The sequence below is a fragment of the Mangifera indica genome, chromosome 3, assembly GCF_011075055.1.
Source record: "Mangifera indica cultivar Alphonso chromosome 3, CATAS_Mindica_2.1, whole genome shotgun sequence".
NCBI classification, from domain to species: Eukaryota; Viridiplantae; Streptophyta; class Magnoliopsida; order Sapindales; family Anacardiaceae; genus Mangifera; species Mangifera indica.
The window spans coordinates 17,205,187-17,277,275 of NC_058139.1; the positions used below are offsets into that span (position 1 = coordinate 17,205,187).

The window sequence follows — 72,089 nt, forward strand, 5'->3', positions numbered from 1 at the left end:
AGTGCTAGAGATTACTTTTTCTTTCAAAGGCTCCATATAGAATTATACCTTTAGAGTTGAATAAATTAAAGATTCAATTATTGGATTTATTGGATATGAGTTTTGTTTACCCTAGTGTACCACTTTGAAGTGAGGTCTACATTTATCATAAACGCTTAAGGTTCTTGTTCACCCAAAAAGAGTAATTTGAGATGTAGGAGTTGGTTAGAATTTTTGAAAAATTATTGTCATATTTAATTATCATATGGGGAAGGTGATTATGGTATCAAATGTTTTTAGTAGAAAGTCATAAAGAGGTATAATGCAATCGATTTTTTACTTAAAAGCATATTTGGGATTATTTGAGGAAGTGTAGTATTAAGGTAGTATTGTTTAGGCACAATGGAATATTAGTGAATATGAAGGTATAATCAACGATGCTTTAGATGATTAAAGTGGCTCAAAAGGAAAATTTGTTATTATTAGAGATGTTTAAAGAAGTAAAGAAAGGTAATAAACCGAAATTCATTTTTATTGATAATGATATTTTGAGGTTTGGAAAATAGATATGTGTACCTAATATAATAATTTGAGAAGAGGAATATTAATTGAAGCTGATAAGTCTACTTATAACATTCATCTAGGGAGTACTAAAATGTATTATGATTTAAAAAATAATTTTTGGTAGAAAAACATAAAGAATAATATCGTTGGGTGAGTTTCGAAAGAGCACTTACTATTGCTAAAGATTGCTTACAATAAATGTTTTAACTCTAGTGTTGTCTGTTGGACTTGAATTTTAGTGCCAAGGTTTGTTCAAATTTTTTATTGATAAAATCAAGTTGATTATACAAAGACAAATGATTTATGTTGACTATCATAGGTGAGAATTAAAACTTCAAATTGTAGATTTTGTTTTTCTAAGGATATCGCCTTAGAAAGGAGTTTTTTGATTTACCTAAATAAGCAAGTTAAAACTTTAGTTTATAGGGTCATTTAAAATTTTGAAAGGATTAATGCAGTTATATATCATGTAGCCTTGCCACTAAGTCTCTCAAGGTTTCACAATGTGTTTCATATTTTGGTGTTGAGTAAATATTTACATGATCTTCCCCATGTGTTAGTTTACCAAACAAATCTCAAAAGATGTGGTGAATAAAAGACAAACATTGAAAATTATTGATTAAAATGAACAATTTTTGAGGACTAGAATTATCACATTGGTAATGGTGTATTGAGATAATTATTCAATAGAAAGAGATCACGTGGAATAAGAAACTAAAATAAAGATGTACCTTTAAGTCTTTGAAGCTCGATATATTTGATAATTTTGAGGACAATTTTTTTTTTCAGGAGAAGTACTATAATACCCAATATTTATGGTTATTATTATTTTTTATTTTTAATATGATAAATTTTGCTTGGGATAGATTGTGATATAATTTGAATATTAAAAATATGGGATAAGTTTGAATTTTAAAATGGATGAAATCAAATTTAAATATTACTTATAAGAGATAATTATTTTATCTTCTATTTTAAGGAAATAGATATTTTTTAATATTAATATTTGAGAAAAGGATTTTAAATAAGGATTTCAAATATTTTTTAATATTAAAGAATTGAAGTATTAAGGACTTATATTTGGAAGAAAATTTTGAATATTAAGGAGAATAGGGTGAAATTGAATTTTGTGAAAAATTTTAATTAATTAGAGATAAGGATAAGAGTTAATTTGTCCATATTTCTCATTAATTGGAGACTAAGAGTAATTCTTTGAAAACTTACAGAGAAAAAAAATTTCAACCAACACAAGCATCCTTGAAGAGCAAAGAGAGACTGAGAGTGTTAACTTTAGAAAAAAAAAAATGGGTGAAAGAGGACTTAGAATAGTGAAGCGGGGCTATTAGAATAGTTTCTCACACTAAGGTAAGTCTTAATATTTTCATTATTCGTGTTTCTATATAATATATGATTCGAGGATTAAAGTTTTTAGAATTGCAAATCAATTTTACTATTGTAGAGTAGAATATGTTTTAATTTATATTGTACATTATTTGTTACATGATATTAGTACATTAGTTTTCAAAATTAAAAAAATATATATTTTTTTGGATTTTTATTTATAATATTGATATTCCTCTTAAATTTATCCATTTGCTAATAAAAATATTTCATATATATTTTACTTTATCTATTAATTTAATTTTATAAAAATCTGCTATTTTTAGTAGGTTATTTATATATCAATTTTGTGAATTTAAATTGCTAGTTTATAATATTTTAGAATTTTTGAAAATTTTATTTTAGATATTACAGAGTACTATTAACCCTTTTATAAATTTTTTGTAATTTTATAAATTATAAAAATTTCATAAAATTAGCTAAAATCTTAAGATGTTAAATCTAAAAATTTTGGTAGAATTTGTGACCCCTAAAAGAATTTAGATTTTTATAGCTCTCTTAATCATTTTCAATTTGAATATTTTTAAATATATAAATTAATATGTCTATTTCTATTCTGGAAATTTTCTTAATTTTACAAATTAAAGTTGATTTATTAAAATTGTTATAACAATGAGTATTAAATCTAAAATTTATTTAACATAGTTTATGATCTGTGATAACAATTTAGCTTTTAGAGCTTTTAAATTATTTTTAACTTGAATATTTTTTATAAATAAATTACGATGTCTAGTTGAATTTTGGAAATTTTCACAATTTTACAAACTATATGTCATTTATTAAAATTGTTACAAAATTATGTGTCAAGCCAAGAAAATTTTTGATAGTGTTAGTGATCTATGAAAGAAATTTGTTTTACGTGACTTTTTAAATTATTTTTAGGTAGATATTTTTTTATCTAAACCATCAATATGTTTTGTTTAATTTTGCAAAATGTCATAATTTTACGAGTTATATAGGATTTTATAAAATTACTAGAAATTTAGGCTATCAAACCTAAAAACTGTTGATAATGTTCATGAGCCGTAGAAGAAATTAATTTTTAAGAAGTTTTTAATATCTCTTTCAAGTTGAATATTTTTGTGGTGAATTATTTATATGTCTTTTTTGTCTCTGTCAAGTTTTCTAATATTTCAATTTGTATAGAATTTTATAAAATTAATGAAATAAAAGTTATACAATATAAACATGTGTTATCTAGGTTTAGGATTATTCATTTGAGTATTTTTAGAATTTGTAAAATTAGTTTTTAATTAAAATTTTTTCAATGGAATTTAAGAATATTTCTAAGAGTTATTGATATAAATTGATTTCATTGATTATGGTTAGAACTGAGTAGATTGTACGAGGTAGTTTGAAACGTATGAAAGATTGTATGAATCTTTGCTCTTAATCGAGAAAAATAGAAACTATTCGTTTTATATGTACATAAATATTTTATTTTTGACTCTATATGTTTAGAAATGATAATTAAATATAAAAAAAATTTAGTTTTCGTAAATTATAAAATACTTTTATAAACATTTTTTTCAACTTAAACATTTGTACAAATATTTTTATAATTTATATAAATATTTTATTTTATTTTATATATAAATATTTTTAAGAGGTACATAAATAATTCATTTGGTTTATATTAGATCTTCCGATAACGAAGCTGATGAAGTCGATGAAGCAAACATGGCGGGATCTTAAGTCACCGTTAGGGAATAGCGGTGACGAAGCTGATGAAACAGAGGCTCATGACAAGGATGGCGGTCGGCGAGATCTTGAGTCCCGGTGCATCATCGATGTGGAAATGGAGCATATAAGAGCTCGCTTCAGCGCCTCCTACCGAGCTAGATCCGCCTCTGGAAGAACTGATGATGTGACGCCGACGCATCCCGGCGGTGGCAGCGGCCGAGTAGTGTATGGCCATGACGCTTGGGCGAGAGACAGAGGAGGAGGTGGTTGTCTGTGTCTGATAAGAGGCTTGAGCCATGAATTTGAATGATTGCAATGGATAGAGATGAAATTGAAGCGAAGGGTGTCTGTCTCCCTCTCTTATAAATCAGATAAGGAAGATGAAGGATGTATAATTATTTATCGATTTACAGAGAAGAATTAACACCTGATGGGTAGGATTTTAGGTTTTAAAACTTGGTGGTTGTAAATTTGGGAAAACAACAAACTATGGATGGGAACAAGTCTTTTGGCCAAAAAAATAAACGGTCAGCAAAGTATTGTTCCAAATACAAAGGCTGACCAGGAAAAGAAAAATGGAAAAGGGAATGATGTTTCTGCTTCCCAGACCGAGTGTTGAAACTATGAAGTCTGATGCTGGAAAAATCAGTGGTGGGAAAATTTGTATGGCATTACTAGCTGTCAGTACAAAAACTTCGACTATCTTCCTGTATTATTTATGACTGAAGTAGATATAATTTCTGCCCTTACATCTTTTTTAATCATATTTGATTAAAGTTTATTAGAATGTTATGTGAATTTGCAGTCCGCTGGTAAGTTCAAAAACATGATGAGTCAGAAAATGGATATAGGGATGCATCTATAGACAAAGGGAAGAAACCTGCTAGTGGAATGTTTCCAATCGTAATGTTTTGTAATATTTTTCTTGGTTATACTTTTGGTACTACAACACCACTTATATATATTTTTCTCATACACAATGGTTAAAAACCTCATACAGGGGACCCATATGAGTAATTCTAATAGCAACTAGTTGTATAAAATATTCAATGTTTTCATTGTCTTACCGTTGTTAGTGGATCTTTATCATCGTTTCTTAAAACCTTGCAGGTTCTGAAGATGCTCCAATGTTGCAAATGTGAAAAGAATATCCACATGATGCCTCAAATGGTGGAGCGAATAGTGGAATTGAACATAATTCCCATATAGGTATGGATGATATCGCTGAGATGGACAGAGCGGGCATGGAGGATGATGATATTCACGAGATAGGTGAAGGAAGATTAAATGACGCAGTTTGTCTGACTGGGAATCCTCTAATCTTTTATGCTGTATCTGTTTGTGGCCCTTACAGCGTAGTGCAGTTTTAGAAATATTGTGTGAAGATGTTATTCCTATCTTTACATAGCTTTTGGTTCGTTAATGCTTCGTTTGATGCTTTTCTGTATTGCCAAGACAATTTTAATGCTTTGATAATTTGTCCTGCCCAGAAAATGATAAGATATATTCAGAGCATTTTCTTTAGTCTCTTGTTTTCTCAGCATTTTTATAGCGGCAAAGACTGCCATGAAACCGTTTAACCGCATGCAAGAAGCAACACAGAGAAAGAAGGAAATGATGAAAGCATGTACAGATCCTGAATTGGTTGCTGTAATTATTGGAAATGTGAAGGTCACTCACTGCTGCAGTCCCTAATTGAAGCAAAAGCAGAAAAGGGGTAAGACAGCAGCAACGAGAAAAGCTACAAAACAACCTTTATTGAGGATATTTAATTCTTCAGAAGAGAATGAATACCAAGTTTAGGCCCTATTTTGTAAGAAATATACAAAGGGCATGCCTTCAAATAACATGAGCACCAGCTTATGATAATTACAGTGTAGGCTAATCAAGGAATATACTGCCATGCAATTTACTGTTGTAATAGGATAAGTCTCGTAAGATTTTACAAAACTTTCATTGTTCAACAGACTTTAATTAGACATTGGATAATGACTTAAGATGAAACTTCCTTTAGTTAAATATTTCGCTCACCAGAGTTTCTGCAACTAGGATTACAGAGGGGGCAATCTCTGTATAAATTTTCAATCTTCAGCCAATAGAACATCACCCAAATCTAAGCCCTCAGCTGGCAAATCCGATGAAAGTGGACCCAAAATTCCATCAGAGCTGAGAGTTAAGCCACTCTGCAAAAGCAAAATTATGGTAAGAGCACACAATCTGGTTGATCATGAAATGGATGATTGAGTTCTTTATGCATGGCATCATTAACTACACTCATTAATAGGAAAACCAATTATCCCTTGTTGAGTTTTTATTTTTTAAGTGTCCTTGAAATGATAATAACCCTTTTCTTAAACATCAATAGCTGGAGGAATAATAACAGTGGCAGAAGCCAATACCTCGGGCTGGAATCTAAGCATATCTGCACGAGCCATGGCTTCTGCTTGAGCAATTCTCTGCCTGAATGTCTGTGCCATCTCCTCAGCCTGTTAACACAGCATAGATAGGATTGTTTCAATGGTTCTACTCAACTCAGTTTCCAAAAGTACCTATAATTTCAGTTATCAAGATGATCAAGATTCATTTATCAAAAATCACCTTCTCAAAAACAAGTTTTGGATTGCGAATCATGTCTCCTGGAGTAGGCTCCAACTTCTTTGTAGAAAGACTTACTCGACCCCTCTCACGGTCATGGCTTAATATCATGACCTATAATTTAAAGCTTAACTTAGTAATCTTTAGATCCAATAGTTGGCACAAATTCAGATCAAGAACTAAAACACAAAGCATATGTATACCTTCAGAGTATCACCAGGTTGAAGAACAGTGGCAATATCTGAGACACGATCATGACTTATCTGACTGACATGGAGAAGGCCATTAATACCACCAATGTCAATGAATGCACCATATGGTTTCAGACTCTGTACAGTTCCAATGACCACTGATCCAATTCCAAGCTGTGCCTGGCTGTCAGCCATGGCCTTGCGGTTACTGAGGACAAGCCTAGACTGTTCCTCATCAACCTCTACAAACTTTAGAGGAAGATCCTTACCCAGAAGCTCCTCTGCAGTTGATTTCTAATAAATTTGGAAGCAATCGTAATTTTGGGATTATCAATATTACATAACAGAGTGTAATTTATATAAATACAGATGTTGATACTGAGAAAACAGATTCTTAGAGTAAAGTACAAGGGGCTCTTACCCTAAATAACAAAAGAACAATCTTAACTTCTACAACCATACGAGATCAAATGACATATGAAACAACAGCTGACACATTAGTCATATTTATATCATACAAAGGTTTTTGATGTCTAAATAGAGAAAAAGTTTGCAATTTCCAGTGAAAATCCAAGTTCTGGAACTGATAGCCACCTCAGAGGACACTTATGAACAATTAGAAGTTCTAAATCCAAGTAAATGTATAACCTTCTGAAAGCTAAGTTTTCATTTGAGAAAATAACAGATGGAAAATTCATTTAAGATACGGGAGCCTTCTAGATAAGCAAACTGAGTGGCATAACTAACCGATGATATCTGTGAGAAAGGGACAAATCCACGTAGGCCCTCCACCTCAGCAACCACTCCACCTTTATTTGCATTAACAACCTACATGTTTATTCCAACTGAAAAATGTCAGAATTATCCAAAAGCATGCAGCATATAATAATTACAAAGCTTCAAAGAAAGCTAAAGAATCCATAATTGGGTTTATAAAACTAATAACAAGGGCTTTCATAAATCATTTGCTATAGTCCAGGAAGATAATATAATTTTCAGATAAAAGAATATCAAATGAAATTCCCCGGGTACCTATGCTTCCACTAAGTCCTACAGACTACTGAACTTGACCATGATTTTTAATATACCACACAAGGGAAAAGGAAAACGAAATAGATGTAACATTGTTTGTGCAAATACCTACCTTACCCTTCACAACAACATCCTCAGCTTGAAGTTGCCTGCATCTTTCCCAGGAAAGCTCATACTGAATTGACCGTAAGCTCAAGATCAAGCTATCATCAGCTTCATTTTCACCAATTATCACAAACTCATCTTTCAAACCTGGAACAATACCTGCTTCTTCCACATTTTTCATTCTGTAAATGCATGCCTCTTGAACAGGCAAATATGCTGAAGACTTTGCAGTGATGTCAACTAATGCCCCATTTTTTTCTGTACAGAAAACTGTTCCTTTTACCTGAAAGAAGAATTCAGCCAAAGATATAATACTCTCATTGATCTAAGTAGACTTGCACTTTAACAAACACAGTAGGAAGATAGAATAACAGTTTAATCTCCCCTGCAATAACTTGCCAACAGAATGACAGTTGACAGAAACAAGAAATTTACTCTTTTTCTCCAGAAACTTCTTTCTCAACATCAAAAGGAAAAACATATGTCAACAGTTAAGCTCAAAATGACAAAACAGTACAGATTAATATATTAAAAGAATGTAACAGGAACACATTTTTTTAATCCTTCTTTAGTGTGAGATCAAGTTCAGATGAGCTTCAAAGAATAAACTGCACAGGTAATGCACTTTAAGTTTCTGAATTCATGTCTGATGAAAAAAGGTCACCTTTGTAAATACCATTATATATTATCGTGAAAGCTTGTTTGCCTTAAAAGTTTAGTTTGAGAAACTAAAGCATCTCAATAATCCAGCAGAAATGAACAAAAGGTACACTAACCCAGTGGAAAAGGTAAAAGGTTAAATATGTCCACCACCTAAGTGAATGTTGAGAACTATGAATGTAATAATCAAATTAAGCATGCTTAGTAAACAATTTGAGTAACACTGCAATAAATTATATTTCACAAGAAAAGTCATCAGGAATTCCCATAAAACCCCTCCTTGGAACTGATAACCATTCTCAAACCAGCCTTTCTACCAATCTTCTAATTCCTTAAAAAAATAATAATAATAAAAATTGAAGGTGAAAGCAACATGAAATGTCACAAACACGATTTATATAATAACTTCCCGTTCAAGTTTATACCTACAAACAAACTCACCCTTCTGAACTGCTTTCTATACTCACTTTTAAGAAGATAAATAAATTTGTATCAAATATACTTGAAGTACAAATTAGAAACAATCCTCACTCAACTTTGAACCAACAACTAACCCACACTAGCCTCGTAATTCCATTCCAAAATAACCAAAATATATAAAACAAAACAAATTATAACCCTAAAAAAATCATTGCAAGAAAGAAAACATGTCCAATTTATCAAAAACATAAAAACAAGAAATTTGAATTACAAATTCAGAGCAATCCTCATCCACTTTTAACTCAATATCTAATATCAAATAATGCACATCATAATTCCAAATTCAAATTCATACCCATTAACAAACTCACACTCCTAACCCACAATTTGCTCGTAATTCCATCAGGAGAAAAAAAAACCCTCAAAATCAAAACTTAAACACAAAAATACATTGAAACTAAAGAAAAGATTAAATTTTTTCACAAACCTTTGCACCCAATTCAGAGTTGAAATCGTACTTCTCAAGAGCAGAATGAAATTCTTCAAGAGTAAAGGAGACACCTTCCATGGGGGCAGTACGACAACGTTCATAAGCTTCTTCAAAAAGGCGCTTGAGCTCCAGTCTATCTTTAGTCTGTGCATTTGAAATTGCCACAGCTGAGACAGTGACTCTACTTTTAGAAGTGAGCTTCTGGTAGTTTAGTGATGATGGTTTTCTTCTAGAGAGATGCGTGGCGGAGAGTAGTGGGCATCTGAGGCCTGCGAATTGTTGAGCCAAAGACGCCATTTTTGGAGGTTATCTCAAGATGATAATCTGAGTCTTGGGCTTTGCCTTTGAGTTTGTGGGTTAGATAAGGGTAAAGTTAAGAGACAGCCAGGTGAGCTAAGAAGCTGTCTTTAAAGTTGGGTACGTTTCGTTCACCCCCAAATGAAAGATACTAAAAGTCCCGCGAGTTTGAGAAACTAACAAGAAGATCCAACGCTATCGACCGCACACGCCAAAGCAAAAGTTAAAAAAGGTCAAAAAGAAAACAATTACTTATGATTGTTCTCTCAAGAGTTCTATTTTTTTTTTTAATTTTTGGGGGTAAGCACAAGAGTTTTTATTTAATTTTTGTGTTGTGAATCGTAGGAGCCAAAGTTTTAATTTAATTTTTGTGTTCTCTCAAGAGTTAAAGAAACGAAAATCTAGCCTAAGAGTTGATCCACTGCATGCTACTTCTTCTCTAACCAGTTGTGTCGCCATTATCACCTTTAACTTTGTTACTTGCAAAATGCAAAGAAAGGGAGTGAGTGAAAAACTCTCATTAAGTAGGAATGATTTATCTTACAATCTCTCAATCAAATTTATTTCCTTGCCTTTACTAACTCAAATTTCTCTAATATAATCTAAGCTTGTCTGATCTCAACCAAATTAAAGGGAATCGATGTATCTATTCTAGTGACTGATATTTAAGGCTTTTTAGTCTTAGTTGTCCTATCTTTTTGTAAATCGACAAACTTGCAGTATCGACTGATCAATTTATAGACCCCTACTATCAAACTCTCTATGTCTTGATAAATTCTAGCCAATCACATTTAACATTTGTAATTGTAATTTTATGTTAATTATTAATAAAATGATTTATTATTATTCAATTCATATGTATATAAATTATATGATCGCATGAATAATATACCCTTAGAATGGTATAACTGTAACGAGAGAATCAGCTGACTGATCGTAGAAACATTATACACATATTAAAGAGTCATTCTAGAAACATCTGTAATCTCGATATTACTATAAACAAAGGCACTAGTAATAATAGTAAGATTATTGTAGTGTTAAGCGACTCCACCAAAAGATGACAATTGTTTTCACATGTCGAAGCTATTTGTAAATAATTCGGTGCAACACATAGGTATATATTGTAAACATGTTCATCGAACTGATCCGACCAAAAGATATTATGTGATTTAATAATTGAATAAATTTAGTTTGATGAATATTGTCTATTGAATGAATTTGCATTATTTGTTTGTATATGGCTAATTGTTTAGATGTGCATGATTTAATGTTTAACCAAAATTAAGGTGACTAGAGACTTACATGTATTGGACTGTATGTTTAGTGATCAAGGAATTATAGTCTGAACTATGTAGAAACCCTAAGATGCGATTTCTAGATCATGACACATGGCCATGTGTGGCCTTATACACGCTTGTGTATCTCTTCAGAAAAATAAAGATCTTTAAAATTTCCACACTCTTATTCTGAGGGGAGACATGTACGGTTGTGTGGTATAAGACACACACTCATGTATGGTTTTCCAAAAGTGGATGACATGCATCAGAAGACACATGACCTTGTTCGTGTGGTTTGTCGTACATGAGAGTGTGGCCAAAGTAGCTTCTCATGTGCACCTACTTTATACACGATCATTTGATGAATGCCATAAGAGCGTGTATATCTGCTAGGAAGCACAAAGAACTGGGAAGATAAGTACATGACTATGTACCCTTAAGAAGAATTAAAAAGATAACTTTACCCCTGAGGCTATAAACATAAAATGGAAGAACCAAGAAGGAAGAAAAAAGAAACACAATAGCATAAATAAGTCAAGAAAGCATAAAATAAATGTTTGACACAGTGGATGATGACACAAACTTAGACTGAGTTGAATTCAGATCAAAACTCAGAAAACTTAAGGATAGTGGTACACATTTAGATAATCATTAACAATGTGCATAAGCGATAATAATCATATAAGCATTAAGGTCGGATACCCATAAGATGCATCATGCACTCAACATTAAGGCATATAGCCACACAGTTCAACTCAAGTGTGCATGATAAGGGTATGGCTTCTAGTTATTTCTCATGTGATCAACGGAATGCACCACATATGTACCCAAGGTAAGGGTCATCCTTGGATGGTTAGACAAAAGTTCCAATCAACTTATGTGGTAAAGGAATAAGTTGCTACCATATAATTTCCTATGTAATCGGGGTGTTTTAGTTAGCTAACCTAATAGGTCGTATGGCATGTGTGCAAGGCATGACAATTAATGACACACAAGGTGTCTTGAGCTTTCATTAGGGCATTAGATATGTCAATTCCAGCTTGGGTCTCAACAACTTTTATATGTGGCCTACATGAGGGCACCAAGTAACAGTTGTGACCACTTTCAACTTTACAAATAAGATACCAAATCCAACATATATATATATATATATATATATATATATATATATATATATATATATATATATATATATATATATATATATATATATATATATATATATATATTAGGTGTCGAAAGTTCACCACTTATTAAATGGTTTACTTATGCATTCCCTTTTGCATGTTTTGTAGGTAAAGGTAAGTAGCGAGGCAGGCGTGGGATCCATTGGTTTGGAGAACAGCTGTATAAGGGCGAGGGCATAACAATCATTCACGATTTCTATCATTTTAAAGTATTTTAGATACTTAGTTTCAGTTATCATTGTTAATCTTACACATAGAATATTTTTATTAATTTCAAACAATATATTTTAAAAATCAATTAGTGAATATTTCAGTGCTTATTTCATCACCTTTTTGCACGTTTTGTGAATGATCATGCATTAATTACAAGTCTTAAATTAAATGCTCTAGTCGTACATGTCTCATCGAGTCGTATTCCCTTCGAGGGTATATATCCGAAGAAAGGTGTTATTGTTATAGTACATAGATCCTGGGTACGTAGTAATACCCTATGTGCCTAAGTGTTAAGTCATAAAATGACATGTGATACATTTTAGGTGGAAGTGAGAATGAGTCAGAGTTAGTTAAGACTCAAGATGCATATATGCTAGACATCATAAGATTACAAGGGGGCATCGTGAGTGTGTATTCATTACACCACCCTTGTAGGGAATATTTGTAGTAAAACATCAAACCCACGGTAAAGAACTTGCTTGCAGTTGAGCCCAATTAAGATATAGTTTTGGTATAGTGGGATAGAAAAATAACTCACATGGCCAAAGTGTCAAATCCCGGTATTCGATCTAGATCGATCGGCTAAGTATACAGTTACAATTATAACTTTCAGATTTAGATATTTTCATCAAGTTTAGTATGGTCACGCCAAATAGGAATCTAGGGGAGTGGTTCCTTAGTGACCAGGCAGGACATAGTTCAATCTGATAATTATGATATACAACCTAGACAATCCCTAGAGTACAGTATAAGTATAAAGACAATATATAGGACCTGTCACATCTATAAGGGAGTTCGATGCCGACTCCAAATGGCAGAGATAGTAAGGGTTGAAACTAAGGGCATTTTATAGATTTTAGTAAAAGTTAATAGTAAAGTTTCTTACTTACTTAGTGTTCTTATCACTCATTTCCCTACTCACATGTGTGCAAGTACAAGTGGTTATGATGGCTGCATGATGAGAGACGGTCCGTGAGTGTAGAGCAATGAGGGCATTTCCATCTTTTTCAGCTTTTATTTTATTCAGACTGTGTTAATGTATCAGACTATAGATGTTATGATTTTTAGCTTACATTTCATGATTTGTCCTCTTTTGAAAGCTTTTGGTTTAATTTGACAAGGGTATTTCAATAATTTTACAAGTTTTAATAAATGAGGTTTTATTAAGCTATTTAATGAATTTATTACTGGTTTTAAATTAAATACATGTTCAAAATAGACAAATTAGTAACATTTTCCTCTAGAGGGTAGTACTTATGAAAAGGTGTTACACACTGCCTCCTGAAGGTAAGATAACTTTATTTTCTAGTCACATAAAGAATAAAGGAGTTGTCTAATGCATGTGTAATTTTATAAACACCCTATGTGTGTCAATGCATGTTCATGAAATATAAGTGCAAAACGGGTATCATGGCTTGGGTTTTTAGGATTGTATGATTTTTAAAGTTTTAATTATCCTGCTCTACCAGTTATTGACACCCTGAAAACTTAGCAATTGTGTTGTTATATGATTACTGAGTTTTGGTTTTCTAGGTTTTGCTTGTTTTTGCTAAATTGTAGATTTATTCAATTTGGTTGATTGTCATTGATTTCATGCAGTTGCACAAAATTGATTTCAAATTGTGTTGTTGCATGATTCGAGGGTTGTTGTTGGTACGAGTATGGTTTACATGTCATATTATCTCTCTCCAATATTGTGGCATACCGAAATTTAAGGATTTTCTAGTGAACTACCTCACGATAACTCAATAGAAAACAAGTTTGGAACACCTAGCATATGACTATGCATGGGCAACATCCAACGTGGATGTTTACTAAATTAGCAACATCTTTTCTAGCACACTAAAAATTTCATTGAAGAGTCGGTTAGATGCTCCCCATGTGCAAACTGTGCTTTATGGAAATTTAATGAAGTGTGGGTGGCACCAAGCTATGCACGCTTATAGAATTTTGGTGAATTTTAGAAGCATGACAAGCACGGTTGGCACACCTACTTGCTTGCCCAGATGAGGCAGAAAAAAATTACAATTTAGTCCTATTTTGATGAACTAAGAATGAATTACAATTTTTGTTAACCTTGGGGTTGAATACAATTATGCAAAATTCAGAGACCAAAAATAATTTGACATTTGGTAAATAACAATTAAAAATTTTAATTTTTCATTTAGATTATATATGTATGGATGTATGTATACATGGCATTTAGTACACAACCAATGGACCTATGTATTTAATGTATTTATTTTTCTAGGTTATAATTATATTAAATAGGGTTTGCACGCTTTGTGTTCCCTTTCTTTTTTTAAATTAGGTTTAATTTTTTATTTCATAGAAAATTGTAACTAGAGATCAAAGCCTTGTAATTATCAAAGAGTGAAGAAGAAGGACAAGTACAAAATCATAAAGATAAAAACTGACTTAGGTTGATCAGTTAAACCTTTCCTTGCTTGAGGGGTTTGACATTAGTTATAGTTGTGTATTAGCATATTTGATTTATGTTGTAGAATATATGTATAGATTATATTTTTACAAATATCATCTAACATGTAGATTAAAAGCTGATGAGATTATTTAATTAAAACCTTCAAATTGAATATTAAATCTAAGATTAAATTAGTGTATTCCAATATGATAACCTCGTTCCCTAAAGTGAAGAGTATATTTCTACCATTTAGGAAATTACAAGTTGATCATATTGGGTTCGACTTAACTAACGTACTTTACTTGTTCACCAAAGCGAAGGTAAAATATATTAGAGACATAAGTAGGGAATACATTTGTTAATGTAAAGATATATGTAATATCCATCCTACTTATACTAAAAATCACATTTGATGTCACATGATTTGTTAGGGTAACACCTAGCTTGAATGGGTTTTTAGTGATTAATTTGAAATTTACCTATTCGACTAATTCGAACTTCTTCGCCAAAGCAAAAGAGAAAAATTAATGCAATAAGATCTCGACCCACTAGGAAGTTTATCGAAACTTTTTGATAACAATAGTGAGGGCTATTGGTTTGAGGAAAATAGTGGGAACATTCATCGAAATCTGTATGAAGGCTATAGTGGATCATTAAAGGATTCTTAACTATAAAGCACAAGCATTGATATCTCAGTTAGTGCCTTATGATGGATGACAACAACCAATTAAATCTATGGCCATAATGGGATTAAGTTTATGCTTTATCTGATATTTCTCTAGTCATTAATATAAGACAATTTTTGTAACTCAAGGATCTCTTAGGGAGACACTTCATGTGTATAGGTATAGGTGATCATGATGGTTGCGAGACGAGTGGCAACCTACATGGATAGAGTATTAAGGGCAACAAAGTCTTTTCAGCTTTTATTTAATTCAGATTTTCATTGATGTTTTAGACTGCATATATTATGTCCTCGTATTGATGATTTTTTTTACTAGTTAAGAAGATTGGTTATGTTCTCCAAGATTGATTTGAGGTTAGGCTACCATCAGGTAAATGTGGTTAAGCAAGATATCCCCAAAACAACTTTTTGAACAAAGTATGGCCATTTTGAGTTTATAGTGATGTTGTTTGGACTAACCAATGCCCCTACAATGTTCATGGATTTGATGAATAAAGAATTCCATGACTGCTCTTCATCAAAGACATGTTGATGTATTATAGAAGTCATAAGGAGCATAAACAACATTTGAGACTTATTTTCTAGAGGTTCAAAGAAAAGCAATTGTATGTAAAGTTCTCTAAGTATGAGTTTTGGTTGGATAGAGTGACTTTCTTAAGGCATATGGTATTGACGAAAGGTATATTAGAAAACTTGAGTAAGATTGAGATAATTCTAGATTGGCAAAGGTCAAAAACAGTTATAGAGGTCTGTAGTTTTTGGGTTTAATAGGGTATTACTGGAGGTTTGTTGAGAGGTTCGCCAAGTTAACAAAACATCTAACAACTCTCACTAAAAAGGAAACTCAATTTTAGTAGTCAGGTTCTTGTGATGAGAGTTTCCAAAAGTTAAAAAGGAGATTAACTTCTGCTCCACGTTGGCCTTATATGATTTGTCTACTGATGCATCTCACAATGCATTGGGAGCAGTTGTGATGCAACGATCATAACGGCTTAGTTTTAGCATATGCCTTAAGATAGTTGAAAGATTTTAAGACTAGATACCCTACTTATGACTTGGAGTTAACACTTATAGTGTTTGTCCATAAGATTTTGAGGCATTATTTATTTCGGTTAAGATGTAATATCTACACCAATCACAAGATCCTCAAATACTTCTTCACTTATAAAGAGTTTAACATGAGATAGATGAGATGGTTTGAACTAGCGAAGGATTGTAAATGTGATATCAAGTATCATCCAGACAAGCCAATATAGTTGTAGATGCTTTCAAAAGAAATGTGTTCTTGTTGTGGTTGATGGTTCAGAGGGAAATTCAGTCAAATTTGGACTGACAATAAATTGAGTTAGCAATTAGAGCCCTAGCTAGATTAGAGATCAAATCTACATTACTGAAGGAAATCAAGTCAATTCAGTTTCAAGATGATTAGTTTAAATAGAGGATTCAATATGGTCTCGAGTCTGATTTTTAAGAGATAGATGATGTCTTTAAGTTCAAAGACAGAGTGTATATTCCTCTAATCAACAGGTTAAGGCAAAAAAATTCTTTCAGAGGCTCACAATTCTGTTTACATAGTCTATTTGTATCAAGATTTGAGGAGGAGTTTCCAGTGGTTTGATATGATGAAAGACGTGGGTAAGTACATGGCTAAGTGTTTCACTTGCTAGCAGGTTAAGGTCAAACACCAACGACCATTAGGATTGTTTTAACCTTTGAGTCTGCTTGAGTTAAAATATGAGCATATTTTTATAGACTTTATTATGAGACCCTTGAGAGTTTAGAATTGAGTTAATGTGTTTTGGGTGATAGTTGACAAATTGACCAAGATAATGTATTTGCTACCTACTAGGGATACCACCTTGACATATCAACTAGGGAAATTATATGTATGAGAGATCTTCAAACTACATGGTATGCCTAAGACGATAATATCGAATACAGACACAAGATTTACATCAATCTTATGAAGGAGTTTACATAGATCATTAAGCACTAATATAGCATTCAATACAACTTACCACCCGCTGATAGATGGTTAAATGGAGAAGACTAACTAGATGTTAGAGGACATATTGAGAACTTGTTGTTCGGATCACAGGGCAAGTTGAGTTGAGATGTTACTCCTAATAGAGTTTGCTTATAATAACAGTTATTAGATGACAATTTAGATGACACCCTATAAGGCACTCTATGGTAGGAGGTGTCATTCTCCTTTACATTGGGATAAATTGGGTTAAAAAATGCCTTAGTCTAGTCCCTTAGACTAGAGCTAACCCAAAAGATGAGAGATGATGTTTAGTTGATCAAACAAAGAATGAAACAGACCTAGGATCGACAAAAAAACTATATTGATTAGAGACGTCAAGATTTGGAGTTTAGTGTGGGTGATAGAGTTTTCATCAAGGTAGCCCCATTTAAGCATATAATGAGGTTCGAGAGAAAAAGTAAGTTAGCTCCCAGGTATGTGGCCCATGTAAAATAGTAAAGAAGGTCAATAAAGTGGCTTATAGGTTAGTGTTACTGATAAGCATGGATCGTATTCTAGATGTGTTCCATGTTTCATTGTTGCACAAATATATTGGTGATCCTTCTCATGTGTTAATGACTGAGGAGATTCAGTTATCAAAAGATTTGAGTTATAATGAGAGACCAGTTCTTATCTTAGAAAAGAGAGTCAAATAGCTGAGAAACTAATAGATTTCCTTGGTTAACATTCTTTTGAAGGAATCATAAGATTGAGCAGGTTACCTAGAAGATAGAGCAAAGTATGAAAGATAAGCATCTTAAGTTGTTTCCAACAAATTATGAGGTTAGAATTCCATTAAGAGGGCCTACAGGTACGTTTCAAGCGTAAGATAGTCTTTTTGCATGAATTAGCATGATTTTGAAAGTTAAATATAGGTTCTAGGTGAAATACGATTATGTACAGTGAGGCTATACTTATGTATTGTGCCATGTTAGCTGGATAAAATGAATCTACATGAAATTCAAATTTAAGTGACACACGTCCATGTGTATTTAACGCATTTTCAGTTTATATATGGCACGTCATTGCATTTTTGGGATTACAATTTCATAATCCATAAACACATGAACCTTAAAGGAGAGAGAAAGAGACTTAAGTTTAACTATCCAAAAATCATGCAGTAATTATGATGGTTTGGTTCTAACCATATGGTAGAAGATAAACTAGTGAGAAGAGGTTGGTTTATGTGAACGATTATTACGTCAACTTCTAAGAGGTAAGTAGGACATGCTTTTATGTTTATGATTCATATTGAAACCATGGGATATTGTATGTTATCAAATGGAAGCACTATATTACGTTTGGATTGTTGATATTGATAATAGATGTGATTGGACATGATTTCTATTAAGATTTTATGATAAATGAATATGTTTACTATAAGATGTCATGCCATGTTGTTATGATTAGTTTTATTTAGCCTGTATGTAACTTTAGATGAGTATAAATATGTGTTTGGGTGATGAAAGCATGATGATGAATGAGGGCATTGATAATGTTGATCTTATGCCATTGTTTTTATGTTAATATGTGTACTTGAGTTATAGAAAAGTTGAGTGATATATTGTTGATCTATTAGGCATAGAATTGGGTATATGATGTGCTAACATTGCTAGTAGAAAGAGGTGTTTGCAAGGATCAAATTAGGGTTTGAAACTGAGCATTTTCTGCATTATGGACTCGACACATGGACATGTGGTATGGGGCACATGCTCGTGTATGTGAAACCCATAATTTGGTTAACATTTTTTGATGCTCCATTGATCATTGGATGTCATTAACCGATTAGCAGTAAACTACGACACATAAATTTCCCTTATTAGCTCATGCATAATTGTGTGTGGGATAAAATGATCAAAATACTCTGAGGAGTAGTGCAGTTGGGAAGAGAATAGGAAAGGCAAGTAGAATAAATATCTAAAGGGGCACACGTTTGTGTTAGTCCAAATACACACCTCATGTATCGATGAATAAAAATATACAAGGAAAAGTCGTGAGGAAGTGGTCGTGTGTGAGTAAATTAAAGAAACACATCCCCGTGTGTCTAAAGGTACACGTCCATGTATCTAAGGCATGAGAAAGAAAAGAATAAGGAAACTAGGCTAAAGAGTTAAGAGTCATCTTGAGCAACAATATAGAGACCTTGGGTACATAGCAATACCCTACATACCTAAGAGTTAAGCTATAAAATGGTATAAGATAAAATTATTAGGTGGAAGCGAGCATGAGCCAGAGTTAGATATGTTAAGGTAGGTGCCCTAAAGCCATCGAATTTGGCATTTGTGGATGTAATTTTATATTAATAATTAATAAATGATTTATTGTTATTCAATTCATATGTTGTCTGGTTTTATGATCGTGTGAATAACATACCCTTAAAATGGTAAAACTGCAACAAAGGGATCAGATAACTGATCATGGGAATCTTATGTACACTTTAATAGTCATTCTAGAGACATCTATAATCCCAACATTACAATGAATGAGGGCACATGCAATGATTATGAGATTATCACAGTGTTAAGTGACCTCACCAAAAGTGGCAACAGTTCTCATATATCAAAGCTGTTATAAATAGTTTGGTACCATTGTGGACGTGTTCATTAGACTAATCAACCAGAGGATATCCATATAGATGGTTGCTCCAGTATCTATGGAATAAATCCTTTGAATATCATAAGTGCATGTGATTTTTTCACTTGAAGTTGCAAAACCGTCTAATGTAAGGATCGGTATTGTTTAACGCTATCTAATGTGTCGTTGTAATTGGGGTAACTATAAAAGTAGTAAGGGGGCGTTTGATTTTGGTAATATTTTATTATCAAAATAAAAAGATTACTTTGAAGATAAATTACTTAAAAAATTACTGAGTATAAATAATTACTATGTTTGATAAAATTTGGTAAGTATAAATAATTATTGTGTTTGGTTAAAGGTAATAAAAGATTACTAATAAATTATTTTACTTAAATAACCTTGAATATAATTATTTTTAAATATTTTTTTATATTATTTATCATATTAATTAAAAATAAATTTATTTTTGTCTCAAAAAATTAATAAAGATTACCTTGTTAACCCTTAAATACCAAAGGTGAAGGTGATAATCAGATTACCACTTATATTACCTGTCATGTTAGCATTGGTAATAGAAGATTACTATAATATTTTATTATTGACAAACCAAACAAGGGAATAAAAAATAGATTACCAAGGTAATCTTAAAAAACTGGAACCAAACGAACCTAATTGGCTATATTGTAAGATACATAGAGGCGATGGTTGACTGATAAAGGATTCGTCACTCCTAAGCACAAAAAAAGATATTTTATATAGGAATATTAAATGACATCCATTACTGCTTGAATTTGTGACCATAAAAGGATGAGGTTGTAGCTTAATTCATGTTAGTCATTAATGTATATAAATTTATATCAAGGAACTACTGAGATAGACACATTTCTATGTCTCAGTCTCTAAAGATATTGGTTGACAAAAAAGATTGAATTGCATGTAACTGTGATGTTGTAAAGCTTAAGAGATATCTACTAACATTCTATTGTCTAGTACCCATGATACTTTGCTGGAATCTAATCTTGCTCTGTGTTTGAATTCAACCCAAATTCAAATATTATTGATTTAATAGAAAACTTATAGGTCACACACATATGAGGGTTGATTCAAACCCAAAAGCGAGGATTATTTGGCGATAATCCTAGTGTTTAGGGAAAGACAAAATCTGGTTGACCACGTTTTGACTAGATTAAGCTTGGTATGCATAATGTTGGGTGGCACTATGCGATATAATTAAAGCATGGCACAGTTGAATAAAACCTTGACTAGTTGTGCAATACTCAAAATCACACAAGGTGACACACTTTTGGTGCCACATGTGCATGGCTTGAAAACTTGCCAAGCAACATACTTGTATGCCACCTGGGCAAGTTATGAAACATGTCTGTTGTACATGTTTACATGTCAGTCATGCATGTATGTTAAGGATGTCGAGTTTGGATGAAATCCTTACTGCAGTTAGATACCTACAAATCTTTAAAACATGTGTCAAAATTAAAATGTAATAAGAACAACATATACAAAAGAGAAACCCTAGCCATAGGTTTCTGTTTTCTCTCTTTATCCTCGTGAACACACTGAATCAAGACAAAAAGCTATAACAGTCTTCTCCTTGGATTATCTCTTACGTGTTTATGTTCTATGTGGATACCAAGAGACTACCTCTCGAGGGTTGGATAACATTCAATCTCAAGCCATGTGAAATTTTGGAAGAGTCATTAGCACGGGTGTAAATTATTCTGCATGATTCATAAATATATGTTCTAAAATGAGTATCCTAGTTAAGGTCTTTGGGAGTCTATGTGTTCAAATTTTTTAATTATGTTGCATTGCCTATTATTGACCCCTTGAAAACCTAACAAGATAAAACTCAAGATACATATATGTTAGACATTATATAATCATTACAAGGGGTTGCTGCCAGTACATAGTCACTACATTATCTGTAATAAGATATTAGACCTACAATATGGTATATGCTTGCAGTAGAGCCCAACTAAGATATAGTGGTGTAGTGAAACAGAAAGATAGCTCACATGACCAAAGTATCAAATCTTTATATTTGATCCAAACTGATTAGCTAAGTATACAACTTCAGTTATAATTTACAGATTCAAATGCTTCTATGGAGTTTAGTATGGTTATATAGTTGATCTAAGAGTTATGATACAGCATAGGCAGTCCCTAGAGTACAAAGACAGTACATAGGACTCGTCATTATCCATAAAGGAGTTTAATGTTGATTCTGGATAACAGAGTTAACATGGGTCGAGTTTAAGGGCATTTCAGTAAAGGTTATCAATTTAGTCTCCTACTTACTGAGTGTTTCATCACTCATTTCCTTACTTTATGTGTACAGGTATAGGTGATCGTAATGACTATAGGACAAAGGGTGACTGAGAGCATAGAGAATTTAGGACAACATAATATGTTTAGCTTTTGTTTAATTCAGATTTTCATTGATGTTTTAAACTACATACACTATATCTTTGTATTTATGTTTTCATGTTTAGACACCTTTTGATGCTTCTAATTATTTTTTAGATAAGGGTATTTTAGTAATTTTGTCAATTTTAATAAATGAGATTTTATTCAGTTATTTAATGAATTTATTATTTGTTTTAACTTAAATGCATGCTCAAAAAAGGCAATTCAGTGATGCTTTCCTCTGGAGGGCAATACTTCTGAAGAGGGGTGTTACACCTGCACTTGGTTCTTGGAGCGACTTCACAATTTGTCTTATTAATATAAGTAAAAGGAACCATCTTTACATATGTATATTTTGTAAGCACTTATGAGTGCTAATAACATGTTTATGAACTAATGATCTTACAAGGTCGATCCAAAAAGGGTTTTTGTAGTATGTTTGTTTATTAATTAAAAATTTTAATCAATATTCCACCGACCGAAGGCCGCAAATTCCTTACACATTCCTACCAAATTACGGAGCTAATTAATTATGATATCTTGGTTGCATGGGAAAATTTGATCATAGTCTCTCCTTAACCAAATACCATAACTATATGACTTATAATTGAATTACCATTCTAAGATAACCCCTACCACAGGCGCTTATGTGATACATCTTGCTAACTAGGTGAGAAATCTATCTGATACCACTATCCTTTACCATGCACACCTGAACTAAAAGTAATTGGCTAATACGCCATCACACTGAATGCATGATACATCTTATAGGTATCTATCCTCTTATAATCCTATTGTTTTCACATGTAATAACACTTTTGCACACTACTGATGACTATCTAGATGTACACCACTTTCCTTAAATTTCTCTATTTTTATCATGAATTTGACTCGATCGGGGTTTATGTCATCTTTCACATAATCGAACACTTAAACTATAACTAGCTATCTTATTTCCCCCTTACTCCTCTTACCTTTCTATACTCTTCCCTCTTTGCACATATCTTAATAGTAAAATAGCCTTTTGGTACAATATAAACTGGTGTCATTAGCCTTACTCCTCTTACCTTTCACATAACCCATGCACAAACATCATTTTCTTTAGGGATGCACTTTTCTAGTTATTGACTAACGATCAACCTTGTATTAACTAATGTCGTTAAGTACTACCATTCACAATCGTCTCTTCCTCTTAGCATAAACCTCCCTTTGGAAAAACCATGCAAAGGCATATGTCCTATAACACATGATTGTGTATGACCTATTTTCAGGATGAGCATGCTTGACACAAGGATTTCCTTCTACTAACGAGGATTAACATGCATCCATGAATACCAAAACGGTCATGTATTGTAATTTATGATTTTATGTCCTATAAGTTCTGCATTTTCTAGCCAAAAATCCAATAACCTAAACAAACACAACCATTCAAAACACATCTTTAACAATTCCTAAATATAATTTCAAAAACTAGAATACATCAATTAGACATATCCTTCCAGATCATGAAATCATCACTCAATAATCATAAGCCATATCACACATGCACACTCACATAAATAACTAGGAAATCATACACTAATACAGTCTATTTATCCTCACATTATCACGATAATTCAATACCATAAATATGTTATCATAAATAAATCATTAATGTACATAACATCACAACATCATTATCCATTATTCAACTAATTAAAAGAAAGAGAGGCCAACTACTTACTTGGCTTCTGATGACAAAGCAAACTTTGTGTGGCAATAAAGTTCTTTTGATCCAATCTCCTTTTTAAGCTCTCTAACGACTTTCTAATCTCCCTCTGTTCTTTCTGTTTTGCCACTAAACTATGGATGCATAAATAATATAACCAAATTAGGCCTTATGCCTATTTTATTTTTGCCAAATAGTTACAATGCATGATCGTATATCTCTCATACACAGACAACCCTTTCGTTATCCTATTAATGGCATTTTCCCAAAATCATTATGAAACTAGTCCTTATCCAATTTTAAATTTGATAAACACACACGGGCATGTATTCTTGCATAAACGAGCATTTATCTTTCCATAATTAATCATTTTAATGCACACAACGTGAAATGGATTATTTACTCTTTTAAGGTATAAACGAGCATTACCCCTATGATGCATAATCATCCCTATTCAAAAATCAATATTACTTAATTTCAAAGCATATCAACACAAAGGGAAAGATTAAAATGTCTTTGAGTTTACTTGTGGGTGTTAAAGTGAGTCTTCATGGGAATGATCATACGTGAAAATTTAGAAGAGGTATGCTTATGCATTGAGATGATATACGTTTGTACCTTTATTAAATTGGACGATGTATGGTTCGGATTGGGAGTGATCATATATTTAAGAAACCATTATGTATGCTTGTGTGTGGCTAAGTATACGCTCGTATATAGAAGAAAAAGTACAATCATGAATTGGTTATGCATAGGTCATGCATGAAATATAATTTTTGATGATTTTGAATGAGATATAAGCTTGTTGAAGTGTTGAAAGATATCTAAGGGATAGATACCCGAGGGAACGATTAGATATGATCAAGAGAAACATAGGTAAAAACAAAATAAACTAGATAAAAGTTTGAAAAAGTTTGAGAGTTTGGACATCGATAAGGATTGAACATTCTGATGAGATAAAAGAGTACTCATGACCTAGGAACCCCATAGAAAAGGTAAAGTTCATTAATTGGTGTCTTTAGATAGAGAGATACTTACTAAAGTTGTGTGTTTATCGATTGGCTAAGACTTACTAGGACATAGAGAGTCAGACGATTAGGTTCCACAAATTGAATAACTAGAACTACGAGTATGTCTATTGGCAATGAGATTAGATAACTAATATTAGAGAGAGAACCTAGAATCGGTTTCCTTAGATTTGATTGAGATTCGACAACTGAAGATTGAGATAGAGATAACCTAGGTTAGTAAAGGAAATAAGATAAATTTTGGTTAAGAAATCGTAAGATAGATCATTCTTGCTTATTTAGTAATTTTTTAACCCTTCCTTTACATTTTACAAGTGATAAAACTAAAGGTGACAATAGCAAAGTGATGGATTAGTGATAGAGTGTTGTGCAAGCAATAGACTCATAGACAGTGACAAATAGCCTCTATGATATATATGATAGATTGAGACTTGATTTCAATTAGTACCTATTATTCTTATAAGTTATGAGATTAATGATCAGAGATTTTATTATGTTGGGATATTGATGAGACTTTACTTTATTATTACCAGTAATAAAGTTTAATGTTATCCAAATTTTTATAAATTGGTGCATGTTTTGATTATAGAGTATTCAGTTTTAAATTGAGATTATCACACATATATATTAGATTTAGTAACATTTTACCTCAAAGGCTAAGATTTTTGGGATAGAGGGTTACAATTAGGGTTGGATTCAAGCCAAGCCGAGCTCTCGTTTTGGGCTAGTCGAGCCTCAAGCTTGGCTCAGGCTCATCAAGCTTGATCAACCACATATTTGTGTTTGGCTCACTTGATAATTTTATTATTCGTGATCGACTCTTATTAGTTTAGTTTCGCATGAGATATTCTTCTTGGTTCGGTTATAAGGCTTGACTTTAGTCTCATATTTTAGGCACTTGAACCAAATCTGCTACGTTATACACTTTACAAATCATATTGTCATTTCCCCTTTACCCTAATAAGAAAAAAAAAATACATAAAAGCTAACTTCCTAAACTAGAAAAGTAGAGAAAAGACATAAATAAAGACATAAAAATAGTGGTGTTAGAAATTACTTTGGAAGTCATCAAATGTTGCCTTGAATTTATGGGGAAAACAGTTGTGGAACATAGAAGAAATTATAGGAACTAAAAGTTGCCTTGAATATAGTGGAAATATCAATAACCATGGAACGAAGGGCGAATAGAAGTACCGATAGTACGATAGAAGAGGCAATGAGTTGGTGACTGGAACCAAAACTCATTGGTTAATTGTCATCTCATTTGTCTAGACTCTAGAGAATACATTAGGTTTAGTTTTTAGGTTTCAATTTTCAAACTTGGATAGCTTGCAGAATAACACTAGAATTACAATAGCAACCACAAAAAAACCTAGAATAAACAATTAATTTCCCATATGGTATTCATGTTTACCTTTTGGATTATCGTACATTTTCCACCCGAACACTTATACTTGCCTACCCCACACCTACCTGTATGCTTGCCCGCCTATTTGCTTGCATCTTATATCACGCCTCATGTTTACTTGTATACAACCTACTTGTATACCATTTTCCATGAAAAGCATATATCTATTTTCATTCAATTTGATCACTAAAACTTGTCCACTTTCAAGCTAACACTTTTTTAATGTATATCTAATAGGCATATAACTATTTCAAGTTTGAATGAACGTAGAAAAACATAACCAAAACAACATATTATATAACAAACACTACAATTTCATTGTAATTAGCTTATATATTTTTTAAACCTTTTAGCTATAATACAAAAGAATATAAGTTCTGAAACTTTGATATAAATTGAAAAAACAAATTTACTTAGACTATAATGATTTTGTTGTAAAATTTTACTAATTTAATGTGATTTCTCTAAGTGAGATTGTGGATGAAAAAAGGTGAGAGATGTTAGGGTTCATAAGGGTAGTGATAAGGGTAAAATAGGTATAAAATTTGGGTTTTGGATAGAAAGGTATAATGAAAAAAAAAAAAGTGTTTCAAAAGGTATAAAGTGATAATACTATGTTCATACACTTTTTAGACATAAAGGAGTATATATATGATATGTCATTATGTGATTATATATTATTTTATCTTTAATTTAAAATTACACAATCACATAATAACACATTATATATCATGTGTGTACACACATAATATGTTATTATATGGTTAAATATTATTTTATCTTTAATTAAAAGATTAAGGAAGGGTACACACATGATATATAATGTGTGTATCCATCTGTGTACTCAAAAGTGTATATATATAGTTTTATTGTTTAATTAATTTCCCTCTTTTAATAGCAGGTTGTTATTCATGTAATTACTTTCTTTAACAATAAAACTATGTGTATACACTTTTGAATACATAATTGAGTTTACAAATGATATGTCATTATATGATTAAATAATTTTGAATTATAGATAAAATAACACTCAATTACATAATAATATATCATCTATATACCCAATTGTGTGTTAAAAGTGTTTATTCATAGCATTGCTCTTTCTTTAAATGGTTTGAGAAGCTAGAATTGATTTTGAAACTTAAATATTATCTATATTAGTGATTAATATGCTATTTTTTTTGATAGAGTCTGAGAAGTTGGAATTGATTTTTGTACCTTAAATTATGGATCATGAAAAATTAATGTCCACATTCTACCCACCATTTCACACCAATTCATTTACACACCTAAATTATGCTTCACAATTGAGAAAAAATTCAATGTACTAGCTATCACACTCCCAAAATGAAAAAGCAAACAGGTGTGTCGGGTTGGCATGTTGGGCTCGATGATAGACCTTACAATGGCATGGCGGGCTATGCCATGATAGTGGGCAGGTGTTATGAGAAGACCGAGAAGCCTAGTGTTCATGAGATTCTGATTGAAATGATTTTACATGTACAGTTGGGACAAATGTCGAAGAGGGACAAGTTGTTAATCTTCACATGAGTGTTCGAGTGGGCACATGCACGAGTACACAAAGACAAGAGCACAAGGGCATAGAAGCAATAACACTGGAGTGCAATAACATATGCGTGGGAAGAGTGTATAACCAATGAGCAAAAATATAAGTGGGAATGCTTTGTTAGGTGTAAAACAAGTCTAGGTGCATGCTAAGACTTGAGGTGATATAAGTGGCTAAGGATGTGATATATTTGGCTAACATTAGTGGGAGCATATGGAAAAGTTTATATGGGGTTGTCTATAGTAATCAAATGGAGTTTTCTATTTAGGAAATGTTACAAAGCAAAGCATTACGAGGTGATAGTTTGAGGTCCTATACACCTTATACAAGGTGGGTTGGCATAGAAATGTGCTTGACATGAGAGAAGTGAGCAAAGTGCACAAACTAGACAAGTTGGAAACACGCAACCTGGTTGCATGAGGCCCATTGGAAAAGTTATGAGACTTGAGATAACACTTAGATGAACTTTGATTAGCATAAAATATGTGTCGACTTTATCTTCTAATATACAGTAATGGGAATAGGATTGACTTAATCAAGTTAAGCGAATTAAGGGATTTGTCTACAATCAAGCTAGAGCAATTTGTGGGATTAATTGCCATCATTGCTAGAATTGAGCTAAAATCAAGCTTGAGTGATTGTTTAAGCTAAATAAAGAGCTAATTGTTGGTTTTGAATTTGAAAATCATAGCTTACCTAATTGTTATAGCCTTGAGTATAAATAGGAAGAATTATTCATGTAATTTGAGATATGTGAGCTAAGGCAAATATAAGACAGAATGAGTGAGAGTAACTTGTGAGAGAGAGTTTATACAAGTGAGTGATTTGTATTTCCTTTGTAAAATTGTGAGTTGATCAATAAAGGTTAGGTGTTACCTGTAAATATTGTTGTTCTTTTTATTTACTTAATGTTTGTTGGGCAAACAGTTGTCCTGAAATCACTATTGTTAACTACTCATACTTAGTTATGCTAACCTTGAGTAGAGTTAGAGGAATGTTGAGTTGGGTTTACGAGAACTTGACGACATCGAGGGTGTTATTTTTATCACATTTATAGATTAAGAAAACACCCATGTGACAATTGGTATCAAAGTTGAAAGCAGTGTAATCCTATGGAATAGTAATGGTAAGTGGTAACAATGTACTAAGTGAGTGGGTTTCAAGATTGGAGTCTTTGTTAGGGACGTTCTTTTAATCCTTTAAAGGGATTATGTATCTTGATATATTAATGTGCTTATCGTAACTTGGGAAAGAGGTAGGTGAGCTTTGACGTTCATTGTTTGAGGAGATGGATGACTTTCGAATGGAAAATTATGACTAACATATAGAGATGAAAATCATAAAGAAGGCTATTGGAAACTTGGAGGGACACTGTGAAGGGAGTTACGGTGTCAAGGTGCTCGAACCAAAGTCATTCAATTGCACATGTAATGCTAAAGAGCTAAAGAATTTTCTTTAGGAGATAAGAGTAATATTTTGTTGTGACACATTATCTAAATGGTGAGAAAATAGTTGTGACAAGTATGTACTTGACCGAGGATGCAAAACGATGATGGTAGACATATTCCTATGAAGACCAATTGATTGGGAGACCTAAGATCAAAACATGAGACATGCTTAGAAATGAATTGAGGGAGTGGTTCCTCCTTTATAATTTATCCTAGTTGGTGTGAGAAGTGTTGAAAAGGTTGCGACATTCAAGTTCCTTGTATGACTATGTCAAAGACTTTAGCTTACTCTTGTTAGACATCCAAAACATATTCAAGGAAAATAAACTTTTCGATTTCATTTTAAGGGTTACAAAGTTGGATGTAGTTGGAGTTACATTGACAACACGTGCGAGACTTATTGAGTGTCATCGCAACAATAGATATGTTGCTAGATTTTAACCATAAGGCTAGGAAAGATAAGGGAAAAGCCAAAAGTCAAAGTAACTACTAAGAAAAGGAGAAATTTAGGAAGGGAGATACTAATGATATCGAGTATAGGAAATAGAGTAATAATATAAAGCTTGCTGCGAAACCTAGAGATGTGTTCAAAAACAAGCAAGGTTGTTTTGCGTGTAATGACCCCCATTAAAAGGTAAACTACCCAAAGAAGGAGAGACTGAATTTTATTTGCTTTAAGAGAGTAAGGAGCAGTAATCAACCAAAGAGGTAATAATTGTAAACCTTTTACAATTATTAAACACAATGGCCTTGATGACAAGTGTGAGCAGGTGCACCATTTGCCAAGTTGAAATAGATGCACATAATATTGAATGTGAACAGGGTTGACATTGTAGCAATGGCAAACACGAGAGCCATTCGCAACGCCATTTCCCCAAGGTTAGATCATTAACATAGGTTGAGGGTGAGCAAATGCCCAAAGTGCTTGAAGACGATTAATGCAGAAATACAAGCAATTGCAGGCATGGTATATAATGTAGTAGTGAAAATGGGCTAATACACTTGTTAGGTCAATATGATAGTGATTTCTTTAGAGGAGTATGCTTTGATTCTTATGGTTAACATTTACAAGAAGGCAAAGTTGGTCTTGATACCCAACCTAAATAGAGTGATAGTGGTGCACAAGATAGGTTATTTGTTAATTCCATGCTATCTTCACGTTGGGTATGGAGGTTATAGTTCAAAAAATGAGTTGTCAAGAACAGAAGTTAAGACAAAAAGGTTAAACATTGGTGGTATTAACAAAACCATAGTAGGTTAATTTAGGGGTGCACATTAGCATGACAAATGAAAAGGTTAGTAGGGCTCTTGTTTGTAAAGGATAAAAGGTAAAGATTATATCACGAAACTTAGAGCTATTTAAGAAAATCTATTCTTAAAAAGAGAATGAAATGTTTATTAAGGTAAATGCCCTATAGCCAATTGATTTAACATTTGTAATTGTAATTTATCTCATTAATTAATAAAATGATTTATAGTTATTTAAGTCATATGTTTGTCTATTATATGATTATACGAATAACATGCCCTTAGAATGGTAGAATTATGACGAAAGAATTAGACAACTGATTGTAAGAACCCTATGCACACATTAGATAACTATTCTAGAAATGTCTATAATTCTGACATTACAATGACCAAGGGCCTATGTAATGGTGATAAGATTATCATAATATTGAGTAACCCTACCAAAAAGTGGCGATAGTTCTCACATGTCAAAACTGTTTATTGATGACTTGGTACAACACATGGGTGTACATTATAGACGTGTTTATCTAGCTGACCTTACTAGAGGATATCCTTACGGATGGTTGATCTAGTGTCTATGGAATAAATCCTTTGAACACCACAGGTGTATGTGATCCTTTGACTTTAGATTGTCATATCGTCTCGTGTAAGGATTGGTATGGTTCGACACTATCCAATATATCATTATAATAGGGATATCATAAAGATAGTAAACAACCATATCATGAGATATATGAAGGCTATGATTGATCAATAAAGGATTCGTCACTTATAAGCACAGGAGAAGATATCTCATATATGAATGTTGAAAAACATTTATGATTGTTTGAATCTATGGCCACAGTGAGATAAGGTTGTAGCCAAATCCGTGTAAGTCATTAATGTGTATCAGCTCATATTGATGAACTACTAAGATAGACACACTTTTATACCTCAACCTTAAAAGATATCAGTTGATGAAATGATTGAATTATATGTAATTGTCATGTTGTAAAAGCTTATACAAATTTTCACCGATACTCTATCATTTGGATGGCCATGACACTTTGTTAGAGGCTAATATTAGTCTATGTCTAAATTCAACCCAAATTCAGAAAATGTTAATTTGATAAAAAGCTTATGAATCATATGTATTAAGGGGTTGATATGAACCAAGAGGTAAAAATCGTTTAATGACAATCTTGAGATTATGGAAAAAGAGAAATGTATAGATGTGTTTTGACTATAATCATTTGGTGTGCATAGTGCTATGTGGCATTATTCAAATGCACTACATGGTTTTGCATGGACCTAACCAAGCAAGGCTAAATCATGGATATGAGTCAACTGGCTGAGTTAACTCATGGGTAAGATTTTTTAGTTAAACAAGAATTTTTCAAAGTCTTTGTTTGATAGAAAGTTTAAATTAAGTTGGAATCCTAATTTATTTAGGATTTTTATGCATTAAAACATTCAATAAATTAAGACTCTTAATTTAATAAGAACTCCTGGACAACTTATCACTTCAGTAGTCAGAGTCCTAACTAATTAACTTATGATTCATGCGTACCTTATAAATAAAGATGTTTAGTTTAAGTCAAATTTTTTTAACACAACAATCCTAAACACACATCTCTATGCCTAGAATCTTGTTGATGTAAGCTTTTATTGTAATGATTTAAAATATCTAATTGATAGAAGCCTTAGCAACCTTTTTTTTGGATCATTTCCCATTCGTGTTCGTATGGGTACTAAGGTGTCACCTACAGAGGGTTGGATAATGATCTTTACATAACCATATGAAGTTTTGGAGGAACCAACAATGCAGGTATAATTTCTAAACACCCTATATGTACATTTTCATGAATCTATGCATTAAAATATGTATCCAGGATGGGTTTTACAATGTTGGCCATTGTCAAAAGCTTGATAGGGTGGCGACATATATTGTGAGGTTGTCAATTCCTTGTGCTTATGAAACAAGTGGGTAATCGTTTCTTCATGAGACAAGAATTTCTTATCACAAGACATCGTTACAGGTTAGAAATTCTATTGAGTTTAAAGTTTGTGTAAGTTCGCAATAAAAATGAAGACATAGTGTGGGATGACCTTGAGCAAATGTAACTACTTTCAATGAGGACATTAAGGTCTTCTATTGGGAGAGGTTTGTCACACCCCTAAAATGCAAAAGGAATATGTGTCAGGCTAGCACATAGGCTTGATGACAAACCTTGAAACGGGATGATAGGGCATGCCATGATAGTGTGCAAATGTTATGGTATGAGAGGATCGATAATCCAAGAGATCACAAGAGTTGATTGGAATTATTTTACATGTATTTGGCTGAGACGATTGCCAAAGAAAGATGAGTCACTAATCTTCACATGAGTGCATGGGTGGGCACATGCATAAATGCTCAAAGATAGGAGCACATGGGCACGAAATCTGTAATGTTGGAGCGTAATAATTGGTGTGTAGAAAGTGTGCATAATCAATGAGTGGGCATACAAGCAAGAACAAGTGGGAATGCTTTGTTAGTTGTAAAACAATTATGGGCGCTTGTTAAGACTTGATGGTAAAACAAGTGGCTAAGGGTGTGACAAAATTGGCCAACACTAGTGCAAGCATATGAAAGAGTCTGTGCAGGGTTGTTTGTGGTGATCGAGTGAGGTTTCTTATTTAAGTAAATGTTGAGGAGTGGAGCACTATTGGGTGATAGTTCAAGGTCTTATACACCTTAGACAAGGTGGACTAGCATAGAAATGTGACTAACACAAGAGAAGCAAGCAAAGTGTGCAAATTAGATAAGTTGGATGCGCATAGCCTAGTTGGATGAGGCATATGGGAAAAGTTATGAGACTTGAGCTAGCACTTAGATGGACTTTGATTAGCATGAAATATGTTTCAACTTTATCTTCTAATCTACAGTAATGGGGATAAGATTGACTTAATCTAGCTGAGCAACTCAAGGAAGCAAATTGAAGGATTTGTTTATAATCAAGTTGAAGCGATTTGTGGGATTGATTGCCATGATTGCTAGAATTGAGCTAAAGTCAAGGTGAAGTGATTGTTGGAGCTAAATGATAAGCTAATTGTTGGTTTTGAATTTGAAAATCGTAGTTGATCTAGTTGTTAAAGCCTTGTATATAAATAAGAAGAATTATTCATGTAATTAGAGATAAGTGAGATAATTGAGCTAAGGCAAATATAAGAGGAAGTGAGTGAAAGCAAACTATGAGAGAGAGTTTATACAAGTGAGTGACTTGTAATTTCTTTGTAAGATTGTGAGTTGATCAATAAAGGTTGGATGTTAGCCAGAAATATATTGTTGTTCTCTTTATTTACTTAATGTTTGTTAAACAAATAGTTGTACTAAAATAATTGTTGTTGACTACTTGTACTTAGTTGTGCAAACCTTAAGCGGAGTTAGAAGAATGTTAAGCTGGGTTTAGGGAAACTTGGCTGCATTAGGGGTGTTATTTTATAAAATTTTCATACTAAGAAAATATCCATGAAAGATTCCAAAGAGTAGTAAAACAAGTGGAGTATTAGAACTTATAAAGTAAAGATGTAAATTTAAATTTTTATCACGTTTATAAAATCTTAACTTATTTGGTGTAATAGTTATAGATTCATTCATACAAACAAAAAAAAAAAAGACATTGACACTAACTGATTATGTTATATAGACTGGGCTGAAACGTCAAGTCCTTTCATATATCACAATATGTACGACAAGTCATACATCTGTATATGTAAGTATAAAAATATGGCCGGGGTAACTTGGGCTTTGCCGGGCGAACAGAAGCGACAGACCTAGAGGAGTTAGAGCGGCAGAGAGAGATTTAGAAATGGAAGAAGCAAAAGAAGTGGTGAAGCACGTGTTACTTGCTAGGTTCAAAGACGAGGTAAAATCAGAAAAAATTGATGAGCTGATCAAACGCTATGCTAATCTTGTCAATCTTATCGAACCCATGAAGGCTTTTCAATGGTAACAAATAAACGCTCAAAATGCGATCTTGTTTAGCTTATTGTTTATATGGCTTTTGGGTTTTAAGTTTTGGATGATCCTACTGAAATATTACAATACTATTTCTGGGATTTAAAAGCTAAAGGAATTTACTGAATCTCTGTTTAGTTGTTTCTTAAACTTAATTTCTCTTGGAATAAAATTCGATTTTCAACCTTTTCATGCCTGGTGGCGCATTGTAGGCTAGTTCTGCGGCCCTTAAATCTTTTTATCAAATTATGCTCATAGTATACTTTTTTCTGGATCGAGGCAATTTCTAGCAAAAATTGTGATGTCCAAAACAATAATTTATTGTGTTTTTGATACTTGAGTTTGGAAAGCTTGACCCATTCGCCATTTCTATGTGTTTCAACAGGGGCACTGATGTGAGTATTGAGAATCTGCATCAAGGTTTCACTCATATCTTTGAATCTACCTTTGAGAGCACAGAGGGTGTTGCAGAGTATGTTGCTCATCCTGTGCATGTTGAATTTGCAAACGAGTTCCTGTCCCATTTGGACAAAGTTCTTGTGATAGACTACAAACCTACTACTTTGCGATCCTGAATTGTACTGGTAATGCAGTCAAAAACTATCTTGCTTTTGTTATCTCTGGATTTTAGGTCCATTATCTTGAATAAGATTGGAGAATCATATGTATGTGATGCTAATGATGATGAAATACGTGGTGCTATAAACATAAATTTAAGAGAATAGTTGGATACTCTCAAATTCTGTTTGTTTCTGTTCAAATTAGAGCTTTAGGAATGTGTTTAGGTTGTAAATTGAACTATGTTGTTGAAAGAAATTGGTCATTTGGGCTTCTTATTAACCATATGTTCAGTAAATATATGTTTGTTTCCACTTTTTCTCTACAAAATGCTTCATATTTAAGGCTGATGCTGATCCAATTTGTTGTTGACATATAAACTTAATTCTGGTGAACCATTGTGCTCCTTTCTAGGATGATTATATTGGTAATACTCCAAATCCTTATTGCTTAAGTGAATAACTGGGTGTGCGGAAAAAACAATATTTTAAGTTACTGGCTACAAACTACTCTGAGAGGTACCTGGGCAGAGTACTCTCAGCTGCAAGAGAATTTCCTAGAATCCTGCACTCCCAGCCTTCACGGCAGAGTTCTCCCAATTACATCAACCCAGCAACTTCAGCCAATAGCGACGCAATTCTAATTGTCAGAATGTAAATATTGAAGCAATAAAACAGTGTAATGCAAACATGATTCAGTGGGAATATACTCTGCATTCATTTGTTCAATGTGTCATTCACAATCATAGTTCAATACAAAAGTGTATCTATCCATCTTACTGCCATTACAGAATGTTCAGAGATACCATGTGACCAAAATACAAAATACAACCAAACACAACCACATGCACGGCTTCCAAGAGGCCTGCTCTCTCCCCACTCCCTTTCTAAATTTTCTTTCCTAATCCCCCTTTTTCTGCTCAGCTGCTTTTTTCTCTTTTTCCTCCACTCCTGCCAACTTCCTCTCGACTTCTATGCCATGTTTCATTATTTCCCTTGGTGATTCATGCTTGAAGGTGGCTGCCATCTGTTCCAGCTGTCCCACTCGTCCACTGCCACATGTTTTTTCTCTTTTCCCATCTCTTTTCCTGCAGGTCACATAAATATGAGTTCTAACATACTCCTAGAACTTTATTGAAAGAAAATCTGTGTATGAAATCCTTACTTGATAGATATATCTGCCGTTGTGACTCAAGTAGTTGGTGCTTTGTTGGGGCTGTAAAAAATATCTATAAATTACAAAGATGGATATGAGGGATGTTGTTAAATCTATATAAGTAAGATAGAATACATTTCTAGCAAGATCATTTCAGTAATTTATTGATAATTTGGTTTCATAGTGGGTAATTTGTTAGAAACAAAAGCATCTCATCATGTTAGAAGATTAGGAATAACCAAAATAATACTACATATGTTATTTAGATCCTGGTTGCCCTTCAGGACTGAAGGATCCGCTGGGAGCCCATTTAATTCATCGTCACAATCACCAGCTTCATCCATGGAGGCTGAAGCTGATAAATTGATACCCATTGGATCACCAGTTCTCACGTGTTGTTGAGCATCACCAATGTCACCAGTGGCATAATCGTTATGCTCATAGCAAGTTGCATATCTTTCCTTAAGTTTACTATTAGTTATTTTTGGAATTAATGATTGAATTAGTTGAATAGTTTTTTGTACCATTAGAGCTTGCTAAGTTAGTGATTTTGGCTAGACCTGGAAGATCTGCAGAACTTGCACCAGGAGTTTGATTAAGAACCCCTAGGCAGAAAGAAGTATTCTGTGTCTTGCCACAAATATCCTTAATAACACCCTTCATGACCATCACATTTAGCCTTGCTAATGAAGGTGCAACGAATAGCATCACCAGTAGAATTGAAGCCTGAAAGAAGCTGCTTTTGAAAGAAACCATTGTGTGCTTTTTTGTTTCTTGTAAAACGGTTTGGATAGTTATTGCTATTGGAAGACCTTTATTTGATAAGATCAAGAGGGAATCTTATCTGTGAAGAAAAGCATCAAAATATTTCGACACGTATGCATTTATGCCTTTAGCTTCTGGAATATCACAGTTTACATTTGAAAGTGCATTGCATTTCTATTTTTAAATACAGAAGCATTAATGCTTAGTATATTATAGTTTGTGATCATTATAGTAAATAATAATACACACAATGTTCTTTTAGGGTTAAAAAAGGAACCAAACTGCTTTATATTTAACTTTGAATCATGCCATTGATCAAATGCAACTTCATCAGATGCTCAATTTCTCCGTAATGGTAAGCAATATATGGACAATTAATGCATCTGAACATAATCACATCTACAATTCATAACATGTCTAGCTCATTTCACTGACCATTGTCATTGTGAGAGGTGACGAGGACATTTCAGTTTGATTCAAACGATATATTGAGATAGCATAAATGCTATTACCTTATTAATGGCATGATGTGATTCAAGGCCAAGCAGCTTTCATACCATTTTCAACTTCACCAATGGCCCTGTTATAGCCTATAGTTTAATCTCTAAATGTTGTTGGAGGGAATTTAAACATATGCCCTCTTATGAATAAAGCCCTCTCCATTGTCACTTAAGGTACAATTCTAGATCACTTGTTTTCTTGATTAGTGACAATATTAAACTGAAAATGGTGGTGGCCCTATTGTGGGCCAATTCCAAGGATTTCTGGGATTGGCTAAGGAGCATCAGTGATGCGAACCTCATAGATGAACTATGAGACCTTACACGCAAGTAAGGAAGCTAGGAACCCAGCAAAGCTAAATCATATTTCAAATTAAGAAAAACATTGACCCAATGCCTATAATTGACACGAACAAAAAATATAAAAACAATGACTCGATGTCTATAATTGATATGAACCAAAGGTATAAATTGACATCAAACTCTAGAATAGAAAAGAAATAAAGTGATAAGTCATATTTAAATGTCACAAGAAAATATTTTTGATAAATTCATGAGTTCTCAAAAGAACTAAGGTAAAAGATCTCACAATTTTATTAAGCCATTGTGTATCCTCTATCCCAAGGTTACATGATTATTTATAGCCTTAGTCTAAATAGGATAATAAAAAATATAATTTTTAGGATAATAACAATCTTAATCTTAACAATAATAACAATCTAAACAAGATAATAATAATCTTAAATAACAATCCTAATATAATCATAATTCCTAAAGAAAATAAAACCAAGATTTTTAAAATAAATAAAACTTCTAAACAACTAGAAAACTAGAAATACTAGGAAACTGAATTTCAATTAAATTCTCTTACTTTTTTCATAGGAATTTTTGCCTAATCAAGTTTCCATTTCATATTTAAACAAGTAAAAACGTCACCAAAGATGTGTCATATCATTTCCCATGTGTTTGATGCTCTCCATGTCATTTGTCATGTCATCCTTGACTGGCACATCATGCTTCTTACCTTTAGTTTGTGTCTTAAATGTTTTCAATGCTATCCATCTTAGCACATTCTTGTCATAGTCTTTCATTATTGGATCACATGTTTTTAGTCTTCCATAGATCATATCATTCCCTTTCTCTTTAAAATTATTTGTCCTCAAATTGTCACTTTTAGTGGAACTTTTATTTTGGCTTGATGACATGATTGTAACCTGCAAAAATATGTTAGAAAGGACCTCACACACTCCCTCACATGCTTCACTCTCTAACAAAAAAAAAATACTCAACCACTCATGTTTGCACAATTTAAATTAGTTTTTTTTATTTTGTTTATTTCTCTTTTTTTTCCTTTTTTTATTTTTTTTTCTGATCTGGAGTTGAGCTATGATGCCAAACTGATGCGAACCTCATAGATGAACTATGAGACCTTACATGCAAGCAAGGAAGCTAGGAGCCTAGAAAAGCTAAATCAGATTTCAAATTAAAGAAAACCTTAACCCAATGCCTATAATTGACACAAACCAAAAGTATAAAAACCCTTGACCCAATGATTATGGATAATCATGAACCAAAAGTATAAAAACAATGATCCAATATCTATAATTGACATGAACCAAAGGTATAAGTGAACATCACACTCTAGAATAGAAAAGAAAGAGAGTGATAAGTCATATTTAAACGTCACAAGAAAATATTCTTAATAAATTCATGAGTTCTCAAAAGAACCAAGATAAAAGATCTCACAATTTTATTAAGCCATTGTGCATCCTCTATCCTGGGGTTACATGATTATTTATAGCCTTAGTTTAAATAGGATAATAAAAAATATAATTTATAGGATAATAACAATTCTAATCTTAAGGATAATAATAATCCAAACAAGATAATAATAATCTTAAGTAACAATTCTAATATAATCATAATTCTAAAGAAAATAAAACTAAAACTCTTAAAATAAATAAAACTCCTAAACAACTAGAAAACTAGAAATATTAGGAAACTAAACTTCAATTAAATTCTCTTGCTTTTTTCACATGAATTTTTGCCTAATCAAGTTTCCATTTCATATTTAAACAAGTAAAAACGTCACCAAGGATGTGCCATATCATTTCCCATGTGTTTGATGCTCTCCACGTCATTTGTCATGTCATTCTTGATTGGCACATCATGCTTCTTACCTTTAGCTTGTGTCTTAAATGTTTTCAATAGCACACTCTTGTCATAGTCCTTCATTATTGGATCACATGTTTTTGGTTTTCCATGGATCACATCAGTCAGGTTTCAGCTTCAAAACTCCTACATAAATAATTGTTACCTTACTCTTTTGCATGTAGTTGTGAGAGAGCAAAGAAGAGAAAAGCAAGATGTAAGGGAAGATTTGCGAAAGAGACTTACCATTTTGTTTTTTGTTTGACTGTTGAGTGAGCATTTGCAAATTACTTTAAAAAAAAAAGATAAGCATTCTTTATATAATAATCTGATTCGTGGAGTTATGCTTTCTATTTTTTAGAGTTTATTTGTGATAATAAAATTCTCTAATCATTTGATGACACATCATCTGTGTATTCAAACTATGTATACATAATTTTATTATTATTTTTTTAATTGATTATCTTGCTTCTTACTTACAATAGTCTTTGTGACTATTGAAGACTAACATAATAGTTTATATCTTGTAAGCAAATCTTAAGATTCCATTACCAACCCTTCAAAATTCATATAGACTGAGTTTGTTTATATATACATATATGAGAAAGGCTATGTGCACAATCAGGTGCATTTGGTATAGGGAATCTTTTATCACAAATAGTAAAAGATTACCTTAGCGATAGATGACTTAGAAGATTAATTATATAAATTATTACTATATTTGATAAAATTTGATAAAAATAAATATGTATAAATAATTATTGTGTTTGATTTGAGGTAATAAAAGAATATTAAGATATTATTTTACTTAAATATCCTTGGGTATAATTATTTTAAAATTTTTTCATGTTACTTATTATATTAATTGAAAATAAAAATATTTTTGTTCTAAAAAATTTATAAGTAAGCATATAAATAAAATCAAGATTACTTCGATAATCTTTTAATACCTAAAGTGGAGTTGGTAATTACATTACCTCCTATATTAGTTTCGCATCATTTTGATAATAGAAAATTATCGAAATATTTTATTACTGACAAATTAAATAAGGTAATTATAGTAATATTTTATTCTAGCAAACCAAGTGAACCCTTAATGTGCACAATTTTGTATACAAATAATGATAAGTTACTATATAATTAAGTAATTTTAAATTAGTGATAAAATAATATTTAATTATATGGTGACATATTATTTTTTGGCACAAAGTTGTGCAAATTATTTATTCACATAGTTTTATTGTTTGTATATATGTATATAAAACCATATATGACAAAATTTTTTAATAAATAATTTCTTTACATGTTTATTGTAAATGTATTTTATATTCATTTTAAATCTTTATTTTAAATAATTATAATTCAATTATTATTTATTAAGTATAAAATATTTGAAAGTGAATTATTTTTATTTTTAATAGATTTAAACTGTAATCCAATTGAGGCCAAACAATATATTCTTTTAATTTTACTTTGGTTTGAAATTTTTCTAAACTATTTTTTTTATTTTGGTTTAAAAAATTCTTAAACCACACCAAATTGACCCATGCAAATCCCTATTCTCATATCACGAAAAACAAAATTGAATATATCCTTAATTGCTAAAACTATTTAATTATATAATAACATGTTATTATTTATATACAACATTACTCATATATATATAGAGTTCATAGTTTGGTTCAGTTTATAAATCACCTTATTATGCAAGTCAGACCAAACTATTTGACTCAATTTTTGAAATTTATGAACTTAAAACAAATCATATTATAATTTACATCAACTCTAATCATAATTTTTGAATAATTTAATCAGATTTTATAGTTAAATTAAATTACACACTCTTTTGGAGTCATTTGGTTTAGATAATGTTTTATTACCAAAATATGGAGATTACCTTAAAAATAGATTATTTAAAAAATTACTAGGTATAAATGATTACTATGTTTGATAAAATTTAGTAGGTATAAATAATTGTTATGTTTGATTAAAGGTAGTAAAAGAATACTAGTAAATTATTTTACTTAAACGTCATTGAATATAATTATTTTTAAATATTTTTATATTATTTGTTATATTAATTAAAAATAAATTTATTTTTGTCTTAAAAAATTAATAAATAATAATATAATTATAATAAAATCAAAAATACCTTAAAAAATCTTTTAATACCTAAGATGAAAGTGGTAATTAGATTACTACCTATATTACTTATCATATTAGTAGTGGTAATAGAAGATTACTGTAATATTTTATTATTGACAAATCAAACAAGGTAATGCAAGTAATAAAAGATATATTAGTAAAGTAATCTTTAAATCCTTATAACCAAACAACCCTTTGTGTACAAGTAGTTTAATAATCAAAATATCACACAAAACAAAATTTGATTATTTATTAAATAATGGATAGTGATTTATATGTGGCGGGATAATAACTAGTAAAGCAGCCCACATGCCCCGTCCATTAAACAAATATAAAAGGGAAAAAGACAATTTCTCACCCCAAGTTTTAATCAAATTTTCAAAGCATCCTCACTGCAAATGAAAAATCTAAACATCAATTTATAAATTAATTATTATTAAAATTTTCAGTTAGAAACGAGACAAAATTGTTATTTTACCCCTAAACCCTAAAACTTTAAAAATTTATATCATTTCTCTCATAAGTTTAGAAAACTAACAATTTTCTCTTATAATTAAATTTAAAAAAATTTATTTTTCTCCCTTTTTTAGGTTTCAACTTTGGCAGCTTGAAAAATTCGATCGATGACCTAGAAGAAGTGACAATCTTCTCCGACGAAGGACGACCTTTTGTCATCTAAATCTAGACAACGAAGTGTTATTTAGATTAGGAAGAAATGACGAAAGACGATGTTTTGTAGTCTTTCGTTGTGTCATCCTTTGTCATCTGGATGACACGCCGCTTTTAGATGACGAAGGACGATGCTTTGTTATCCTTCATGGTCAAATGTCGAAGATAGGTGGAAAATGGCCGGTCATTGACTGGAATGGTGGTAGTCGGAGAAGGGATACAAACACTAAGAGTAAAATCTAAACTTTTCAAACTTTAAAGAATGGGGTAAAGTGTTAGTTTTTAAAATTTGTGAGTGAAAATGATATAAATTTTAAGGTTTTAGTGTTTAAGGATAAATTAACGATTTTACTTTTACCTCTAATTAAAATTTTTAATAACAGTTAGTTTACGGATGAGTGTTTAAATTTTTCATTTATCATAAATATGATTTTGAGATTAAACTAAAATTTGGATAGAAAATGATTCTTTTCCCAATATACAACAAATAAAACTTGATTTATATAGTGTCGTTTCGTACAAATACAAAGGAGTTCTTCTCTATTTCTCTGGGGTTCGCCAGCTTGTTTCAAATCCAATTATATTACTTTACATTTTTAATTTTGTTTATTCTATAAAAAGGTTTAATATCGAATAATTCTATTTTAAATTGAATATTTATTTTTTTTCATCATTTTAATTTTCAGTGTTGTTCTTTTAAATTTTAAAATAAAGAAGAAAGATGCATAACGTTGTTTATTTCTTAGAATGAGAAATTTTACACGTTAAAATTTGACAAATTCATGATTGTTCATTTTCTAATGTAGATTCTGAAAAAATCAGTGATTATTCCGCATTAAGGTAATTTTTTGAAATAGTTATAATGAATGCAAAAAGTATTGGAGAGTACATAAGTTTCTTTGAGAAATTTACAGGTTAGGGAGTTAAGATTAAGGTTTTAGAGTTTGATTCCTCAACGCTGCCCGCTTGGAAAAATTTCTCGAGTTTATTTGAAACTTTTACTCGGGTTTGTGGTTTTTTTGGGTTATAGATTAGTTGTTTAGAAGCTGATATGAGAGTTTGGGAGGGTGTTTCAGATTTTTTTTTTGTTTTGGATCGGATCTTACTAGGAAATTGGAAGGTCAAGATGGATTAGTCCAATCACTAGAAATGTATGTGTAATTTATGCTTTCTTGCTCTTAATCACGTGGACTTTTGTGTTTCAAGCAATTTTGCTGGTGGTGTATGCTCAGGGTCTCAACCTGAAGATACTGTTGAGGGTTAAGATTTATTGGTCTTCATTTTTTTACTTTTGTTGTTCGTATCTTGCGATGTCATTGTTAGAAATGTTTTGATATGGATTAACATTAATTATGGTTTTAGTTTAATAAAATCGAGTAATTAAATAGTCCAATGTCAATTTACAAATAAGTTTAAGTGATTAATAAAGATAAGTCTAATATACTTGAAGGTTATGATCTGAGTGGATAACATAAATGTAAATCTTGAGGTTTATTAGACTTTAATAGGGGGTCAATTAACTTACTATATATTGGTTAGATCCGTGCTCCAAAACCTAATGCAGTATAGCTTACCTATTCAAACTGTCATTCAAGAAGGTTTTTGGAGTAGAAAACTAAGTTGCGTTGAGAAGTGATCTCGACAGATAATTTCAAGTGATTTTCAAAGGTTTTTTGGATTCAATTGTCATGGTGGTCCAAGTATTCCCAAACCCTAAAGTTTAATTTAATATTTTATAATCTATTTGTTGATCTTATGAATTTTAATTGCATGATTTTATGTTTGTTTATGTATAACAAATCTTACATGTGGATTAGAGTCGATACATATAGGTTATAGAATCCGAAATATTGAATTTTTGAAATTAGGTTTGATTCAATTCAATTTAGGGTTTTCTTAATTGATGAATCAAATCTTAAAAACTAGGAATTTGTACTCCAGGATTATATTTTCGAAATTAGGGTTCTAAAGTTTTGGGTAATTTTGAATTTAGGGTTTTCTAATTCAGAAATCAAACTGTAGAATTAATGTCAGTAATATGAAATTGGACAAATCACAGATTGAAATTAATTCTAGAAAATTGAATTTTGTAATAGCTATGAAATTTTAGTGAATTCTTGAAATTAAAATAACAATTCCTTAATTTTGAATTAGGGTTTATTCATTTTGAAATTAAGGATTCAAATTGATTAATTAAACTCTAAAATTAGATTTCAAAAACCTAAATCCAGTGTTTTAAGGATTAAATTTCAGTTTGAAAAAAAAATTAAGTAAATAAATTTAGCAATTCAAATCATCTTCCGATCGAAATTGAATGTGAAACGCCACTATATGCGTTTATCTTCTAATCACAATTTGAGGCAAAATTTGGCTTCCCTTGTGTTCAGGTGTGAGCCATGTGTTCAGATTGTATCATCATCAATCAAAGATGCCTTTAGAAGGTTGAAAAGTCGTTGCCGACGATCTATAGTGCCACAAATTATGGTGTTGTTTTTATTGAGCTTTTTGGTGAAATTTAACAGCATGATCGGTCGAGAATAAGCTAAATTTTGTTACCGATTCATTTCCCTCTCGAATAGGACAGATTTGAAGATCAGAGACCGAAGATTGGGACATCAACGATGAAGAAATTTTGAACCTAGGGTTTCCAAACCACGAGTCAATAGTAGGTTAGGAAAACCCATAAACCAACCCATCTTTGGAACAAGCTAAACCATTGCTTAGTCAAAGTCAAACCTAACCAAATCCAACTCGAAACCACTCAGAATCCATAACTGAACCTAACTGAAGGCGTTTGTGTTACATGCATCAAGATAAAGAAAATAGGTGAGAAGTCGCACGTGAAGCTTAACCAAGAGTGTGAAAGCACATTGCCGCACGTGGAAGGGAATTTCTATGCGTGTGCACCATCTTCTAGCACATGATGGCATTCTAAAGCCTTCTAGAGGCGCATAAATATAGTAGAATGTGCATTACCAACCGTGAAGGGTCATGTTGACATTTTCAGTGTCATATACGGTGCGTGTAATGGTGTCTTTGACACGTTAGTCTTTAAACATGCATATAGGATTATAATGGTCTCAAGTAACTAGTAATATGTTCTAAAATTTTGTTAATGCATTATACCGAGTGATTGAATATCATAGTGCATAATTGATCCTGGTTGGGTGCATGTAAAGGCATAATAGTTAGTTTAGACATGTTGGAGTTAATCAAGAGTCTAAGATAGTGCATAAGCATGTTGAGGAAATGTGATAATGTGTAATAGCATGTAAAAGCCAACACTAACCTATAAAGTGCATGAAAAACTTATGGTAGCACATGAATAGCTTAGGGTGGCATATAAAGACATATAGGCACTTACAACTTTCCATTTAAAGGTGAATTGAATTTTAGGTTAAGTATTGTGGCATAAAATGCTCTCCTCTTTAGGAGTGATAAGTTTAAATGTAATATCGACTCTCTTGTGTGTGATTAAGTCACCATACTAGGTTAAGATTATTGTTAATTGTGTTATATGCAACAAGTTAAGGAAGATTGTTAGAGACAATAAGGTATCATGTCTTATGAAATCTTGTTAAAGGCAATAATATTTAGTATCATTGTGAATATTTTTGTGAGTTCCATGATTTTAATCACCAAAGTGTTACATTATCGAGGTTTACAAAATTTTTTCTTCAGTAATGATACATCATTCATTTTTTTAAGCATAAGGTTAATTTTGAAAAATGTGCTGACCGTGAAAAACTCAATACACCCAAAGACGGTTGGGCTTATTCAATTGACATGTGCTTTGATATTAGATAGAGGAGGAAAAATGGTCTAGAAAGTTTTATCTATCTAAAAGTGATATTTCTTTCGAAAATCCTATGTTTTAAAAGTCTTCATAAAGGTTTAACCTTACGTCTGGGGTTCTAATAGCATGTCATTTTTTCTGCCCAAAAGTGATTGAATGATAATGTACTAGGAGTCCTTATAAGGTGTAGCTTATACAATTTCGACATTACTGTGATTATTGTCTATTACATATATGTTGCAATACTTAATTAAAATTGTTAGAGATAATTCAGTGATATATCTTATGAAATCCTAATTTTGGCAATATTATTTAGTTTTAGTAGGATTATTGTAAGTTGTCAGAATATTTAATCATCAAAGTGGTACATTCATTGAAACTTGCAAAATTTCTACATTTGGTGAAAGAGACATTCTTCAATTTGATATATATAATTTTTTGCCTAAAGGTGGTTATTATATATGTAAAAATTGATGGTTGCATGAGGTGATTGCGGAATAACATTGGTCGTGAAAATTTCAATGCACCAAAAGGTGGTTGTGATTTTTTAATTGACATATATTTTTTCTATTAGTGTGAAAGGAAGCAATAACCTAGAGAGTTTATCTGCCCAAAGGTGATAGACTTTCTAAAAGTTATCTGTTTTACTTACTTGTAACCTTATGCTCAAGGGGGCTTTGATATCATATCGTAATATTTTCTTAAAGGTGATTATATGATGATGTGTTTGGAAGCCTCGTGGGTACTAACTTATAAGGTTTTAACCTATTTATTGCCAATTATATTGCTTATTGTGTCTCATCTTTTATAAAATCTATTATTGTAAACAGTAATAATAATGTCACAATAAAGGTCTTGATTGACTCTAAACTTACAAAGTTAGAGATTAGATATTGAATTTGCACTGCTAATTAAGGATATAGTTTTGGCCTAGCAAGTTGGTGAACTACTTAAGCCCAAGATAATAACTCAATTGAATTAAAGGATTTCTATATTGAGTGGGATAAATCCATCAAGTTAAGGTTGCTTTCCATAAAGAATCAATTGTTGATTACTTCATTGGAGGTTTAACTTAAGGTTATTAAAATATCTCACAATATTAGAGATACTCATTTGGTGAATGATGTGACTCTGACAAGGTATGGTAATCATAAAGGAGTCAAAGATTGATGAGTATATGTTAAAGTTTAAAAGGCACTATAAGACTTCTTTTGACTTTAGTCAAATCAAGACCAATAATGGTTTAGAATCAGATAAAAGGTATTATTAATCTAATTCCTAAATGTTCTTGAAAAAGATAAGCATAAAGTGAAGAAGTTTTAATGGTAGGTGTGGTTGTTCAAATAATGCCTAGTTATAAAGGAAGAACAACAATAAGAAGTACTAGTTTTGATTGTCTAAATAAGGTTAAAGTTTTTGGATGTGAAGTTGGTCAATAGATAAATGCTAGGTAAGTGGGGGTTTATGTTTAGGATTGAAAATTGTGTGGACATTAAGGTTATCAATAGGGGCATAGTATGTTTTCAATTAAATTCCTTGTAAATCTATGTTGAAGATTTCTTTTAGATCTTTAGACATGAAGTAAACCCAGCCTGAAGTGTTAGCTGAGTTAAAGATAATCCACTTAAAGTAAGTCTTTATAATCTTAGCCTAAAGTGTTAGCCTTTATGATCACTTGCGGTATTCCAAAAGATAGAATATTTATCATCTAAATCAAGAACTAAAGAAATTGGCTCTTATATAGTAAAGGTTTCAAGTTTTAAGATAGAAGAAAGTAATACTTTTCCATTTTAAAGAAAGTGAAATAGATTTGTCTGATTCTTAAAATGCTCATAAGGTATAAAAGTGTTATGGCTAAAATAATAGTAGGAGTCAATGAGGTTTACAAAGACCTATAGAATCTGAGATCATCTTAGAGAGTGTTTTTACTAAAGAATGATAGTTAATCTTATAGTAGATAAGCCAAATGCAATTGACATAGTTGTGAAAACCTTGATGAAAAAATCTACTATATAAAGATGATTTATTGTCACAAATATTGTTTTATGTATCTTAGTAAAAGACATTTTGTTATTAGTCAAATTATTGTTTAGAGTTCTTTATGAACTATCAATTTGAAAGGTAGTTTTAAAGTAATAAGGAAAGATAAAGTCTATGATTGATAATAAAAGTATGAGACCCTATGGCATTGGAAGCTCATTTAGATTAAAGTTATAAAAGGTGAATGTCATGGTTGTCTTTCTGAGAGAAAGCCTTACTTAGGGAGTATGTATAGTGCAAACAGGTTTATCAAGACATAAGAAATGAAGCTTTGGATATGCAATCGTGAGAGGTATATCTACGATTGATATAAACTTCTTAAGAGTGGTGTTTCAATTTCACATGACTTTATAAGGAATAAATTGGACTAATATAAGAATATGAAAATCAATGGGAGCAAAATTTTCTTCATGGTATGGTTCAATATATTGGCAATAGTGATATTGACTTGTTTTATGAGAATCAAAGCAATTTTATTCAAGATTTTTTATGTGAAAGATCTTTGAGGTGCATAAATTATTTTTGGTATTGAGATCCATTAAGTAAGTACTTGTGGACTTTTGACTTGTCTCAAATACATATTTGAAGTGTGTGTTTAAAAGGCCTAACATGTATAATTACAAAGCAAGTTGTGTGCATATTGTAAAAGGAGATAAGTTTATTATCAAACATTGCCTAAATATCTATAGAATAAGATTAAAAGGGAATTTGTGTGGTATGTTCCTTATGGTGGCATTATTGAAAACTTGATGATGCATAAGCATGCATAAGCCTGGTATAATGTTGGCAGTTAAGGTTCTCAGTTTATATTTCTCAAATCAAAGTTTTGATTATTGGGTTGTGGTTTAAGAGGTAATAAAATGTTTGCAAAAGATCAAGATTTTGGTGTTTGTAAAGATAAGCTAAAGTTTATTTTTGGATATAGTATTATACTCGCTGAATAGGCTATATTTGGAAAAGTACTAAGTAGTCATTGTGCTAGAATTGAAAAATCAGGTGGAATCCATGAGCAAAAGAAATAAGGGACTTCTAATAAAACGTTGAAAACTTTTTAAATAGTACTAATTCAACTATAAATAAAACTTCATCGCAGATGTCTAATGTGAAGATTTTCTCATTCAATGGAGTTACATCTACATATTAGTTGTCTTTCAACTTTTTACTTACAGAACTAGATTACATATCTGGGCTTGCCACCAAAGGGCATACCACGAGGTGGTTCTAGTATTAGGCAAACTGGTACTAGTGATGATGATAAAAAGATTGCTCCCATGTAAGAGGAGATGAATAAAGGAGTACCTAAAAGTTCGTTCAAAACCAAGCCTATTTCAACTGTGAATAACATTTCACAAACAAAAGCTAATGTGAGCTTTCCTCATTTGGTCTTTTTGTAGTGGAATTATTTGGACAATGAGCCTTAAGTTAAATTTGCTTTTCCTTGACTTCATTTTGTAGAACTTTAAACAGTATTTGGCATTTGCATGAAAGAAGTTAGAATCCATTGAACAAAATGTAATATTCCTCTCCAAATACATACTCATATACGGAATATGACCCAATGAGAATGGCACAGTTTAACTTCTCTACTAGACAACAGAATTTAAAAGCATGTAATTAAATATGTAAAGGCCAAAGGACTATTTCCCACCCAATGTAACACCCGAATTCAGGTACGTCAGTAAACTCCACTTCCAAAATTACCCTTATAGTTAATTTTATAACTTGTTATTTAAAGAAATTGCAAAAAAATTATAAAAAACTACTAAATGAGCAATAATTTTCAAAGGGGATAAAATGGTCATTTTAGAAGGATTTAAGAGACAAAGTGGGAATGTAAATTAAATGGCACACTGGAAATTATATAATGGTGCTAAGGGTTTTTGGTAATTGGTTAAGGATAAAATAGTTATTTTTGGAAAAAGTTAAGGTAAATTAGTCCAAAATGCTTATAAAACCAACCAACTATTCATTTTCTTCTTCCTTGACCGAGAATCTCCATAATTTTACTAAAGCTTTTTCTTCAAGCAAAAATTCATCAAAAGACCTAACTAAACCACCTAATTTCCAGAGCCTCCAATTATAAAAAGTGTAAATCTATCAATTCTGATAAGTGCTAAGGTAAAAATTTTAATTTGTAAAAGATGTGAAGTTTAGAGTTTTGATGGATGATTATGTTTTTGGTTGATTAAGGTTGCTAGGAAGAAGAAAAAAAGGAGGATAGACTTAAATCACCTAATTAGCAAAGAAAATGTAAGAATTTCATACTTTACATACTTGAAGTAATTTGAGTTAGGTTATTTAAATAACCTTTACTTGTATAAGTGTGTAGAGTATTAGAATTAAAGTGATTTATGCTTAAAAGAATAAAAAAATTCATTATGACTTATGATGTAATTTTTGCCATAAGGGTATTTTAGACATTTCATATTCTTGGGGTTAGTTTAGTGGATTTTGTGTGTTGAATATGTGAGAAATGATGAATTGATAAAAAAATTTGCACTAAAGGTAAACATGTAATTTTTGACCATAAGGGTAAAAGTGTCATTGAATGTGATGTAGGTTAATTTTTGCTTAATTATATGCATGATATGTGGAATAACCCTTATAATAAGCCTATATTGTATATTTTGAAATTAATTTGATGCATAAGATATATATAGATGCATGAGATATATATAAATGCATGAGAAAATAATATAATGTTTGATAAGGAGTGAAAAGAATAAGGGAAAACAATGAATTGACATATTTCATATTATGGTTATACATGTATACATGAGGAATCATAGCATGTGCATGATTTTAGAAAAGTAAAGAAAGAGGAAAAATGTTTTCTAAGTTATGCATATTTTCGGAAAATAGAAAACAAGTGTTTTTGATTTTTTAATAACTTATATGATACAGGAAAGCAAAAAACATGCTTAAAATCCGTACACTCGAGTTGTACTATGGAGATAGCAAAGAAAGATATCAATTGTACTGTGTGGACAGTAAAGAAATATGTCAATTGTACTGTGTGGATAGCAAAGAAAAAAAATAGAGAAATATGCGTATAAAAGAGGATTATACCTTGTATGGTGACTGCGAGTACTATCCTTTGTAGTCTAGATTGGGCAATGAAAATATTTGAAAAAAAAAAAAAGAGAAAGAATTAGCAAATATTTTATGAAAGTCATTTGCATTAGAATTGTGCATGCAAGCCTATGTGGCTGATAAAAAGTTGAGAAAGATGTACGATCAGAAAATAGAAAAGTCATGGCACTCATACATGCATAAATCATAACGAGTGAATCATATTTGTATAGTAAGGAAATGAATAAATGGGTGAAAGAAGAGAATTATGATATTGTTTAGTGCATGTTTCGTGTCAATTATTTTGTATGTGAATAGCCCAGACACGCTGAATATGGAAAAAATTAGTATTAGTATGAAATGCTTTGAGTATTGTGTATGATTTTCTTATTGAGCTATGGTCGCTCACTCCGTTTAATTTAATATTTTACAAGTAAAAAGTTGTAACAAAGGTTCCCAGGGAGCACTGGTGAGACATGAGGCTGAGGGAGGAAGACACCATATTTTTGTTGACTTATATGTTTTGATGTATATGTGAATATATGCATAGATATATATACTTGATATAGATATTGGTGGATATGTATATATTTTGTTTCCTATATGTGTATATGTGATTGTATATATATATATCTTTATATTTATATATATATATGGCTAGTCATTGAAATTGGTTATAAAGTTTCTGTGGGTGCTAATTTTTATGATTGTTATTATTAAATATTTATTTTGTTAATTGTGATTATGTTGATGAAAATCCAGTCGATTAGTAGGACTAATTTGTGTGAATTGCTAATTAGGAGTGTTACAGGGCATTAAAAAAAAAATTCCCTGGGGCCTTTAAAATAAGGGAACTCTTGCCATTTTTCTGTAACACACCTATTGGTTATGAGAGGTTACACCTAAGGATTGATGTTTCCCCAAGTATCCCCTTTTTAACTTTGAAAATCCCAAATACCCACCTATGAGTAGTTAAATTTAACGATAGTAAGGGTAAAATCATCATTTTATCTATAATATTAAAAATAAACTAAAATATAATCTCCTTTTCCTCCCCTAAAATTTGAAAACTAAAAGTTTTCACCTAATCGAAGTTTAAAAAAATGATAGTTTCCCCTTAAGGTTTGGTTTCCAGATCTCTGACACTAAATTCGGTAACATTATCGATGTCGATCAGGCTTTCAAATAGGTGGAGAGAGACTATTAAAGGGAGATAAAACTTCAAGAGGGATAAATGGCTGGCAACGACGTTGGATTTGACATCAGAGATCTGAAAACCAAACCCTAAGGGGAAACTGTCATTTTTTAAAACTTAGGTTGGGGGAAAACTTTTAGTTTTTAAAGTTTATAGGGGAAAAAAGATAAAATTTTAAAGAGTTAGGGTTCCGTTAAATTTAACTGCTCATAGGTAGGTATTTGGGATTTTCAAAGTTAAAGGGGGGATACTTAAAAAAACAACAATCCTTGGGTGGGAAATAGTCCTTTGGCTATATTTAAATCCATGTAAAAATGTGTAATAAATAACTTTATTCGTAATTACTAAAACTTAACTATAAATATTGTGTCTGATATCCAGACTCATAAATATAAGTGCATTAACATAATCCATAAAGTTCAAAATGAATGCATGACATAAATAACATAAATGTGAAAATAACGATTTTGCCCCTCGCCCATGTACAACCGCTTGGTTGGTCCACTGGCTATACCAAATACTAAATTTATTCATAAATACTAAAACTCAACCATAAATATTGTGTTTGATATCCAAACTCATAAATATAAGTGTATTAACATAATCTATAAAGTTCAAACTGAATATATGACATAAATAGCATAAATGTGAAAATAACGATTTTGCCATTTGCCTATATACAACTGCTCGGTTGGACCACTACTTCCTTTGAATACCCTTCTATTCACCTCTACGTAAAAACCATAGAAAATGAATGTGTGAATGAAAACACTCAATAAATAAGTGACCTTTCGATACCTTGCACAAAGCATAAAATTGAAACTGGCGTTCCACTACTGAATCTTATTGTGGTTAAAATAGATGTTTTTTGATACTTTCCTTTGGCCATGCAACCACTCTTGACACCCTTGTGCCCTAAATACATATACCATCTCACCTTATTTGCTAAGGCCTAATATGATCTCGACATGTTTGATGCCTTAGTGAAAGCAACTGACATCTTAGATGTCTATTAACTATTATATCTTGCATACATGTTGACCAAACTATTAAGCTAACTGTGATATCTTAATCATATAAGAAAACTAGTCATAGTCTCTCATTTACCACATACACATAGCTACGAGACTGCTAATTGAAAACCATCTTCGGATGACCTTTACCATAGACATATATGTGATGCATCCCCTAACCACATGAGGAACTAAATAAAGTGTCATAATTCTTTACCATGCATACTTGAACTAAATTGAACTATGTAGCTAATGTACTTGGCTATTGTATAGCCTTATTACTTTCATATATTTTGCCACTTATGAATATAGTTGGTGGTTATCTAAGCGTACCCTACTTTTTCTAACATTCCCTATTTTTTATTCAGATTTGACTCGGTCAAGGTCTGTGTCATCTTCCACTCAATCAAACACCTTTGCTATAACTAGCTATCTTAACTAAATTTGTTGAAGCCTCTTTATTCTCTTTCTTTTCTCTTCCCCTCCTTGCATATAGCCTAAGGGTAAAATAGTCTTTCTATATTTGGTATACATGGGTGTGTTTTGACCTTGCATCCTCGTGTTCTTCACGTCACACGTACTTAGGCATGTTATAGACTTATATCTCTATGTTCACTCTCATACGGGCATGTCTCCTAATGATAACACTTTAAGGAAGCCACACACGGGCATGTGTCACATACCACATAGTCATGTGGGCTTCTCCTTAGAATGAATGTGTTGTTGCACTTATCTTTTTTTCCATGAAAAAGATATACGAGCGTATGGGTTGTCATACACAACTGTGTATCACAGTTTAAATTTCATACTCTATAGTTTCTATGAATTATGGCCAACATACTGACAATCTAACCACATACAAAGACTCCAAAACATATCTTTATACATCTTAATCCTCTTTTCACTAACCATAAACACATATAATAGCTCAAAATATTGAATCTTTACTATCAACATTACCAAAGCTATAGCTTTTTCATATTAACATGTCCACAAAATTCTTGTAATGAATAATACCTATGCACACATAATCAACAATTTGATCATCATAGAATTATAGGATATTTAAAAATTATAGCTCAAAATCATAGTACACAAACTCATCAAGAATCCTTCTTGAATAGCCAAAAAGTGACACTAACTTATAGTTTCATCTTAACTAGGATATTCGTATGATTTAAGGTACTACTTTGCCATTATTTTCACATATAAATACCAATACAATCATCAAAGTATCATACAATAGCCAAAGAAATATTAAGTTAACAATGGTTGATCACATATCCATCCATATCAAACCAAATAGCCAAGAAAAGAGCACTAATTTACCTGTCTTTTGATTAAACAGTTGTTATTCACATGGTTGTGGCTTTTTCAACGATTTAAGGCTCTTTTCTAAAAATCATGGGCTTTAAACTTCCTTCGTTTTCCCTTTGTTTGTAGTTGGAAATAGTTTGGGGTATTAAAATAGATATAAAAGCATCGCATTCCTTTTTATTTTATCTACCAAACACAATAACAAGCGTGTGTGGCGTTATTCATAAGAGATAATTCTTTTTTTATCGTGAATTTGATTTTATCTCAATTTCAAATTTGTAATGATAATATAGAACTATGTGTTCTAGCACAAATAGGTATGTGTCCTCCTACACTTGGTTATTTTTACCTACTTATCATGAAATGATTTTTTTGTTTTTCCAAGGCACGAACAGACATCACCCTTGTGGTGCACGATCATCTCCAAAAAAATTTATCATAACTTTACATAATTAAACATGGAGAAAGAATGAAATGCCCTTGGGCTTGTTGGTATTATAAAAAATATACAAGGTGACATCATGCCATAAAAGAGATGTAGTGTTATGTAGGGTTACATCAGTAAATCAAACAACAACGAAAAAATCCAGAAGATAAATCTTACTTACCTAAACTTCAATAAAAATGTTTAGAGTCGTTGGAATCTCTTTTTAGTTGTCTTCTTACCTTACTAGAGATATTTACTTATGTTGAATTATGCTCACTAATGGTTGGAAGTCTTTCCCTATTATAAGACTTGTTCTTTTTCTCAATTTCAACTGATCAAACATAAGGTTAAGACTCTCAAGTCTTGAAAACACATCTTTTTATAAGACTCTACTAAAAACATGAAATCCAGAAGATAACTCTTACTTACCTAAACTTCAATAAAAATGTTTAGAGTCGTTGGAATCTCTTCTTAGTTGTCTTCTTACCTTACTAGAGATACTTACTTGTGTTGAATTATACTCACTAATGGTTAGAAGTCTTTCCCTATTATAAGACTTGTTTTTTTTCTCAATTTCAACTGATCAAACATAAGGTTAAAACTCTCAAGTCTTGAAAACACATATTTTTATAAGACTCTACTAAAAACATGATACAAGGTCATGTGCTTTAAGGATGCATGGTTATACATCTTCTGTAAGCTCTCCTAACCAATGGGTGTGTTATAGAAAAATAGCAAGAGTTCCCCTATTGTAGAGGGCCCGGGGAAATTTTTTTTCTTTTTAATTATGCCCTGTAACACTCCCAATTAGCATTTCACATAAACCAGTCCTACCAACCGACTGGATTTTCAATCAACTTTATCAAAATTAATAAAATAAGCACATAATAATAACCATCATAAAAATTCTCACCATAGAAGTTTTACAATCAATTTTCATAACTAGTCATATATATATATATATATATATATATATATATATATATATATATATATATATATATATATATATATATACACATATATAGATATAGCTATACATAATCATATATATATACATATAGGAAACAAAATTATAGTGCCTTTCTTCCTCAGCCTCATGTCTCATTAGTGCTCCCCGGGAACCTTTTGTTGTAACTTTTTACCTGTAAAATATTAAATTAAATGGAGTGAGCGACCATGGCTCAGTAAGAAAATCATACTCAATACTCAAAGTATTTTATACCAATACTAATCTCTCCTATACTCAGCGTCTCTGAGCTCTTTACAACACAATAATTGACACAAAACACACACATATCATAACTCTTTTCTTTCACCAATTTATTTATTTCCTTACTAATATGATTCATTCGTTATGATTTATGCATGTATGAGTGTCATGACTTTTCTATTTTCTGATCATACATCTTTCTCAGCTTTTTATCAGCCACATAGGCTTAGATGCATGATTCTGATGCAAATGACTTTCATAAAATATTTGCTAATTCTTTTTTTTTCTTTCCAAATATTTTCATTGAACGGTCTAGACTACATATGACAGTACTTGCAGTCACCATACAAGGTATAATTCTCTCTTACACACATATTTTACTATTTTTGTTCCTTGTTGTCCACACAGTACAACTGATTTTTTTCTTTGTTGTCCACACAGTACAACCGATATTTTTCTTTGCTGTCTATATAGTACAACTCGCGTGTAAGGATTTTAAGCATGTTTTCTGCTTTCCTGTATCATATGAGTCATTATAAAACCAAAAATACTTGTTTTCCATTTTCTAAAAACATGCATAACTTAGAAAATGTTTTTCCTCTTTCTTTATTTTTTTTCTGAAATCATGCATATGCTATGATTTCTTATGTATGCATGTAAAACCATAATATGAAATATGCCTATTCATCATTTTCCCATATTCTTTTCACTCCTTATCAAACATCATATTATTTTCTCATGCATTTATATATATCTCATGCATCAAATTAATTTCAAAATATATAATATAGACTTAAGATAAGGGCTATTCCACATATCATGCACATAATTAAGCAAAAATTAACTTAATGCAAATTCTTTCATCAATTCATCATTTCTCATATATTCAACACACCAAAATCCACAAATCTAACCCTAGGAATATGAAATGTCTAAAATACCCTTATGGCCAAAAATTACATTATGATTCCTAATGAATTTCTTTATCCTTTTAAGCATAAATCACCTTAATTCTAATATTTTACACACTTATATAAGTAAAGGTTATTTAAATAACCTAGCTCAAATTTACTTCAAGTATGTAAAGTATGAAATTCTTACCTTTTATTTGCTAAATAGATTATTTAAGCTTATTCACCTTCTTTTTTTCTTTCTAGCAACCTTAATCAACCAAAAATATAATCATCTATCAAAACTCTAAATTTCACATCTCTTAAAAATTAAATTTCTTACCTTAAACTGATCAGAATTGATAGATCTACACTTTTTATAACTAGAGGCACTGAAAATTAGGTGGTTTAGCTAGGTTTTTGGATGAATTTTGTTTAAGGGAAAAGTTTAGTTAAAATGGTGGAGGCTCTTGGCTAAATGAAGAAGAAAATGAATAGGGTATATGTTTTATAAGCCTTTTGGACCATTTTGCCCTTAATCTTTTCCATAAATGATCCTTAGCCAATTACCAAAAACTCTTAGCACCACCATATAATATCAAGTGTGCCATTCAATTTTCATTCCCACTTTGTCCCTTAATTCCTTCTAAAATGATCATTTTACCCCCTTTGAAAATTATTGCTCATTTAGTAGTTTTCTATAATTCTTTTGCAATTTCTTTAAACAACAAGTTATAAAATCAACTCTAGGGGTAATTTTGGAAGTGGAGTTTACTGACTTACCTAAATCTGGGTGTTACATTTCTTCCCCCCTTAAAAGAATTTCTTCCTTAAAATTTAAACAAATAGGTTAGGAAATCTCTCTCTCATTTGTTGCTCAACCTCCCATGTGGCTTCTTCCACCTTATGATTCTTCTATAATACTTTCACTAATGGAATTGTCTTATTTCGGAGCTCTTTTATTTTTCTGTCTAGTATCTGCACCGGCTGCTCCTTATAGGCTAAATCTTCTTTTAATTCCACATCATCTGATTTTAAGATATGTGAAGGATCGCTAATGTATTTTCTCAATAAATAAATATGAAATACATTATGAACTCGATCCATACGAGGTGGAAGTGCAAGTCTATAAGCCACCTTGCCCACTCTTTCTAAAATTTCAAATGGGCCAATAAATCTTAGAGCAAGTTTCCCTTTTCTTCCAAATCTCATCACATGCTTATAAGGGGCTACTTTCACAAAAACTTTATCACCCGGTTGAAACTCTACTTCTTTCCTTTTCAAATCGACATAGTTCTTTTGTCTGTCCTGAGCCTGCTTCAATCTAGTCTTGATAGTCTTTATATCTTCCACCATCATCTGGGTTAACTCAGGCCCAAGAACTTGACTCAAATCATCTCGCTCTCCTATGTCATCCCAATGTAATGGAGATCTACACTTTCATCCATAAAGAGCCTCATATGGTGCCATTTTAATGGTAGACTGGTAACTATTATTATATGCAAATTCTATCAATAGAACCATTTCATGCCAAGTCATTTTGTAATCTAAGCAACAGGCCCTCAACATATCCTCTAATATTTGATTCACCATTTCTGTTTGGCCATCTGTTTGAGGATGATATGTTGTGCTAAATACTAGTCTAGTACCCAATGCTCTTTGTAAGCTACCCTAAAAAGTTGAAACAAATCTAGGGTCTCTATCCGACACGATAGTTTTGGGTACACCATGTAATCTCACAATCTCCCTTACATAAATCTGGGCCAATTGATCTAAAGTAAAGCTATCTTTCACTGGAATAAACTGTGCAGATTTAGTCAATCTATCTACAATCACCCATAGTGCATTATAGCCTTTTTGTACTCGAGGTAGGCCAATGATGAAATCCATTGAAATATCTTCCCATTTCCATTCAGGAACACTAAGTGGGTGAAGAAAACCCGAAAGTCTCTGATGCTCGGCCTTGACTATTGACATACCAAGCACTTAGCTACATAGTCACCAATATCTTTCTTCATACCTATCCACCAATAAGTTTTCTTTAAATCCTGATACATTTTTACTCCCCCAAGGTGAGTAGTGCAAAGTGTATCATGTGCTTCACTTAAGATTTTCTTTCTCAACTCCAAATTTTGGGGAATACATACCCTGTTTCTGAACTTGAGCACTCCATCTATCATTTGAAACTCAATTGTTTTCCCCTCACATATTTGTTGACTTATTTTCTAGCACCACAAATCTTTTATTTGCTTCTCTTTTATTTCATTGAGGAGATTAGGTTGAATTTCCAATCTGGCCACCTGACTTCTTATCACCTCAATCTGTTCCCTTTGAAATTCTTCTTGTAACTTTATTTGAGTGGTGAGATGAGCCATGGTAATCTTTTTACTTAAGGCATCAGCTACCACATTTGTTTTACCCGGTTGATATTTAATATCACATTCGTAATCTTTGACTAGCTCCAACTATCTTCTTTGTCGCATATTCAAGTCTTTCTGAGTGAAAAAATATTTTAGACTTTTATGGTCGGTGTAGATATTACATTTAACTCCATATAAATAATGCCTCCAAATTTTTAAAGCAAAAACCACTGCTGCTAACTCTAAATCATGGGTAGGGTAGCGTGTTTCATAATCTTTTAACTGCCGAGAGGCATACACTATCACCTTACCCTTTTGCATCAATACGACTCCTAAGCCATTATGCGAGGCATCGTAATAAATATCATAGTCTACACCCTCTCTGGTAATACTAAAATAGGAGTTATAGTCAACCGTCTTTTTAGCTCTTAGAAACTCTTTTCACAAGCTTCAGTCTATAGAAAAGGAGTTCCTTGTCTGGTAAGAGCTGTAAGTGGCTTGGCTAATCGGGCAAAACCTTATACAAATCTCCTATAATAGTCGGCTAGCCTTAAAAAGCTTCTGATCTCTTTCACCATCTTTGGCCTCACCCATTCAAGTATTGTTTCCACTTTACTAGGGTATACAACTATACCTTCCTTAGTAACCATATGTCCCAAAAATATCACTTGCTCTAACCAGAATTCACACTTAGAGAATTTGGCATACAATTTCTTTTCTCTCAATCTTTGTAGCACAAATCTCAAATGTTCCGCATGTTCTTCTTCTGATCTGGAGTATATCAAGATATCATCAATAAATACCACCAAGAATTTGTCAAAGCAATCATGAAATACTCGATTCATTAAATCCATAAAGATTGTTGGGGCATTAGTCAATCCAAAGGGCATCACTACAAACTCGTAGTGCCCGTAGCGAGTTCGAAAAGCTGTCTTTGGAATATCTTGCTCTGTAATCCTCACTTGGTGATAACCCGACCTCAAGTCAATTTTGGAGAACACAAAAGCTCCTTTCAATTGATCAAATAAATCATCAATTCGAGGCAACGGGTATTTATTCTTCACTATCAGTTTATTCAACTCTCTGTAATCTATGCATATACGAAGCGACCCATATTTCTTTTTGACAAATAGTATGGGTGCTCCCCAAGGAGAGTGGCTAAGTCTAATAAAACCCTTATCTAAAAGTTCTTGCAACAGTTTCTTTAATTCTTGTAATTCAGCTGGAGCCATTCAGTAAGGGGCTTTTGAAATTGGGGTTAAGCCAGGTCCTAACTCTAAACTAAACTCCAATTCTTTCTCTGGAGGTAAAGCTAGTAGCTCATCAAGAAAAATATCTAGGAAATCTTGTACTATTGGGACATCCTGAACACCCAATCTTTGAATATCATGCTCATGTACCACATGAGCTAAATATCTCGTACACCCTCTTTTTAATAATTTTTGCACTTTTATACTATTGATCATCATACTAGGCTGATGGCCCTCTCCAAAATTGAAGTAATCCCCGTTGTCAAGTTGGAATCGAGTTTTTTCTTTCTATAGTCAATTTCGACTCCATATCTTTCTAAGAAATCCATGCCCAAGATAACATCAAAATCGGGCATATCAAAGACAATCAAGTCCACCTTTAACTCTCTCCCATGTATCACTACCCTCTGGTCTTTTAATATCTTATCAGTAATCACACTCCCACCATCTAGCATCTTAACTCTAATAGAATAGGTAAATCTAACAAGCATTAAACCTACCCTTTCAATATCCCCTGGTGCAATAAAGGAGTGTGTAGCTTCTGAATCAATCAATGCATATAAGGAAATAGAGTGGAAAAAGAGCTTACCAGTAACTCCAGATGGACTAGCCTCCGCCTGACTATGGGTAGTTGTATAGACCTATGCATTAGTACCTCTCCCTAGTTGCACTAGCGGAATTAGGTTTTGTTATAGCTGTATCTGAACTGGCACTTCGGTACTCTAGCAATCCTTTGCTATATGCCCTGGCTGTCGGCATTTATAACAAATCACCTGTTTCTGTTGGTACCAACATTCCCCATTATAACGTCTCCCACAAATCTGACATTGGGGAATATTTTCTTTTCTAGGCTTCTTGTCACTTTTCCTGCCTTTTCTACTTGTTGTTGACTGGAATTTTCTTTTTCTCCTATTGTTTCTGAAACTGGAGCCAATTGAACTATCCCCTGATGTTGTAACAGGTGTTGAAACAGTCAATGAAGTAGGTAAAGCTGATCGATTCGACATCACTGTCTGGGGTACTGTCACTGATGGAGGTGTTGACATGGAAGGTGCATTCCTGGGTAGCTTATTGACATATACCTCCAACCTCAATGCTCTCTCCAATACCTCTTTATAAGTTTGAGGAGGTTGTGGTCCAGCTAACACATGTAAAGGTATCTCCGATCTAAGGCCCTGAAGAAATCTGTCCAATCGGAGACTAGGTGTACTCACCGTACCTGAAGCAAAACTAGATAAGATATCAAAACGGGTAGAATAATCCTTTACTGAACCTTCCCCCTACTGCAAAGAAATGAACTCTTGAACTTTGACTGCTACCACATCAGCTGTTCTGTATTAGGCCTCAAATACCCTTCTAAAGTCTTGCCAAGTTATCAGATCCATATTTCTGGTTTCTTTAACTAGGTCCCACCATATGCGGGTCTCTCCCCTCATTAAGAAACTGGCATAACGAACTTTTTCTCTATCGGTCATAGGAAACAAATCCATGGTACTTTCCACCTATTTGATCCACTCATAAGCCATTAAAGGATCTTTGGTACCTTTAAATTCAGGAGGGGTATGTTGATTAGGTAAGGAATAAATAGGCTCAAGTCGCCTTTGAGCTCTAATTTCTCCATTCCCTTCATTCCTCATTTCATTTATGATTTCTTCTATGACTTCCTCACGAATCTCACTTTTAATCACATCTCGAATGGCATCTCTGGCTATATTTTCAGATGTGGGTCTATCTTGACTCTCAGTCAACACCTGATGGACTATATCTCTTATTTCTACTAGCCCAAATTCTAAACCAACTGGCAGGGCAGGGTTAGACGGTTCTCCCGTCTCTCTCTCAATACCCCTTCCACAACCCCATCCTCATCCTCGTCCTCGTCCTCGTCTTGTGGTACTCCTCATCTAATAACTGCATAAGTGTAATTACATAATATTCTATTATTTGAATATAGGTAAAGAAAACAATTTACTGCAGTCGATTCTCGAGAGCTAATCTGTGAGACATGAGGGGGACCTGTGCAATACTAGAATGCAAAACTATATATAAATATTATATTATACTACAACATATTATATTATATCTATTTTTGAGCGCCCAAAATCGCAGTCTGATACCAAAATGTAAGCTCTCCTAACCAATGGGTGTGTTACAGAAAAACGGCAAAAGTTTCCCTATTATAGAGGGCTCGGAGAATATTTTTTTTCTTTGTAATTATGCCCTGTAACACTCCCAATTAGCATTTCACATAAACCAGTCTTACCAACCAACTGGATTTTCAATCAACTTTATCAAAATTAATAAAATAAGCATATAATAATAACCATCATAAAAATTCTCACCCATAGAAACTTTACAACCAATTTTCATAACTACCCATATATATATATATATATATATATATATATATATATATATATATATACACACACATATATAGATATAACTATACACAATCATATATATATACATATAGGAAACAAAATTATAGTGCCTTTCTCCCTCAGCCTCATGTCTCACTAGTACTCTCCGGGAACCTTTGCTGTAACTCTTTATCTGTAAAATATTAAATTAAACGGAGTGAGCGACCACAGCTCAGTAAGAAAATCATACTCAATACTCAAAGTATTTTATACCAATATTAATCTCTCCTATACTTAGCATGTCTGAGCCTTTTACAACACAATAATTGACAGAGAACACGCATTAAACACATATCATAACTCTTTTCTTTCACCAATTTATTTCCTTACTAATATGATTCATTCGTTATGATTTATACATGTATAAGTGCCATGACTTTTCTATTTTCTGATCATACATCTTTCTCAACTCTTTATCAACCACATAGGCTTAGATGCATGATTCTGATGCAAATGACTTTCATAAAATATTGCTAATTCTTTTTTTTTTCTTTCCAAATATTTTCATTGACCGGTCTAGACGACATATGACAGTACTTGCAGTCACCATACAAGATATAATTCTCTCTTACATGCATATTTTACTATTTTTGTTCTTTGTTGTCCACACAGTATAGCTGATATTTTTTCTTTGATGTCCACACAGTACAGCTAGTTGTCCACACAGTACAACTGATATTTTTCTTTGTTGTCCACACAGTATAACCAATATTTTTTTTTGTTGTCCACACAGTACAGCTTGCGTGTAAGGATTTTAAGCATGTTTTCTGCTTTCCTGTATCATATGAGTCATTATAAAACCAAAAATACTTGTTTTCCATTTTCTAAAAACATGCATAACTTAGAAAATGTTTTTCCTCTTTCTTTATTTTTTTTTTCTGAAATCATGCATATGCTATGATTTCTTATGTACGCATGTATAACCATAATATGAAATATGCCCATTCATCATTTTTCCATATTCTTTTCACTCCTTATCAAACATCATACTATTTTCTCATGCATTTATATATATCTCATGCATCAAATTAATTTCAAAATATATAATATAGACTTAAGATAAGGGCTATTCCACATATCATGCACATAATTAAGCAAAAATTAACTTAATGCAAATTCTTTCATCAATTCATCATTTCTCATATATTCAACACACCAAAATCCACAAATCTAACCCTAGGAATATGAAATGTCTAAAATACCCTTATGGCCAAAAATTACATCATGATTCCTAATGAATTTTTTTATCCTTTTAAGCATAAATCACCTTAATTCTAATATTTTACACACTTATATAAGTAAAGGTTATTTAAATAACCTAACTCAAATTTACTTCAAGTATGTAAAGTATGAAATTCTTACATTTTATTTGTTAAATAGATGATTTAAGCTTATTCACTTTCTTTTCTTCTTTCTAACAACCTTAATCAACCAAAAATATAATCATTCATCAAAACTCTAAATTTCACATCTCTTAAAAAATAAATTTCTTACCTTAAAACTGATCAAAATTGATAGATCTACACTTTTTATAATTGGAGGCATTGGAAATTAGGTGGTTTAGCTAGGTTTTTGGATGAATTTTGCTTAAAGGAAAAGTTTAGTTAAAATGGTGGAGGCTCTCGGCTAAATGAAGAAGAAAATGAATCGGGTATATGTTTTATAAGCCTTTTGGACCATTTTGCCCTTAATCTTTTCTATAAATGACTATTTTATCCTTAGCCAATTACCAAAAACCCTTAGCACCACCATATAATTTCAAGTGTGCCATTCAATTTTCATCCCACTTTGTCCCTTAATTCCTTCTAAAATGACCATTTTACCCCCTTTGAAAATTATTGCTCATTTAGTAGTTTTCTATAATTCTTTTGCAATTTCTTTAAACAACAAGTTATAAAATCAACTCTAAAGGTAATTTTGGAAGTGGAGTTTACTGACTTACCTGAATCCGAGTGTTACATCTTCTTACTTCGTCAACGTGATTATCCATGTTGGTTATCTATATGGCAACTAATGTATGAGCATATGTTCAATATGCATAACCATACTGCACAATCAGAATCTAATTCCAAACTTAACCCTATTCAATCTAGATTCAAAAGTAACTTAGTGGAAAAGATTAAAATACCTTTAGAACGTACAAAAGGGTGTTATGTCATGCCACATCACTTCTTCTTTTCTCACTTTCATTATTTCCCAAGCTGATCTTGTGGAAAACAAACCTAAAATTTTTGGGCTTCATGCAACCTTATCCTCACCTTTAAAAAGCCTTCCTTCCACACTACTCTTGATCTCCAATAACTTCTTAGAGTTAGCTACCAACCATTCCCACTCACTATTATCAATAATTTCACTCACTTTAGTGTTTCTTCTAAGCCGAAATCTTTCATACTATGATCTTTATATCTTTCCTAAAGGGCCCTAATAGGTTTCAATAATCAATACACAAAGAAGTATTTTCTTCATTACGAATTGTAACCCTTATTTTACTTCTAACCTCATCCTTAAATTTCATCATTTTCCTCCACATCCTGGGACTATCATTGCTAACCTTAACCTCATATATACTCTTTCCCTTAACCTTAAACCTAATTGCATGCTACAACACTATATAGAAATGCACCACTAAGTTTCTAGCTAATAAGCTCAAAGACATCCTTTTGGAGTTCATAAACAAAGTTCAAGTGACTTTTAGTAATGATAGGAAAATTGGAGATAATATTCATCTTTGTTAATAGCTCTTGTATATATATCATAAAAACTCAATTAAAGAGAAAAGATGTTCTATCAAGGTGGATCTGATGATGGCAAATGGCTCCGTGAGTTAGGATTTCATTCTTGCCACTCTTAAGGTTATATAACTATGGACCTAACCTTTACTGGGTAGACTAAAAGTTGCATAACTTCTCTTTTTTTCTCGGTTAACATAAATGTTAAACTTGTAAGGATCTTCAAGAGCATAAGGGGTTTTAGGCATAGAAATCCCATCTCCCCTTACATTTATGTTATAGCATAAAAGTGCTCTTTGTATTACTAGGGAAATGGTGAATAAAACTACTTTGAACTACCATTGGAAATGAAAGACCAATAAAATCACTACCCTTTGTTTTGTGGATAACCTAATGCCATTTTAAAGGCAGATGTGGATTCGATCAAGCAATTGGGAGAAGTTTTGAAAGTCTTTCACAAGTGGTTCAGATTGAAGGCTAATCAATCAAAAGGCAACATGTTTTTTTCTAGTGTCACTTAGGAGGAAAAAGACCAACTTAGGATGATTCTCAACTTAGACAAAGGTAAGCTTCCTTTCAAATATTTGAGTGCACCTATCTTTACTTTTTGATTTTTTGATGTAAAATTGTAAACCTCTCCTTGAGAAAATCCTTGACAGGATTACTTTAAAGAGTAAGTTTCTATCCTTTGGTAACAAGAAAGCTTTACTTGAGCTAATTGTTATTTCAAGACCGAACTAATCATACCAAATAAGTGGAACTCTACATCTAGTGATTAGTCTCATAACCACTAAACTAAGTCAAAAGTTTAATCTTGAAATATCGCAAGAGGGGATTTGAAACCCTGCTCTAATGCTTAGAATCTCTCTTCTTTGTCACTTAAACTACCTATTATAGGTGGTTGACTTGTCCTTATAAAGACTATTTGTTAAACACTTTTATAATGGCTAATATAAACTTGGAGGGGTGAATAGGTTCTTAAAAAAAATTAAAGGAAACACTTTCTCAGCTACCAAGTTTTTACAGAACATAACAAAATCCAGAGCAATTTTAGATAGCACAAAGCAACAATAAAATAACAAACAAATTAATATTTTACAAAAGCATAATGCCAGTAAATAACAATAACACTAGTAGCAATTTAAGCAATAAATGAACAAACACCTGACAAAAATTAAAATGTTTGAGTTGTAGAAATGCTCAACTAGAGTGGTTTGAAGCTTTCTTTTACTAGCCTCCTTGTCCACTTCTCCAACCAAATTGCCTTGGAGTTCCACTATCTCTTGAAAAAAGTTTCTACACATAGTATATATGGGATTATGCCTACTATACTAGTTTATATGAGATTGTGCCCAAGATATTTAATTACAAACAGATAAAGGTATTGATAGCTCTATAAAACTATAAATGCAAGTTGAGTGCAAAGTATTCTCAATGAATAGAAATGAATGCTTGGTGAGAGTGACAAAAAGAAAAGGAAGTATTTTAAGTTTTTCTTTTTAGCTTTGTAAAAAGTCTAACCTTTTGCTCTTGAATCCAAACTTAATTTATAGAGCTAGGTTGCATTCCATTAGGATTGAGTTGCTGTCAAGAAGCAATTGAGAAATTTGATAAAGGAAATAGACCTTGATCAAAGTTGCAATGCATAGTTTAAGTGCTCAACTAATAGCTTTAAATGTACTCAGCACAGGCAACACATCACTATCACGGGCGGTTTGCTTTATTTCCATGTTCAGTAAAAAAATCAAGAAGCTTGAACCGGTATATGCCAGCTTGCGCGTGATTGAAGTATCGGTTTGGTTTTAAGAGGTGCACAACTGAGGCATGGTTGGAAGGTTTTGAAAAATTGCACAACTGGTAAGATTTTACATGTCTTGAATTATGTGTCATGACTAAGAGGTTTTTAGAAAATATACAGGGAGTACGAATTTTACACGTGTCATACCTGGACTGGCATTCTGTGTCACACTAGGATAATTTTCAGAGTGTCATGGCTAGGACATTTAAGGCTTTGGACATGTGGCATGGCATGACTGGACATATGGCATAACTTTGCAAAGTGTCATGGTTGGGACATTTAAGTCCTTAGATATGTGGTAGTGATGCAGAGCTTAGACAAACTTGTTTGGACACGTGGCAGCAATACATGAGACTTGGACAAAATTGCTTGGACATATGGCAACAATACATGAGAATATTTAATAGTCATGGGTAGGACATTAAATGCATAACATGTGGCATGAATTGAAAATACTTAATGACCATGGCTGAGACATTAAATGAATGAGTTGAAAATATTTAATTAGTGTCATGGCTAGACAACTTTACTCAAGATGAACGACACGACTGGACCTTTGCTTTTTTTAGTAATTTTTATTTGCAGAACACTGAACGATTACTACACAGCTTGGTCACAGGAAAGTACAACCAATATTTTCTTACTTCAAATTTATCTGCAAATTTCACACATTGTCCATCATGTAATATATTCATACATTTTTTGGATATGTTAGCAAATTAAACTTACATTTTTGTCATCATCAAAATATTAAGATACAATAACTTTCCTCTTTTTGATTGATGATAAAACCTCAGTTCAAAGAAAAAAAATATAATACAAAGTGAGAAATTTAAATTTGTATCACAATTACTCCTCTTTAATTTAAGCCAAAAAAATTGACAAAGTTTCCCTTATATTCTTTTACTAATTTCTCCCCCCCCCCCCCCCCCCCCCCCTTTTTTTTGTTAGCAATCAAATACCAGTGTGATCAAAATCATCAACTAGCAGCAAACTTATATAATAATCAAGTAGCAAACTTATATAATAATCAAGCAGAATCATCAGTAGTCAATACCAAACTTATATAATTCTTTCAAATTCAATATGGCATTACCCCAATCTCTCCCTTTTTTATCATAAATTTAAAAAATTAGACAGAGTTTCCTCAGTTGTTCGAATATCCCAAAATATAAAACAAAAAAAAGCACTCTTAATATCAATCAACCAATTTCTCAATATCGTTATCAACAATCCATACCATCTATAATATCATTATTATGAATCATAACATAACATTATTAACAAAAAATCAATATTATTCATAGTATGAATCAGAGCATACCGTCATAAGCCAAAACTTTCAATATCCATATAAGTATGCAGAATGAGACCAACATAGGAACAAAGTAATATAATTAAACATAAACCAAAATATGCATTAATACATGTGATAGAATAAAATAATGAAACAATATATGTATATAAATTAAATAATAAGTTCATATACACATTGTGAATGTCTAGGTTGAGATTACATTGAGTCGACTGTGCCGAAAATCATTTTTAATAGATGCATTTTCCAGAAATTAGCAGAGTTGATTTTGTCATGCCTAAAACATGAATAGATAACCATGCATGTCAAATAAAAATTTTAAAGACTTTTCAGATCAAAGTTTTCCATAAAATCACAACAAAAACAACATAAACCTTTTAAAAAGTTTCAGATCAAGGTTTTCTAGACAATTACAACAAAAACCTTTAAAAAATATTTATAGGCTCAGTTCAGCAGAGAAAGGTATATTGATCAAAAATCTCAAAAACATGAAATTTGAATATTTTGATCGAATCAAAGACATTTGAAATAATTCGAGATTTGATTAATTTTAAGCACAAGTTCAAATTAATTCAATTCAAATTTGTATTATGCGTTTATGTTATGTGAATGGAAATGCATTTTCAAATGATCACAAAACATCCACATTCATCTTAATAAGCACAAATGTAACACAATGAATATCATAATCAATCAAGATACCGTAATAGAGTTAACACAATCAAAATTTATATCAATGAGAGCATTAAACACTTACCTGATTTGCGTTAATCATACCAAGCTCTGCTCAAATAAAGTAAAAGTGATCCTTAACAAGAGGCTTAGAAAAAATGTTAGTAAGTTGAATGTTATTATCAATAAATTCAACCTGAATATCACCCTTACTAACATGATCATGCAAAAAGTGATGTCTAATGTTTATATGTTTTATCCTAGAATGCAAGATAGGATTTTTGGAAAGTTGAATGACACTAGTATTGTCACAAAAGATTAGGATGTTTTTCATTTTAAAACCAAAATCCATAAGTTATTGTCTAATCCATAATATTTGTGCACAACAACTAGCCACAGAAACGTGTTTAGCTTCCGTAGTAAATGTTGTCACTGAATTTTGTTTGTTTAAAAACCAAGATACAAGCATGTTATCTGAAAAATGACAAGTGTCACTTGTGTTTTTCCTATTTATTTGACATCCTCTAAAATCGACATTCGAAAACGCTCATAATTTGAATGAGGATCCCTTAAAGTACCATAAATTTAGATGTGATTCTTTAGAATTTGCTTGAAATTGTGCATACATGCATACACTAAACATGATATTGGACCTAGATGCAGTTAAATATAATAATGCACCTATCACACTTTTATATGTTTTGATTTCAACACTTTTAACTCTTTCATCCATATCAAATTTTAGAGAAGTACTTATGTAAATGGGTTGCTCCTCGACATCTTACATATTGAACCTTTTCAGAAGGTCTTTGACATATTTTGCTCAGTTGAGCAAGATCCCTTCCTTTGTTTGTTTGATTTGAAGTCTTAAGAAGTAATTAAGCTCTTTAATCATGCTCATTGCAAACTTACCCTACATCATCTTAGAAAAATCTCTACAAAGAGACTTATTAATAGCATTGAAGATGATGTCATGAACATAAATTTGAACAATCAAAATGTCTTGTATATGTCTTTTATAAATAAGGTGGTATCCATCTTTCCTTTTGAAAAACCATTTTCAATTAAGAAAAGACTTAATCTTTCAAACCAAGCTTTAGGAGCTTGCTTTAAACCATGTAAAGCTTTTCTTAATCTAAACACATGATTTAAAAATTCATGATTTTTGAAACTGGGAGGTTGTTTAACATAAACCTTTTCTTGAATAAAACCATTTAAAAAGACACTTTTGACATCCATTTGAAATAATTTGAAATCAAAATGACACGTATATACAAGTAACAGCCTAATTGCTTATAGTTTAACCACGGGTGCATAAGTTTCATCGAAATCAATACCTTCTTCTTGAGAGTACCTTTGAGCAACTAAATTTGTCTTGTTTCGAATAACAATGTCAGACTCATCCACCTTGATTTGGTATGCCCATTTTGTGTTGATGGAGGGATGATCCATTGGCCTTGGAACTAGTTCCCAAACATTGTTCTCTTAAATTGGTTAAACTCTTCTTGTATTGCAAACACCCAACTTTCATTTTCAAGAGCTTCTTCTACCTTTTTAGGCTCCATTTATGACAAGAATGCCATAAATTAGCATGTGTTCCTCAATGAAGCTCTAGTTTTTACATCTTAGATAAGGTCTCTAATAATTCTTCCTTCTTTCACTTCACCCTTAGATATGAGATTTCTCTTTATGGTTCTTATGGTTGCATGAGTTCATCCTTTTGGTCTTCAACCTTAACTTGATAATCTTTTTTCTCTTATTTTGGTTGAGATGAATTCTTTATTTGTAGATCCTCCATGAGCTTAATGGCTTCATCTTTATTTCTATTATTTACACATTTAGGACATTCATCAAATACCATGTTGATAAATTCTTCAACTAAGAGAGTTCTCTTGTTGAAGACTCTATAAGCTTTAGATGAGGAAAAACAACCTAGGAAAATTACTTTATTCAACCTGGCATTGAATTTTCCTAAGTTATTCTTATCATTGTTTAACACAAAACATTTGCACCTAAAGGGAT

General features: G+C 31.9%; 3 protein-coding genes and 1 long non-coding RNA gene across 4 annotated transcripts; 2 read left to right on the top strand and 2 right to left on the bottom strand.

Moving 5' to 3' along the window:
• Positions 1-3,565: 3,565 nt before the first annotated feature.
• LOC123211485 lies at positions 3,566-5,151 on the top strand. Its single transcript, XR_006501420.1, has 2 exons — positions 3,566-4,307; positions 4,738-5,151. It is a non-coding gene; the product is annotated as an uncharacterized LOC123211485 (long non-coding RNA).
• A 206-nt stretch (positions 5,152-5,357) lies between these two features.
• Positions 5,358-9,507, bottom strand: LOC123211484 (30S ribosomal protein S1, chloroplastic). Its single transcript, XM_044630248.1, has 7 exons — positions 9,118-9,507; positions 7,558-7,833; positions 7,161-7,241; positions 6,426-6,707; positions 6,226-6,336; positions 6,027-6,113; positions 5,358-5,810 (listed from the first exon to the last, which is right to left on the bottom strand). Exons 1-7 carry the CDS (start codon positions 9,415-9,417, stop codon positions 5,709-5,711), a joined length of 1,239 nt encoding a protein of 412 aa, XP_044486183.1. The 5' UTR covers positions 9,418-9,507; the 3' UTR covers positions 5,358-5,708.
• Positions 9,508-34,389: 24,882 nt separating this feature from the next.
• Positions 34,390-35,457, top strand: LOC123210382 (stress-response A/B barrel domain-containing protein HS1). Its single transcript, XM_044628708.1, has 2 exons — positions 34,390-34,608; positions 35,003-35,457. The coding sequence occupies exons 1-2, from the start codon at positions 34,469-34,471 to the stop codon at positions 35,190-35,192; spliced, it is 330 nt and encodes a 109-aa protein (XP_044484643.1). The 5' UTR covers positions 34,390-34,468; the 3' UTR covers positions 35,193-35,457.
• A 411-nt stretch (positions 35,458-35,868) lies between these two features.
• On the bottom strand, positions 35,869-37,598 carry LOC123210381 (pectinesterase inhibitor). The gene is made up of 3 exons (XM_044628706.1): positions 36,891-37,598; positions 36,340-36,390; positions 35,869-36,262 (listed from the first exon to the last, which is right to left on the bottom strand). Exons 1-3 carry the CDS (start codon positions 37,084-37,086, stop codon positions 36,162-36,164), a joined length of 348 nt encoding a protein of 115 aa, XP_044484641.1. The 5' UTR covers positions 37,087-37,598; the 3' UTR covers positions 35,869-36,161.
• Between the last annotated feature and the right edge of the window lie 34,491 nt (positions 37,599-72,089).

Coding starts and splice junctions, on each gene's coding strand:
- LOC123211484 (XM_044630248.1), bottom strand. CDS start 9,417: ATGGCGTCTTTGGCTCAACAATTCGCAGGCCTCAGATGCCCACTACTC. Junction 7,242..7,557: donor ATGTTGTTGTGAAGGGTAAG/GTAGGTATTTGC, acceptor ATAAACATGTAG/GTTGTTAATGCAAATAAAGG. Junction 6,708..7,160: donor CTTTCTCACAGATATCATCG/GTTAGTTATGCC, acceptor CAAATTTATTAG/AAATCAACTGCAGAGGAGCT.
- LOC123210382 (XM_044628708.1), top strand. CDS start 34,469: ATGGAAGAAGCAAAAGAAGTGGTGAAGCACGTGTTACTTGCTAGGTTC. Junction 34,609..35,002: donor CCCATGAAGGCTTTTCAATG/GTAACAAATAAA, acceptor GTGTTTCAACAG/GGGCACTGATGTGAGTATTG.
- LOC123210381 (XM_044628706.1), bottom strand. CDS start 37,086: ATGGTTTCTTTCAAAAGCAGCTTCTTTCAGGCTTCAATTCTACTGGTG. Junction 36,391..36,890: donor AAGTTCTGCAGATCTTCCAG/GTCTAGCCAAAA, acceptor TATTTTTTACAG/CCCCAACAAAGCACCAACTA. Junction 36,263..36,339: donor ACGGCAGATATATCTATCAA/GTAAGGATTTCA, acceptor TGTGACCTGCAG/GAAAAGAGATGGGAAAAGAG.